General features: G+C 47.3%; 1 protein-coding gene and 1 pseudogene across 1 annotated transcript; one reads left to right on the top strand and one right to left on the bottom strand.

Moving 5' to 3' along the window:
* The first annotated feature begins 26,317 nt into the window (after nucleotides 1-26,317).
* LOC139052515 (uncharacterized) lies at nucleotides 26,318-27,505 on the top strand (annotated as a pseudogene).
* A 17,550-nt stretch (nucleotides 27,506-45,055) lies between these two features.
* On the bottom strand, nucleotides 45,056-46,056 carry LOC139052535 (uncharacterized). Its single transcript, XM_070529648.1, has one exon. It carries the CDS (start codon nucleotides 46,028-46,030, stop codon nucleotides 45,173-45,175), a length of 858 nt encoding a protein of 285 aa, XP_070385749.1. The 5' UTR covers nucleotides 46,031-46,056; the 3' UTR covers nucleotides 45,056-45,172.
* Nucleotides 46,057-72,089: the final 26,033 nt, after the last annotated feature.

Genomic DNA, 72,089 nt, shown 5'->3' on the forward strand with positions numbered 1-72,089 from the left:
GAACTGACTGAACTGACTGAACTGAACTGACTGAACTGAACTGAACTGACTGGACTGAACTGAGTGAACTGACTGAACTGAACTGACTGAACTGAACTGACTGGACTGAACTGACTGAACTGAACTGACTGAACTGAACTGACTGAACTGACTGATCTGAACTGACTGAACTGAACTGAACTGACTGAACTGAACTGACTGAACTGAACTGACTGAACTGAACTGACTGAACTGAACTGAATGAACTGACTGAACTGAACTGAGTGAACTTAACTGAACTGACTGAACTGAACTGACTGAACTGAACTGACTGGACTGAACTGACTGAACTGTACTGACTGAACTGAACTGAACTGACTGAACTGAACTGAACTGACTGAACTGAACTGACTCAACTGAACTGACTGAACTGAACTGACCGAACTGAACTGACTGAACTGAACTGATCTGACCGAACTGAACTGAACTGACTGAACTGAACTGACTGAACTGAACTGAACTGACTGAACTGAACTGACTGAACTGAACTGAACTGACTAAACTGACTGAATTGAACTGACTGAACTGACTGAATAGAACTGGCTGAACTGAACTGACTGGACTGAACTGAACTGACTGAACTGAACTGACTGAACTGACTGAACTGAACTGACTGAACTAAACTGACTGAACTGAACTGACTGAACTGACTGAACTGAACTGGCTGAACTGAACTGACTGGACTGAACTGACTGAACTGAACTGACTGAACTGAACTGAGTGAACTGAACTGACTGAACTGAACTGACAGAACTGAGCTGAACTGACTGAACTGAACTGAACTGCCTGATCTGAACTGACTCAACTGAACTGACTCAACTGAACTGAACTGACTAAACTGAACTGACTGAACTGAACTGACTGAACTGAACTGAACTGAACTGACGAACTGAACTGACTGAATTGAACTGACTGAACTGAACTGACTGGACTGAAGTGAACTAACTGAACTGAACTGACTGAACTGAACTGACTGAACTGACTGAACTGAACTGACTGGACTGAACTGAACTGACTGAACTGAACTGACTGAACTGAACTGACTGAACTGAACTGACTGAACTGAACTGACTGAACTAAACTGAACTGAACTGACTGAATTGAACTGACTGAACTGAACTGAACTGAACTGACTGAACTGAACTGACTGATCTGAACTGACTGAACTGAACTGAACTGACTGAACTGAACTGACTGAACTGACTGAACTGTCTGAACTGAACTGACTGAACTGAACTGACTGAACTGAACTGAATGAACTGAACTGACTGAATTGAACTGACTGAACTGAACTGAACTGACCGAACTGAACTGAACTGAACTGACTGAACTGAACTGACTGGACTGAACTAAACTAACTGAACTGAACTGACTGAACTGACTGAACTGAACTGACTGAACTGACTGAACTGAACTGAACTGACTGAACTGAACTGAACTGACTGAACTGAACTGACTGAACTGAACTGACTGAACTGAACTGAACTGACTGAACTGAACTGACTGAACTGAACTGAACTGACTGAACTGAACTGACTGAACGGAACTGAGTGAACTTAGCTGAACTGACTGAACTGAACTGACTGAACTGACTGGACTGAACTGAGTGAACTGAACTGAACTGAACTGACTGAACTGAACTGAACTGAACTGATTGAACTGAACTGACTGGACTGAACTGAACGGACTGAACTGAACTGACTGGACTGAACTGAACTGACTGAACTGAACTGACTGAACTGAACTGACTGAACTGAACTGAACTGACTGAACTGAACTGACTGAACTGAACTGAACTGACTGAACTGAACTGACTGAACTGAACTGAGTGAACTTAGCTGAACTGACTGAACTGAACTGACTGAACTGACTGGACTGAACTGAGTGAACTGAACTGAACTGACTGAACTGAACTGACTGAACTGAACTGACTGAACTGAACTGACTCAACTGAACTGAACTGACTGAACTGAACTGACTGAACTGAACTGACTGAACTGAACTGACTGAACTGAACTGAACTGAACTGACTGAACTGAACTGACTGGACTGAACTGACTGGACTGAACTGAACTGACTGAACTGAACTGACTGAACTGACTGAACTGAACTGACTGAACTGAACTGACTGAACTGAACTGACTGGACTGAACTGACTGAACTGAACTGAACTGAACTGACTGAACTGAACTGACTGGACTGAACTGAACTGACTGAACTGAACTGACTGAACTGACTGAACTGACTGAACTGAACTGACTGAACTGAACTGACTGAACTAAACTGACTGAACTGAACTGACTGAACTGAACTGAACTGACTGAATTGAACTGACTGAACTGAACTGAACTGAACTGACTGAACTGAACTGACTGAACTGAACTGACTGAACTGAACTGAACTGACTAAACTGACTGAACTGAACTGACTGAACTGACTGAACTGAACTGGCTGAACTGATCTGACTGGACTGAACTGACTGAACTGAACTGACTGAACTGAACTGACTGAACTGAACTGACAGAACTGAGCTGAACTGACTGAACTGAACTGAACTGCCTGATCTGAACTGACTCGACTGAACTGACTCAACTGAACTGAACTGACTAAACTGAACTGACTGAACTGAACTGAACTGACTGAACTGAACTGAACTGACTGAACTGAACTGACTGAATTGAACTGACTGAACTGAACTGAACTGACCGAACTGAACTGACTGAACTGAACTGACTCAACTGAACTGAACTGACTGAACTGAACTGATTGAACTGAACTGACTGAACTGACTGAACTGAACTGACTGGACTGAACTGAGTGAACTGAACTGAACTGACTGAACTGAACTGAACTGACTGAACTGAACTGACTGAACTGAACTGACTGAACTGAACTGATTGAACTGAACTGACTGAACTGAACTGATAGAACTGAACTGACTGGACTGAACTGAACTGACTGAACTGACTGAACTGACTGAACTGAACTGACTGAACTGAACTGACTGAACTGAACTGACTGAACTGAACTGAACTGAACTGACTGAATTGAACTGACTGAACTGAACTGAACTGACTGAACTGAACTGACTGAACTGAATTGAACTGACTGAACTGACTGAACTGAACTGACTGAACTGAACTGAACTGACTGAACTGAACTGAGTGAACTGAACTGAACTGACTGATCTGAACTGACTGAACTGAACTGAACTGACTGAACTGAACTGACTGAACTGAACTGAATGAACTGAACTGAACTGAACTGACTGAACTGAACTGAGTGAACTTAACTGAACTGACTGAACTGAACTGACTGAACTGAACTGAATGAACTGAACTGAACTGAACTGACTGAACTGAACTGAGTGAACTTAACTGAACTGACTGAACTGAACTGAACTGACTGAACTGAACTGACTGAACTGAATTGAACTGACTGAACTGACTGAACTGAACTGACTGAACTGAACTGACTGATCTGAACTGACTGAACTGAACTGAACTGACTGAACTGAACTGACTGAACTGACTGAACTGAACTGACTGAACTGACTGAACTGAACTGACTGAACTGAACTGACTGAACTGAACTGAATGAACTGAACTGAACTGAACTGACTGAACTGAACTGAGTGAACTTAACTGAACTGACTGAACTGAACTGACTGAACTGAACTGACTGGACTGAACTGACTGAACTGAACTGAACTGACTGAACTGAACTGAACTGACTGAACTGAACTGACTGAACTGAACTGACTCAACTGAACTGACTGAACTGAACTGAGTGAACTGACTGAACTGAACTTACTGAACTGAACTGACTGAACTGAACTGAACTGACTGAACTGAACTGACTGGACTGAACTGAACTGACTGAACTGAACTGACTGAACTGACTGAACTGAACTGACTGAACTGAACTGACTGAACTGAACTGACTGAACTGAACTGACTGAACTGACTGAACTGAACTGAACTGACTGAACTGAACTGACTGGACTGAACTGAACTGACTGAACTGAACTGACTGAACCGACTGAACTGAACCGACTGAACTGAACTGACTGCACTGAACTGACTGAACTGAACTGACTGAACTGAACTGAACTGACTGAATTGAACTGACTGAACTGAACTGGACTGAACTGAACTGACTGAACTGAACTGAACTGAACTGACTGAATTGAACTGACTGAACTGAACTGAACTGACTGAACTGAACTGACTGAACTGAACTGACTGAACTGAACTGAACTGACTAAACTGACTGAACTGAACTGACTGAACTGACTGAACTGAACTGGCTGAACTGAACTGACTGGACTGAACTGACTGAACTGAACTGACTGAACCGAACTGACTGAACTGAACTGACTGAACTGAACTGACAGAACTGAGCTGAACTGACTGAACTGAACTGAACTGCCTGATCCGAACTGACTCAACTGAACTGACTCAACTGAACTGAACTGACTAAACTGAACTGACTGAACTGAACTGAACTGACTGAACTGAACTGAACTGACTGAACTGAACTGACTGAATTGAACTGACTGAAGTGAACTGAACTGACCGAACTGAACTGAACTGACTGAACTGAACTGACTGGACTGAACTGAACTAACTGAACTGAACTGACTGAACTGACTGAACTGAACTGAACTGACTGAACTGAACTGACTGGACTGAACTGAACTGACTGAACTGAACTGACTGAACTGAACTGACTGAACTGAACTGACTGAACTGAACTGACTGAACTGAACTGAACTGACTGAATTGAACTGACTGAACTGAACTGAACTGACTGAACTGAACTGACTGAACTGAACTGACTGAACTGAACTGAACTGACTAAACTGACTGAACTGAACTGACTGAACTGGCTGAACTGAACTGACTGGACTGAACTGACTGAACTGAACTGACTGAACTGAACTGACTGAAGTGAACTGACTGAACTGAACTGAACTGACTGATCTGAACTGACTGAACTGAACTGAACTGACTGAACTGAACTGACTGAACTGACTGAACTGAACTGACTGAACTGAACTGACTGAACTGAACTGAATGAACTGAACTGAACTGACTGAACTGAACTGAGTGAACTGACTGAACTGAACTGACTGAACTGAACTGAAGTGAACTGACTGAACTGAACTGACTGAACTGAACTGAACTAACTGAACTGAGTGAACTGAACTGACTGAACTGAACTGACTGGACTGAACTGAGTGAACTGAACTGAACTGACTGAACTGAACTGAACTGACTGAACTGAACTGACTGAACTGAACTGACTCAACTGAACTGAACTGACTGAACTGAACTGATTGAACTGAACTGACTGAACTGAACTGACTGAACTGAACTTACTGAACTGAACTGACTGAACTGAACTGAACTGACTGAACTGAACTGACTGGACTGAACTGAACTGACTGAACTGAACTGACTGAACTGACTGAACTGAACTGACTGAACTGAACTGAACTGACTGGACTGAACTGACTGAACTGAACTGAACTGACTGAATTGAACTGACTGAACTGAACTGACTGAACTGAATTGAACTGACTGAACTGAACTGACTGAACTGAACTGAACTGACTGAACTGAACTGAGTGAACTGACTGAACTGAACTGACTGAACTGAACTGACTGGACTGAACTGACTGAACTGAACTGACTGAACTGAACTGACTGAACTGAACTGACTGAACTGAACTGACTGAACTGACTGATCTGAACTGACTGAACTGAACTGAACTGACTGAACTGAACTGACTGAACTGAACTGACTGAACTGAACTGACTGAACTGAACTGAATGAACTGACTGAACGGAACTGAGTGAACTTAACTGAACTGACTGAACTGAACTGACTGAACTGAACTGACTGGACTGAACTGACTGAACTGTACTGACTGAACTGAACTGAACTGACTGAACTGAACTGAACTGACTGAACTGAACTGACTCAACTGAACTGACTGAACTGAACTGACCGAACTGAACTGACTGAACTGAACTGATCTGACCGAACTGAACTGAACTGACTGAACTGAACTGACTGAACTGAACTGAACTGACTGAACTGAACTGACTGAACTGAACTGAACTGACTAAACTGACTGAATTGAACTGACTGAACTGACTGAATAGAACTGACTGAACTGAACTGACTGGACTGAACTGAACTGACTGAACTGAACTGACTGAACTGACTGAACTGAACTGACTGAACTAAACTGACTGAACTGAACTGAACTGACTGATCTGAACTGACTGAACTGAACTGAACTGACTGAACTGAACTGACTGAACTGACTGAACTGTCTGAACTGAACTGACTGAACTGAACTGACTGAACTGAACTGACTGAACTGAACTGAATGAACTGAACTGAACTGACTGAACTGAACTGAGTGAACTGACTGAACTAAACTGACTGAACTGAACTGAACTGACTGATCTGAACTGACTGAACTGAACTGAACTGACTGAACTGAACTGACTGAACTGACTGAACTGAACTGACTGAACTGAACTGAACTGACTGAACTGAACTGACTGAACTGAACTGAACTGACTGAACTGAACTGACTGAACTGAACTGAGTGAACTTAGCTGAACTGACTGAACTGAACTGACTGAACTGACTGGACTGAACTGAGTGAACTGAACTGAACTGACTGAACTGAACTGAACTGACTGAACTGAACTGACTCAACTGAACTGAACTGACTGAACTGAACTGATTGAACTGAACTGACTGAACTGAACTGACTGAACTGAACTTACTGAACTGAACTGACTGAACTGAACTGAACTGACTGAACTGAACTGACTGGACTGAACTGAACTGACTGAACTGAACTGACTGAACTGACTGAACTGAACTGACTGAACTGAACTGACTGAACTGAACTGACTGAATTGAACTGACTGAACTGAACTGAACTGACCGAACTGAACTGAACTGACTGAACTGAACTGACTGGACTGAACTGAACTAACTGAACTGAACTGACTGAACTGAACTGACTGAACTGACTGAACTGAACTGAACTGACTTAACTGAACTGACTGGACTGAACTGAACTGACTGAACTGAACTGAACTGACTGATCTGAACTGACTGAACTGAACTGAACTGACTGAACTGAACTGACTGAACTGAACTGAATGAACTGAACTGAACTGACTGAACTGAACTGAGTGAACTTAACTGAACTGACTGAACTGAACTGAACTGACTGAACTGAACTGACTGAACTGAATTGAACTGACTGAACTGACTGAACTGAACTGACTGAACTGACTGAACTGAACTGACTGAACTGAACTGACTGATCTGAACTGACTGAACTGAACTGAACTGACTGAACTGAACTGACTGAACTGACTGAACTAAACTGACTGAACTGACTGAACTGAACTGACTGAACTGAACTGACTGAACTGAACTGAATGAACTGAACTGAACTGAACTGGCTGAACTGAACTGAGTGAACTTAACTGAACTGACTGAACTGAACTGACTGAACTGAACTGACTGGACTGAACTGACTGAACTGAACTCAACTGACTGAACTGAACTGACTGATCTGAACTGACTCAACTGAACTGACTGAACTGAACTGAGTGAACTGACTGAACTGAACTTACTGAACTGAACTGACTGAACTGAACTGAACTGACTGAACTGAACTGACTGGACTGAACTGAACTGACTGAACTGAACTGACTGAACTGACTGAACTGAACTGACTGAACTGACTGAACTGAACTGACTGAACTGAACTGACTGCACTGACTGAACTGAACTGAACTGACTGAACTGACTGGACTGAACTGAACTGACTGAACTGAACTGACTGAACCGACTGAACTGAACCGACTGAACTGAACTGACTGAACTGAACTGACTGAACTGAACTGACTGAACTGAACTGAACTGACTGAATTGAACTGACTGAACTGAACTGGACTGAACTGAACTGAACTGACTGAATTGAACTGACTGAACTGAACTGAACTGACTGAACTGAAGTGACTGAACTGAACTGACTGAACTGAACTGAACTGACTAAACTGACTGAACTGAACTGACTGAACTGACTGAACTGAACTGGCTGAACTGAACTGACTGGACTGAACTGACTGAACTGAACTGACTGAACCGAACTGACTGAACTGAACTGACTGAACTGAACTGACAGAACTGAGCTGAACTGACTGAACTGAACTGAACTGCCTGATCCGAACTGACTCAACTGAACTGACTCAACTGAACTGAACTGACTAAACTGAACTGACTGAACTGAACTGAACTGACTGAACTGAACTGACTGAACTGAACTGACTGAATTGAACTGACTGAAGTGAACTGAACTGACCGAACTGAACTGAACTGACTGAACTGAACTGACTGGACTGAACTGAACTAACTGAACTGAACTGACTGAACTGACTGAACTGAACTGAACTGACTGAACTGAACTGACTGGACTGAACTGAACTGACTGAACTGAACTGACTGAACTGAACTGACTGAACTGAACTGACTGAACTGAACTGAACTGAACTGACTGAATTGAACTGACTGAACTGAACTGAACTGACTGAACTGAACTGACTGAACTGAACTGAACTGACTAAACTGACTGAACTGAACTGACTGAACTGGCTGAACTGAACTGACTGGACTGAACTGACTGAACTGAACTGACTGAACTGAACTGACTGAACTGAACTGACTGAACTGAACTGAACTGACTGATCTGAACTGACTGAACTGAACTGAACTGACTGAACTGAACTGACTGAACTGACTGAACTGAACTGACTGAACTGAACTGACTGAACTGAACTGAATGAACTGAACTGACTGAACTGAACTGAGTGAACTGACTGAACTGAACTGACTGAACTGAACTGAAGTGAACTGACTGAACTGAACTGACTGAACTGAACTGAACTAACTGAACTGAGTGAACTGAACTGACTGAACTGAACTGACTGGACTGAACTGAGTGAACTGAACTGAACTGACTGAACTGAACTGAACTGACTGAACTGAACTGACTGAACTGAACTGACTCAACTGAACTAAACTGACTGAACTGAACTGATTGAACTGAACTGACTGAACTGAACTGACTGAACTGAACTTACTGAACTGAACTGACTGAACTGAACTGAACTGACTGAACTGAACTGACTGGACTGAACTGAACTGACTGAACTGAACTGACTGAACTGACTGAACTGAACTGACTGAACTGAACTGAACTGACTGGACTGAACTGACTGAACTGAACTGAAGTGACTGAATTGAACTGACTGAACTGAACTGACTGAACTGAATTGAACTGACTGAACTGAACTGACTGAACTGAACTGAACTGACTGAACTGAACTGAGTGAACTGACTGAACTGAACTGACTGAACTGAACTGACTGGACTGAACTGACTGAACTGAACTGACTGAACTGAACTGACTGAACTGACTGATCTGAACTGACTGAACTGAACTGAACTGACTGAACTGAACTGACTGAACTGACTGGACTGAACTGAGTGAACTGAACTGAACTGACTGAACTGAACTGAACTGACTGAACTGAACTGACTCAACTGAACTGAACTGACTGAACTGAACTGATTGAACTGAACTGACTGAACTGAACTGACTGAACTGAACTTACTGAACTGAACTGACTGAACTGAACTGAACTGACTGAACTGAACTGACTGGACTGAACTGAACTGACTGAACTGAACTGACTGAACTGACTGAACTGAACTGACTGAACTGAACTGACTGAACTGAACTGACTGAATTGAACTGACTGAACTGAACTGAACTGACCGAACTGAACTGAACTGACTGAACTGAACTGACTGGACTGAACTGAACTAACTGAACTGAACTGACTGAACTGAACTGACTGAACTGACTGAACTGAACTGAACTGACTTAACTGAACTGACTGGACTGAACTGAACTGACTGAACTGAACTGAACTGACTGATCTGAACTGACTGAACTGAACTGAACTGACTGAACTGAACTGACTGAACTGAACTGAATGAACTGAACTGAACTGACTGAACTGAACTGAGTGAACTTAACTGAACTGACTGAACTGAACTGAACTGACTGAACTGAACTGACTGAACTGAATTGAACTGACTGAACTGACTGAACTGAACTGACTGAACTGACTGAACTGAACTGACTGAACTGAACTGACTGATCTGAACTGACTGAACTGAACTGAACTGACTGAACTGAACTGACTGAACTGACTGAACTAAACTGACTGAACTGACTGAACTGAACTGACTGAACTGAACTGACTGAACTGAACTGAATGAACTGAACTGAACTGAACTGGCTGAACTGAACTGAGTGAACTTAACTGAACTGACTGAACTGAACTGACTGAACTGAACTGACTGGACTGAACTGACTGAACTGAACTCAACTGACTGAACTGAACTGACTGATCTGAACTGACTCAACTGAACTGACTGAACTGAACTGAGTGAACTGACTGAACTGAACTTACTGAACTGAACTGACTGAACTGAACTGAACTGACTGAACTGAACTGACTGGACTGAACTGAACTGACTGAACTGAACTGACTGAACTGACTGAACTGAACTGACTGAACTGACTGAACTGAACTGACTGAACTGAACTGACTGAACTGACTGAACTGAACTGAACTGACTGAACTGACTGGACTGAACTGAACTGACTGAACTGAACTGACTGAACCGACTGAACTGAACCGACTGAACTGAACTGACTGAACTGAACTGACTGAACTGAACTGACTGAACTGAACTGAACTGACTGAATTGAACTGACTGAACTGAACTGGACTGAACTGAACTGAACTGACTGAATTGAACTGACTGAACTGAACTGAACTGACTGAACTGAACTGACTGAACTGAACTGACTGAACTGAACTGAACTGACTAAACTGACTGAACTGAACTGACTGAACTGACTGAACTGAACTGGCTGAACTGAACTGACTGGACTGAACTGACTGAACTGAACTGACTGAACCGAACTGACTGAACTGAACTGACTGAACTGAACTGACAGAACTGAGCTGAACTGACTGAACTGAACTGAACTGCCTGATCCGAACTGACTCAACTGAACTGACTCAACTGAACTGAACTGACTAAACTGAACTGACTGAACTGAACTGAACTGACTGAACTGAACTGACTGAACTGAACTGACTGAATTGAACTGACTGAAGTGAACTGAACTGACCGAACTGAACTGAACTGACTGAACTGAACTGACTGGACTGAACTGAACTAACTGAACTGAACTGACTGAACTGACTGAACTGAACTGAACTGACTGAACTGAACTGACTGGACTGAACTGAACTGACTGAACTGAACTGACTGAACTGAACTGACTGAACTGAACTGACTGAACTGAACTGAACTGAACTGACTGAATTGAACTGACTGAACTGAACTGAACTGACTGAACTGAACTGACTGAACTGAACTGAACTGACTAAACTGACTGAACTGAACTGACTGAACTGGCTGAACTGAACTGACTGGACTGAACTGACTGAACTGAACTGACTGAACTGAACTGACTGAACTGAACTGACTGAACTGAACTGAACTGACTGATCTGAACTGACTGAACTGAACTGAACTGACTGAACTGAACTGACTGAACTGACTGAACTGAACTGACTGAACTGAACTGACTGAACTGAACTGAATGAACTGAACTGACTGAACTGAACTGAGTGAACTGACTGAACTGAACTGACTGAACTGAACTGAAGTGAACTGACTGAACTGAACTGACTGAACTGAACTGAACTAACTGAACTGAGTGAACTGAACTGACTGAACTGAACTGACTGGACTGAACTGAGTGAACTGAACTGAACTGACTGAACTGAACTGAACTGACTGAACTGAACTGACTGAACTGACTCAACTGAACTAAACTGACTGAACTGAACTGATTGAACTGAACTGACTGAACTGAACTGACTGAACTGAACTTACTGAACTGAACTGACTGAACTGAACTGAACTGACTGAACTGAACTGACTGGACTGAACTGAACTGACTGAACTGAACTGACTGAACTGACTGAACTGAACTGACTGAACTGAACTGAACTGACTGGACTGAACTGACTGAACTGAACTGAAGTGACTGAATTGAACTGACTGAACTGAACTGACTGAACTGAATTGAACTGACTGAACTGAACTGACTGAACTGAACTGAACTGACTGAACTGAACTGAGTGAACTGACTGAACTGAACTGACTGAACTGAACTGACTGGACTGAACTGACTGAACTGAACTGACTGAACTGAACTGACTGAACTGACTGATCTGAACTGACTGAACTGAACTGAACTGACTGAACTGAACTGACTGAACTGAACTGACTGAACTGAACTGACTGAACTGAACTGAATGAACTGACTGAACTGAACTGAGTGAACTTAACTGAACTGACTGAACTGAACTGACTGAACTGAACTGACTGGACTGAACTGACTGAACTGTACTGACTGAACTGAACTGAACTGACTGAACTGAACTGAACTGACTGAACTGAACTGACTCAACTGAACTGACTGAACTGAACTGACCGAACTGAACTGACTGAACTGAACTGATCTGACCGAACTGAACTGAACTGACTGAACTGAACAGACTGAACTGAACTGAACTGACTGAACTGAACTGACTGAACTGAACTGAACTGACTAAACTGACTGAATTGAACTGACTGAACTGACTGAATAGAACTGGCTGAACTGAACTGACTGGACTGAACTGAACTGACTGAACTGAACTGACTGAACTGACTGAACTGAACTGACTGAACTAAACTGACTGAACTGAACTGAACTGACTGATCTGAACTGACTGAACTGAACTGACTGAACTGACTGAACTGTCTGAACTGAACTGACTGAACTGAACTGACTGAACTGAACTGACTGAACTGAACTGAATGAACTGAACTGAACTGACTGATCTGAACTGACTGAACTGAACTGAACTGACTGAACTGAACTGACTGAACTGACTGAACTGAACTGACTGAACTGAACTGAACTGACTGAACTGAACTGACTGAACTGAACTGAACTGACTGAACTGAACTGACTGAACTGACTGGACTGAACTGAGTGAACTGAACTGAACTGACCGAACTGAACTGACTGAACTGAACTGACTGAACTGAACTGACTCAACTGAACTGAACTGACTGAACTGAACTGATTGAACTGAACTGACTGAACTGAACTGACTGAACTGAACTTACTGAACTGAACTGACTGAACTGAACTGAACTGACTGAACTGAACTGACTGGACTGAACTGAACTGACTGAACTGAACTGACTGAACTGACTGAACTGAACTGACTGAACTGAACTGACTGAACTGAACTGACTGAATTGAACTGACTGAACTGAACTGAACTGACCGAACTGAACTGAACTGACTGAACTGAACTGACTGGACTGAACTGAACTAACTGAATAGAACTGGCTGAACTGAACTGACTGGACTGAACTGAACTGACTGAACTGAACTGACTGAACTGACTGAACTGAACTGACTGAACTAAACTGACTGAACTGAACTGAACTGACTGATCTGAACTGACTGAACTGAACTGACTGAACTGACTGAACTGTCTGAACTGAACTGACTGAACTGAACTGACTGAACTGAACTGACTGAACTAAACTGACTGAACTGAACTGAACTGACTGATCTGAACTGACTGAACTGAACTGAACTGACTGAACTGACTGAACTGAACTGACTGAACTGAACTGACTGAACTGAACTGACTGAACTGAACTGAACTGACTGAACTGAACTGACTGAACTGAACTGAGTGAACTTAGCTGAACTGACTGAACTGAACTGACTGAACTGACTGGACTGAACTGAGTGAACTGAACTGAACTGACCGAACTGAACTGACTGAACTGAACTGACTGAACTGAACTGACTCAACTGAACTGAACTGACTGAACTGAACTGATTGAACTGAACTGACTGAACTGAACTGACTGAACTGAACTTACTGAACTGAACTGACTGAACTGAACTGAACTGACTGAACTGAACTGACTGGACTGAACTGAACTGACTGAACTGAACTGACTGAACTGACTGAACTGAACTGACTGAACTGAACTGACTGAACTGAACTGACTGAATTGAACTGACTGAACTGAACTGAACTGACCGAACTGAACTGAACTGACTGAACTGAACTGACTGGACTGAACTGAACTAACTGAACTGAACTGAACTGACTGAACTGAACTGACTGAACTGACTGAACTGAACTGAACTGACTTAACTGAACTGACTGGACTGAACTGAACTGACTGAACTGAACTGACTGAACTGACTGAACTGAACTGACTGAACTGAACTGACTGAACTGAACTGACTGAACTGAACTGACTGAACTGAACTGAACTGAACTGACTGAATTGAACTGACTGAACTGAACTGAACTGACTGAACTGAACTGACTGAACTGAACTGAACTGACTAAACTGACTGAACTGAACTGACTGAACTGAACTGGCTGAACTGAACTGACTGGACTGAACTGACTGAACTGAACTGAACTGACTGAACTGAACTGACTGAACTGAACTGACTGAACTGAACTGAACTGACGGATCTGAACTGACTGAACTGAACTGAACTGACTGAACTGAACTGACTGAACTGACTGAACTGTCTGAACTGAACTGACTGAACTGAACTGACTGAACTGAACTGACTGAACTGAACTGAATGAACTGAACTGACTGAACTGAACTGAGTGAACTGACTGAACTGAACTGACTGAACTGAACTGACTGAACTGAACTGACTGAACTGAACTGACTGAACTGAACTGAACTGACTGATCTGAACTGACTGAACTGAACTGAACTGACTGAACTGACTGAACTGAACTGACTAAACTGAACTGAACTGACTGAACTGACTGAACTGAACTGAACTGACTGAACTGAACTGACTGAACTGAACTGAGTGAACTTAGCTGAACTGACTGAACTGAACTGACTGAACTGAACTGACTGGACTGAACTGAGTGAACTGAACTGAACTGACTGAACTGAACTGACTGAACTGAACTGACTCAACTGAACTGACTGAACTGAACTGATTGAACTGAACTGACTGAACTAAACTGACTGAACTGAACTTACTGAACTGAACTGACTGAACTGAACTGAACTGACTGAACTGAACTGACTGGACTGAACTGAACTGACTGAACTGACTGAACTGACTGAACTGACTGAACTGAACTGACTGAACTGAACTGACTGAACTGAACTGACTGAACTGAACTGACTGAACTGAACTGAACTGACTGATCTGAACTGACTGAACTGAACTGAACTGACTGAACTGAATTGAACTGACTGAACTGAACTGACTGAACTGAACTGACTGAACTGAACTGACTGAAGTGAACTGACTGAACTGAACTGACTGAACTGAACTGAATGAACTGACTGAACTGAACTGAGTGAACTTAACTGAACTGACTGAACTGAACTGACTGGACTGAACTGAACTGACTGAACTGAACTGACTGAACTGAACTGACTCAACTGAACTGACTGAACTGAACTGACTGAACTGAACTGAACTGACTGAACTGAACTGACTGAACTGAACTGACTGAACTGAACTGAACTGACTAAACTGACTGAACTGAACTGACTGAACTGACTGAACTGAACTGGCTGAACTGAACTGACTGGACTGAACTGACTGAACTGAACTGACTGAACTGAACTGACTGAACTGAACTGACTGAACTGAACTGAACTGACTGATCTGAACTGACTGAACTGAACTGAACTGACTGAACTGAACTGACTGAACTGACTGAACTGTCTGAACTGAACTGACTGAACTGAACTGAACTGACTGATCTGAACTGACTGAACTGAACTGAACTGACTGAACTGAACTGACTGAACTGACTGAACTGTCTGAACTGAACTGACTGAACTGAACTGACGGAACTGAACTGACTGAACTGAACTGAATGAACTGAACTGAACTGACTGAACTGAACTGACTGAACTGAACTGACTGAACTGAACTGAACTGACTGATCTGAACTGACTGAACTGAACTGAACTGACTGAACTGAACTGACTGAACTGACTGAACTGTCTGAACTGAACTGACTGAACTGAACTGAACTGACTGATCTGAACTGACTGAACTGAACTGACTGAACTGAACTGACTGAACTGAACTGACTGAACTGAACTGAATGAACTGAACTGAACTGACTGAACCGAACTGAGTGAACTGACTGAACTGAACTGACTGAACTGACTGAACTGAACTGACTGAACTGAACTGACTGAACTGAACTGACTGAACTGAACTGACTGGACTGAACTGAACTAACTGAACTGAACTGACTGAACTGACTGAACTGAACTGACTGAACTGACTGAACTGAACTGACTGAACTGAACTGACTGGACTGAACTGAACTGACTGAACTGAACTGACTGAACTGACTGAACTGACTGAACTGAACTGACTGAACTGAACTGACTGAACTGAACTGACTGAACTGAACTGAACTGACTGATCTGAACTGACTGAACTGAACTGAACTGACTGAACTGAATTGAACTGACTGAACTGAACTGACTGAACTGAACTGACTGAACTGAACTGACTGAACTGAACTGACTGAACTGAACTGACTGAACTGAACTGAATGAACTGACTGAACTGAACTGAGTGAACTTAACTGAACTGACTGAACTGAACTGACTGGACTGAACTGAACTGACTGAACTGAACTGAACTGACTGAACTGAACTGACTGAACTGAACTGACTCAACTGAACTGACTGAACTGAACTGACCGAACTGAACTGACTGAACTGAACTGAACTGACCGAACTGAACTGAACTGACTGAACTGAACTGACTGAACTGAACTGACCGAACTGAACTGACTGAACTGAACTGAACTGACCGAACTGAACTGAACTGACTGAACTGAACTGACTGAACTGAACTGACTGAACTGAACTGACTGAACTGAACTGACTGAACTGAACTGAACTGACTAAACTGACTGAACTGAACTGACTGAACTGACTGAACTGAACTGGCTGAACTGAACTGACTGGACTGAACTGACTGAACTGAACTGACTGAACTGAACTGACTGAACTGAACTGACTGATCTGAACTGACTGAACTGAACTGAACTGACTGAACTGAACTGACTGAACTGACTGAACTGTCTGAACTGAACTGACTGAACTGAACTGAACTGACTGATCTGAACTGACTGAACTGAACTGAACTGACTGAACTGAACTGACTGAACTGACTGAACTGTCTGAACTGAACTGACTGAACTGAACTGACGGAACTGAACTGACTGAACTGAACTGAATGAACTGAACTGAACTGACTGAACTGAACTGACTGAACTGAACTGACTGAACTGAACTGAACTGACTGATCTGAACTGACTGAACTGAACTGAACTGACTGAACTGAACTGACTGAACTGACTGAACTGTCTGAACTGAACTGACTGAACTGAACTGAACTGACTGATCTGAACTGACTGAACTGAACTGAACTGACTGAACTGAACTGACTGAACTGAACTGACTGAACTGAACTGAATGAACTGAACTGAACTGACTGAACCGAACTGAGTGAACTGACTGAACTGAACTGACTGAACTGACTGAACTGAACTGACTGAACTGAACTGACTGAACTGAACTGACTGAACTGAACTGACTGAACTGAACTGACTGAACTGAACTGACTGGACTGAACTGAACTAACTGAACTGAACTGACTGAACTGACTGAACTGAACTGACTGAACTGACTGAACTGAACTGACTGAACTGAACTGACTGGACTGAACTGAACTGACTGAACTGAACTGACTGAACTGACTGAACTGAACTGACTGAACTGAACTGACTGAACTGAACTGACTGAACTGAACTGACTGAACTGACTGAACTGAACTGAACTGACTGAATTGAACTGACTGAACTGAACTGAACTGACTGAACTGAACTGACTGAACTGAACTGACTGAACTGAACTGAACTGACTAAACTGACTGAACTGAACTGACTGAACTGACTGAACTGAACTGGCTGAACTGAACTGACTGGACTGAACTGACTGAACTGAACTGACTGAACTGAACTGACTGAACTGAACTGACTGAACTGAACTGACTGAACTGAACTGAACTGACTGAATTGAACTGACTGAACTGAACTGAACTGAACTGACTGAACTGAACTGACTGAACTGAACTGAACTGACTAAACTGACTGAACTGAACTGACTGAACTGACTGAACTGAACTGGCTGAACTGAACTGACTGGACTGAACTGACTGAACTGAACTGACTGAACTGAACTGACTGAACTGAACTGACGTAACTGAACTGAACTGACTGATCTGAACTGACTGAACTGAACTGAACTGACTGAACTGAACTGACTGAACTGACTGAACTGTCTGAACTGAACTGACTGAACTGAACTGACTGAACTGAACTGACTGAACTGAACTGACTGAACTGAACTGAGTGAACTGACTGAACTGAACTGACTGAACTGAACTGAACTGACTGAACTGAACTGACTGAACTGAACTGAACTGACTGATCTGAACTGACTGAACTGAACTGTACTGACTGAACTGAACTGACTGAACTGACTGAACTGAACTGACTGAACTGAACTTACTGAACTGAACTGACTGAACTGAACTGAACTGACTGAACTGAACTGACTGGACTGAACTGAACTGACTGAACTGAACTGACTGAACTGACTGAACTGAACTGACTGAACTGAACTGACTGAACTGAACTGACTGAATTGAACTGACTGAACTGAACTGAACTGACCGAACTGAACTGAACTGACTGAACTGAACTGACTGGACTGAACTGAACTAACTGAATAGAACTGGCTGAACTGAACTGACTGGACTGAACTGAACTGACTGAACTGAACTGACTGAACTGACTGAACTGAACTGACTGAACTAAACTGACTGAACTGAACTGAACTGACTGATCTGAACTGACTGAACTGAACTGACTGAACTGACTGAACTGTCTGAACTGAACTGACTGAACTGACTGAACTGAACTGACTGAACTAAACTGACTGAACTGAACTGAACTGACTGATCTGAACTGACTGAACTGAACTGACTGAACTGACTGAACTGACTGAACTGAACTGAACTGACTGAACTGAACTGACTGAACTGAACTGAACTGACTGAACTGAACTGACTGAACTGAACTGAGTGAACTTAGCTGAACTGACTGAACTGAACTGACTGAACTGACTGGACTGAACTGAGTGAACTGAACTGAACTGACCGAACTGAACTGACTGAACTGAACTGACTGAACTGAACTGACTCAACTGAACTGAACTGACTGAACTGAACTGATTGAACTGAACTGACTGAACTGAACTGACTGAACTGAACTTACTGAACTGAACTGACTGAACTGAACTGACTGGACTGAACTGAACTGACTGAACTGAACTGACTGAACTGACTGAACTGAACTGACTGAACTGAACTGACTGAACTGAACTGACTGAATTGAACTGACTGAACTGAACTGAACTGACCGAACTGAACTGAACTGACTGAACTGAACTGACTGGACTGAACTGAACTAACTAAACTGAACTGAACTGACTGAACTGAACTGACTGAACTGACTGAACTGAACTGAACTGACTTAACTGAACTGACTGGACTGAACGGAACTGACTGAACTGAACTGACTGAACTGACTGAACTGAACTGACTGAACTGAACTGACTGAACTGAACTGACTGAACTGAACTGACTGAACTGAACTGAACTGAACTGACTGAATTGAACTGACTGAACTGAACTGAACTGACTGAACTGAACTGACTGAACTGAACTGAACTGACTAAACTGACTGAACTGAACTGACTGAACTGAACTGGCTGAACTGAACTGACTGGACTGAACTGACTGAACTGAACTGAACTGACTGAACTGAACTGACTGAACTGAACTGACTGAACTGAACTGAACTGACGGATCTGAACTGACTGAACTGAACTGAACTGACTGAACTGAACTGACTGAACTGACTGAACTGTCTGAACTGAACTGACTGAACTGAACTGACTGAACTGAACTGACTGAACTGAACTGAATGAACTGAACTGACTGAACTGAACTGAGTGAACTGACTGAACTGAACTGACTGAACTGAACTGAACTGACTGAACTGAACTGACTGAACTGAACTGACTGAACTGAACTGAACTGACTGATCTGAACTGACTGAACTGAACTGAACTGACTGAACTGACTGAACTGAACTGACTAAACTGAACTGAACTGACTGAACTGACTGAACTGAACTGAACTGACTGAACTGAACTGACTGAACTGAACTGAGTGAACTTAGCTGAACTGACTGAACAGAACTGACTGAACTGAACTGACTGGACTGAACTGAGTGAACTGAACTGAACTGACTGAACTGAACTGACTGAACTGAACTGACTCAACTGAACTGACTGAACTGAACTGATTGAACTGAACTGACTGAACTGAACTGACTGAACTGAACTTACTGAACTGAACTGACTGAACTGAACTGAACTGACTGAACTGAACTGACTGGACTGAACTGAACTGACTGAACTGACTGAACTGACTGAACTGAACTGACTGAACTGAACTGACTGAACTGAACTGACTGAACTGAACTGAACTGACTGATCTGAACTGACTGAACTGAACTGAACTGACTGAACTGAATTGAACTGACCGAACTGAACTGACTGAACTGAACTGACTGAACTGAACTGACTGAACTGAACTGACTGAACTGAACTGACTGAACTGAACTGAATGAACTGACTGAACTGAACTGAGTGAACTTAACTGAACTGACTGAACTGAACTGACTGGACTGAACTGAACTGACTGAACTGAACTGAACTGACTGAACTGAACTGACTGAACTGAACTGACTCAACTGAACTGACTGAACTGAACTGACCGAACTGAACTGACTGAACTGAACTGAACTGACCGAACTGAACTGAACTGACTGAACTGAACTGACTGAACTGAACTGAACTGACTGAACTGAACTGACTGAACTGAACTGACTGAACTGAACTGAACTGACTAAACTGACTGAACTGAACTGACTGAACTGACTGAACTGAACTGGCTGAACTGAACTGACTGGACTGAACTGACTGAACTGAACTGACTGAACTGAACTGACTGAACTGAACTGACTGAACTGAACTGACTGATCTGAACTGACTGAACTGAACTGACTGAACTGAACTGACTGAACTGACTGAACTGTCTGAACTGAACTGACTGAACTGAACTGAACTGACTGATCTGAACTGACTGAACTGAACTGAACTGACTGAACTGAACTGACTGAACTGACTGAACTGTCTGAACTGAACTGACTGAACTGAACTGACGGAACTGAACTGACTGAACTGACTGAACTGTCTGAACTGAACTGACTGAACTGAACTGAACTGACTGATCTGAACTGACTGAACTGAACTGACTGAACTGAACTGACTGAACTGAACTGACTGAACTGAACTGAATGAACTGAACTGAACTGACTGAACCGAACTGAGTGAACTGACTGAACTGAACTGACTGAACTGACTGAACTGAACTGACTGAACTGAACTGACTGAACTGAACTGACTGAACTGAACTGACTGGACTGAACTGAACTAACTGAACTGAACTGACTGAACTGACTGAACTGAACTGACTGAACTGACTGAACTGAACTGACTGAACTGAACTGACTGGACTGAACTGAACTGACTGAACTGAACTGACTGAACTGACTGAACTGAACTGACTGAACTGAACTGACTGAACTGAACTGACTGAACTGAACTGACTGAACTGAACTGAACTGACTGATCTGAACTGACTGAACTGAACTGAACTGACTGAACTGAATTGAACTGACTGAACTGAACTGACTGAACTGAACTGACTGAACTGAACTGACTGAACTGAACTGACTGAACTGAACTGACTGAACTGAACTGAATGAACTGACTGAACTGAACTGAGTGAACTTAACTGAACTGACTGAACTGAACTGACTGGACTGAACTGAACTGACTGAACTGAACTGAACTGACTGAACTGAACTGACTGAACTGAACTGACTCAACTGAACTGACTGAACTGAACTGACCGAACTGAACTGACTGAACTGAACTGAACTGACCGAACTGAACTGAACTGACTGAACTGAACTGACTGAACTGAACTGACCGAACTGAACTGACTGAACTGAACTGAACTGACCGAACTGAACTGAACTGACTGAACTGAACTGACTGAACTGAACTGACTGAACTGAACTGACTGAACTGAACTGACTGAACTGAACTGAACTGACTAAACTGACTGAACTGAACTGACTGAACTGACTGAACTGAACTGGCTGAACTGAACTGACTGGACTGAACTGACTGAACTGAACTGACTGAACTGAACTGACTGAACTGAACTGACTGATCTGAACTGACTGAACTGAACTGAACTGACTGAACTGAACTGACTGAACTGACTGAACTGTATGAACTGAACTGACTGAACTGAACTGAACTGACTGATCTGAACTGACTGAACTGAACTGAACTGACTGAACTGACTGAACTGACTGAACTGTCTGAACTGAACTGACTGAACTGAACTGACGGAACTGAACTGACTGAACTGAACTGAATGAACTGAACTGAACTGACTGAACTGAACTGACTGAACTGAACTGACTGAACTGAACTGAACTGACTGATCTGAACTGACTGAACTGAACTGAACTGACTGAACTGAACTGACTGAACTGACTGAACTGTCTGAACTGAACTGACTGAACTGAACTGAACTGACTGATCTGAACTGACTGAACTGAACTGAACTGACTGAACTGAACTGACTGAACTGAACTGACTGAACTGAACTGAATGAACTGAACTGAACTGACTGAACCGAACTGAGTGAACTGACTGAACTGAACTGACTGAACTGACTGAACTGAACTGACTGAACTGAACTGACTGAACTGAACTGACTGAACTGAACTGACTGAACTGAACTGACTGAACTGAACTGACTGGACTGAACTGAACTAACTGAACTGAACTGACTGAACTGACTGAACTGAACTGACTGAACTGACTGAACTGAACTGACTGAACTGAACTGACTGGACTGAACTGAACTGACTGAACTGAACTGACTGAACTGACTGAACTGAACTGACTGAACTGAACTGACTGAACTGAACTGACTGAACTGAACTGACTGAACTGACTGAACTGAACTGAACTGACTGAATTGAACTGACTGAACTGAACTGAACTGACTGAACTGAACTGACTGAACTGAACTGACTGAACTGAACTGAACTGACTAAACTGACTGAACTGAACTGACTGAACTGACTGAACTGAACTGGCTGAACTGAACTGACTGGACTGAACTGACTGAACTGAACTGACTGAACTGAACTGACTGAACTGAACTGACTGAACTGAACTGACTGAACTGAACTGAACTGAACTGACTGAATTGAACTGACTGAACTGAACTGAACTGAACTGACTGAACTGAACTGACTGAACTGAACTGACTGAACTGAACTGAACTGACTAAACTGACTGAACTGAACTGACTGAACTGACTGAACTGAACTGGCTGAACTGAACTGACTGGACTGAACTGACTGAACTGAACTGACTGAACTGAACTGACTGAACTGAACTGACGTAACTGAACTGAACTGACTGATCTGAACTGACTGAACTGAACTGAACTGACTGAACTGAACTGACTGAACTGACTGAACTGTCTGAACTGAACTGACTGAACTGAACTGACTGAACTGAACTGACTGAACTGAACTGAGTGAACTGACTGAACTGAACTGACTGAACTGAACTGAACTGACTGAACTGAACTGACTGAACTGAACTGAACTGACTGATCTGAACTGACTGAACTGAACTGTACTGACTGAACTGAACTGACTGAACTGACTGAACTGAACTGACAGAACTGAACTGAACTGACTGAACTGAACTGAACTGACTGAACTGAACTGACTGAACTGAACTGAGTGAACTTAGCTGAACTGACTGAACTGAACTGACTGAACTGAACTGACTGGACTGAACTGACTGAACTGAACTGAACTGACTGAACTGAACTGAACTGACTGAACTGAACTGACTGAACTGAACTGACTCAACTGAACTGAACTGACTGAACTGAACTGATTGAACTGAACTGACTGAACTGAACTGACTGAACTGAACTTACTGAACTGAACTGACTGAACTGAACTGAACTGACTGAACTGAACTGACTGGACTGAACTGAACTGACTGAACTGAACTGACTGAACTGACTGAACTGAACTGACTGAACTGAACTGACTGAACTGAACTGACTGAACTGAACTGACTGAACTGAATTGAACTGACTGAATTAAACTGACTGAACTGAACTGAACTGACTGAACTGAATTGAACTGACTGAACTGAACTGACTGAACTGACTGAACTGACTGAACTGAACTGACTGAACTGAACTGAGTGAACTGACTGAACTGAACTGACTGAACTGAACTGACTGGACTGAACTGACTGAACTGAACTGACTGAACTGAACTGACTGAACTGAACTGACTGATCTGAACTGACTGAACTGAACTGAACTGACTGAACTGAACTGACTGAACTGACTGAACTGACTGAACTGAACTGACTGAACTGAACTGACTGAACTGAACTGACTGAACTGAACTGAATGAACTGACTGAACTGAACTGAGTGAACTTAACTGAACTGACTGAACTGAACTGACTAAACTGAACTGACTGGACTGAACTGACTGAACTGAACTGAACTGACTGAACTGAACTGAACTGACTGAACTGAACTGACTGAACTGAACTGACTGAACTGAACTGACTCAACTGAACTGACTGAACTGAACTGACCGAACTGAACTGACTGAACTGAACTGAACTGACCGAACTGAACTGAACTGACTGAACTGAACTGACTGAATTGAACTGAACTGACTGAACTGAACTGACTGAACTGAACTGACTGAACTGAACTGACTGAACTGAACTGAACTGACTGAACTGAACTGATTGAACTGAACTGAACTGACTGAACTGACTGAACTGAATTGAACTGACTGAACTGAACTGACTGAACTGAACTGAACTGACTGAACTGAACTGACTGAACTGAACTGACTGAACTGAACTGACTGAACTGACTGAACTGAACTGACTGAACTGAACTGACTGAACTGAACTGACTGAGCTGAACTGACTGAACTGAACTGACTGAACTGACTGAACTGAACTGACTGAACTGAACTGACTGAACTGAACTGAACGCATGGCGCGATTTCTGGCGCGATTGACGCGCGGATGGTGGGACGCGCGCGTCAGTTTGCCGCGTGCCCAGCATGATCCGTCACGAAATCGCGCCGCCGCGTGCTGCTGCTCGGAGTAGAAAAAATCGCATCGCGCGGCGCTTCCGCCAATAAGAGTTCAGGTAAGCCACATGGCACTTGGTCACCTGTCATTTTGGTTTTTGGTTTTGCCACCAGATAGCCCTGCTGTCTGCGCATCTGCGCTGTTCGTGTGGTCGTGTGGCTCCGGTGGTCTAGGCTTCAGCGACTTCGTTCGTAGCTAAGTACTCTTTTATCTTTATTAGCTAGTGCTTTGAAGTGTTTTCTTTTGCATGGAGTAGGGGCGCAAATTTTGATTTCTTGGTAAGAGTAGCAAACGTACCGGCTTTTTCTAGGTCTGTTACGTCTGGCGGCTCCCCCGTTAGGCCTAGGTGGTAGGAGGGACCTATTGATAGGCTTAGTTAATTCTCGGACTCGGAAGCTCCTCGGATTCTTACATGGGGTAGGGAGTGATAATTCTTTATTTTTATTTAGGATAGCGGTCGAGGTCGGCTTTGCTTGAGTGATTTGGCTAACTTCCTCGTCGGGCCTAGGGACGTAGGCCTAGCGATGAAATCGAAGAATGTGAAGGCTGCGGGTGACGGGGAGCAAGTGCAGAGCGACGAGTGCCTGCAATGGTGCTTCTTCGACGAAACTAAGTTCCAGGATTTAGCAGACACGGAGGGGTCTAGCTTCACGTGCAGGTCGTGCGAGGGCGTCAGGGAAGCCGTCCAAAAACTGGAAGGGAATTGGGCGGCTAAGTTCGATGAGCTTAAGGCAGACCTGAGGGAGAAACAGGAGAAGCGGGTAGCACTGCAGGCGAAAGTTGACAATTTCGTCAAGGTGGAGGCAGTCCAGGCCGCGCAGGTAGTAAGGACCGTGGCTGAGCTTGAGGAAGAAAAAGAAAGGAGCGCCGAACTGGAAAGGCAGCTCGACGCGCTGCAGACGCGGGCAGCGGAGAAGGTCGGGTCAGAACATCAAAGTGTTGGCAAAAACTCAGATAGTAGGGTAGACCCTACAGGTGAAGTGGGAGGCAGAGAGCCAGAGCAAGCCGTCGTCAGCTCGCCACCGGTGAAACGGCGTAGTTATAGTGAAGCTGCACAACGCGCCCCGAGTGAGGCGACGCTGCAGCCACAGGGGCGCCAGCGGGCGCAAATGGAGGGGCAGCGGACACAGGCTGCAGTCGAACGGTTTGCAGGCAGAAGGGTCCTGGTGATAGGGGACTCCAATGTGGGGAGGGCCGAACAGGGCATGATGGCGAGAGTGAAGGCGGACGGGCGAGTGCAGGTGGAGGCACAAGCGGGCAAGGGCATGGCGGAAGCAATGACCAAGGCGCGGGGAGTAGTTGGGGTCAGCACGGAGAGCGACAGCTTGGTCATTATGCATTCTGGTCTCAATGACGTGCTTAAGGGGAGAAGCCAGGACCTTTAGAGGCACATTGAGACTGGGCTGAGTAAGCTTAGAGAGGCCTCCGAGAGGGTGCTTGTGACCATATGCACTATCCCAGAGGTGCAGGGCCAGGCTTACCAGGTAGAAAGGAGGGTGATGGAGGCCAATCGGGTCATTAGGAGTCTGAGCGGACGACTCGGGTACAGCATGATGGAGGTCAACAGGGACGTGTACGGAACCGGCTTCCGGCCTTTTGTGCAGGATGGCATTCACTACAGTGGTGCCACTGGCAAAAGTATAGGGGGCAGGATGGGTCGCCAGGTAACAGCTTTTTTAGGGGGACCCAGAGCCATGAAAGAAGCAGTGTAGGCGTGGACGGGTCGAGGCAGGAGCCACAAACACGCAAACATCGGTACTGTAGGAGAGGTGACAGGAATAAGAACAGGCTGTTCAGTCTAATCACTCCGAATTTTTCTAGCCGCACCAGGTGGACAACAATTTTGTGAATCTTTGTTTAAAAAGATGATTTTGCGCTGTGCCGGTTTGTACTTATTTGCTCGCTATGTCTCACGAAGATACCTTGGTGCACTTTGCTTCATCTGCAAATGCGGTTATACTAAAACTGCCACACAGTGCAGCCCTCAACATGTACCATGAGGCATCTCTAACTGGAAAATTATCTACCGATATAGCCCTCGGTGATACCACGAGTGGCGCACAATACGCCCAGTCTTGCCTTGACCTTGAAGATTGCCTCAAAGTTGCTTGCGTGGGTGTGGTGCACAGGCATAAAATAATAATGGGAGTCCATAAACAGGCCTTCCAGAGGAAAGTGAGAACAATAACGTTTCGCTTCCCTTCACATGCTGGCGAACGTTCTCAACATGAAGAATGTCGCCATTGTGACGCTGCAAGAGAAAGCTGCAGACAATGATAAGCTCCAGGAAACTGTAGAGCAGCTTCAAGGCATGGTCAAAACTCTAAATAAAAGATATACGGAGCTGGAACTGCAAGTAAAGAAACACAATGAAAGCACCAGGCAACACAGTTTCTAATCTTAAGACTGGTAAATCTTTTGGCGAATGTTGGGAAATGTTTGGGGAAATGTCACGTGGTAGTGACAGAAACACGGTAGCCAAACTGTCTATGGCTAACTTACGCATTTTTTTGGCGAACCTGTGCGCAGAACAACAGGCTACACTCAAAGTTGAACGATAGCGGAGAACACAGTCGGCGATGTCGAAAATCTGATCTGCCAGTGAAGTGCGTCGGCTTTTATACATGAGTCATCAAATGTTCGATAATTATCGCTGGTGCCCGCGTGTGTTCTAGAAAGTACTACACAATTCGCGTCGCACATACAATCAGATTACACAAGCTTCGGTGGCAACATACAACGGGTAAAACAATCGATAACATTAAAATAATTTCTAATCATGCAGGCGCGGCTTGTGTTCACCGGTAACTTTAAGTTGTTAGCCGGTGAAATGCAGTCCTCGATAAAAAGTTAAAATACATGCACGTGACACTATGCATTCCACGTATCGGGAATAGATGTTTACAAATAGAACCGACGTTTTCTTTCTTTTTATATCGATAGCGTTATCGATAATGTAATTTGTGCACGTGCTCGTACGAGCACGTGCACAAAGTTCTGCCATTTCGTAGGCCCCTCAAGTGGGCTAACAGTGCTTTAGAATATAACGCGGCGAATGCGCAGAGTATTGGGAGCGACATCAAGTAAACAAAAAAAGAAAAATTAACCCTTCTCCTCTACTGTGGAGAGGGAGCTAACTAACATTGCGCCACATACGCAGTTGCAGCTAGAGTGGAATGCGTGAATGTGTGAATGAGTGAAGAGTACCACAGTGCACTGTTGGGTGCCCCTCTTACCATGGCTAAGCTAATATTTAAGGCCACTGTTCTACATTTCCTTTCTAATATTTTTCCGGCGACCTTCCTGAAAGTACTGTTGCAAAGTTGCTTAGCGTTCGACGCGCATGCATGTACAGGAAATTTCCAGAATGGTGTCGCAGATTTTATTGCGAAAGAGTCAGGGTGCGCGAATAGCGATTTTCGAGACCGAATTGAATACGAATCGAACCGTGCTAGTAGCCAATCGAATAGAATATCGAATACTTTCGCAATAGTTTTAGAATATTGATTAGCAGTTATCACAATTAATATAAAATGATGTTCCCATTCCTGTATTCCCTAAGTGAGCGCATTTCTGTGATGGGATAGTAGGCTTTGAAGCGCTGCTTATTAAAAGCACAAATTTAGCACTAGCAGCAAACCAGTACTTTCTTCGCATGCACATGACTCTTGAGACAGTGCAATACATCACTGTGCAGCTTCTAAAGCATGACTACCTAACTGGCACAGTGTCATTCACTATGTATGCGCTCATGTTTTATGTTCACACTATGCCCACGGGAGTGAAAATTAACAAATTTGCTCCATTTTTATGTTAATTTCCGCACAGTTCACGTTTAGATACAACGGAAAAGTATTAGATAAATATTGGCATTATTTATGAATAGTAAATTAATGCATTGTTTGGTTCTCCGATGTAGAACCACTATTTGATTTTGAGGCATGCTGTCTAGTTGAAGACTCCGGAATAATTTTCCCCCCCAAAGGATCTTTAAGGTGGCCTTGATGCACAGAACACGGGCGCTTTTGCATTTGGGCCGCGTCGAAATGCAACGAAATAATAAACTATTTCGTTAAAAGTTTAAACACACACACAACAGAAGTCCTAGTCCATTTCCAAGTTTTCACTCAATGATAATGTAGCACGTCTAAACCGTAACGTTGTAGTGATGTGAAGAACAAGGCAGTTTGAAAAGAGCGAGTGACGATTCTAACCAATTGTTAGGTGAGCTTGCCGAGAAAAATAAGTACCGCTAAAAGCACAACGATGTCTGCACGCAAAGGTCGGCCGTCCTCGTAATCTTATCTACAGATCAAGGCATCGGTTCAACAGTCTTCAATGATCGTACATTGCAGCCCAGTCACTAGCGCTCGCATGTGATCGACAATCTAACAACGCACTGCCGCTTTCCTATACCCTTTCGTGCTGTTTCTCCTACTGAGCGCGATAGTACGACTGTGTTGGCTTCACGCTCGCTATGTGATTAGATAAAGCTCTTTCGTTACCTAATTGGTGACATCCTGGAAATTTCAAGTATATGCAGGCACGTCTTAAGCCAAGCGATAGCTATGTAACTGCGGTTATACGCTAAAGAAAGCTCACCCATAAAAAAAAGACGAAAAAGAGAAAGGGCAGTCGGGGCCCTAAATATTAGCTGAAACACGCTACATGCGGTAGATGAGCCTCCGAAGACTGCACAGCGGCACCGACATACCAACACTTCGAATACTAAACACTTTGCGATTAGTGGTAGTATCTAACCCAATATATCGTGCTTCAATGTAGCCGTGCGTTCTAGGGGCCGCTTCCACCTCGGGTACTGTGTCAGAGCTCGAATTTCATGTGATTGTACGCGTGTCAGATTCGTCACAAAATGACGGTATTTTCGTTTTGGGTCTTAACAGTAAACAGCCAAATATAGGCCGCGAAGCACTCATCCAAAAATGTGAGTAATTTTCGCTTCAACGCATATGTCCACGCAGCCCCGTCTGTTACAGAGTTCTGAAAACTGAACTAATGCTTTTCCCCAGACAGCCTTTTTATTCCTGTTGATGCAAGGAAACCGAGCCAGATGCCATCAACGCTCAGAAATACAAGTCAGTCTTACGGTAAAATTTGCGTTCTGATCGACAAATAAATACAGAGAATCATACCTTATCCATAAGCTCGATACATTGCAACCAATAGACATAAACGTTTCAAAGGGAGCTTTACAATCTATTCGCTATGACAAATTACAAGCTATGGGCAACAACGCTTAGTTTGGTTTCGTAGCGCTTTTTTGTATTTTTTTCATCTTTTTTCTGCTGCGTTACGTTTTCTTTTCCTTTTATTCATTTATTTATATCATTTCACTATTTTCTTTTCTTTTTCTTTCTATTTATTTTTCGCCGGCACCAGTTTCTGGCGCTCCTTCTATTACCTCTTTCAGAGACAGGATACCCCACGACCACCAGAGAAACCGGCAATAGAGGGCTTCTGTTCAAGCCGTTGACACGCCGGCTGACACACGGGAGTTGACACGGGATTCACAGACAGCCGTGTCCCTGGCCTTGCGCATAGCAGTACTTTATTCTCAATTCGACACCCTCGTCGCTAACAAAGACTCGCTCGTTGCCGCACCCACCCGCCTTACGCCCTCTCCCCTTTAGAAGAATCTCATCTATATATACTGTGGCGAGGAAAACATATGTCGCCTTGAAGAAGGCACTTCCACGTCTCGAAACGTTCGCTCCTGCTTTCGCCTTGTTCTCGTTTTGCTCATCGCACTGTAGCAGGACAGAATGAACTTATGAACCACTCTCTCTCTGCACACGTAAGGCTTTCGGTGGTTGATCGCACAGGACTCGTTCCTTATTTTACAACATTCACCTTTTGCACAGGCTCGACAAACGCCCAGGTGCCGGGAACACCACATCAAGGACGACCCTTTGGCCTATCTTTCGCAGATTGTGGCTAATTGTGTGAACATATGGTATGACCACCTTGTCTGGACAGTCATTGTCACTGCGCGTGGCTCCGCTCCGTACAATCTGCGAAAGATAGGCCAAAGAGCAGTCGTTGCTGTGGGGTTTTCGGCACCTGTGCGATTATTAAGCCTGCAAAAAGGTGAATCACGCAGAAAATGGAACGACTCCCTGTGCAATCAACCACCGAAAGCCATGCGTCACTTGTACAGAGATAGTGGGTGATGAGATCCCTCTGTGCTGTAACAAAGTATGCATTGGGAAGACGGGCTAGTGCTTGAATACAAGGCTGAGTACAATTATCACTGCACGGCTAAAGATTCAGTTCACTAAGCCTTTCATTGCAGGGAGCCGGGACCGGAGCCAGTCCAGGGACAGCTCCTTCTCACCGCTGAGGCCACCACCTGCAGCCCAAGGGTAGTGGAAACAGCAGCCAACACCACCACAAGAACAACAACAACAACAAAAGAAGGGCGGAGTTAAGGTAAGCTGGGGGGCAGGCCCTCCCAAATCACTGTTTCCGCACTCGGATAATAACAATAACGACAACGAACCTAAACAACTAAGGGAAGAAAATAAGGCTCTAAGGCGAGACGAAGAAAACAGAAAAACTAGAGGAGAGAATCAAAGAACTAATCAGGGAACTGCGAGAGCAAAGGGTGGGTAGCCTACCGCGACAGCAGACTCCACCTTTAGCTATGGAGCAACAGCCACAGCAGCCGGAAAAGGGAACCGTAGAAATGCAAATGCAATCCTTTATGCAAAAAATGCAGGAGCAAATGAATTTGATACAACAAAAAATCGCAATGCAAGATCAAAGTTTTCGCAACTACATAAAAAATCAAAATACGCAAAAGATAACAAATGAGGCTAGAGATAGACTCTATCACGAAAAAAGATTCGGCACCGAAAACCAAAGTATAACAACAACCAACGATAAACCAACATGGCTAGACACAACACATTAGATATATGGCAGTGGATCTGCAGAGGCTACCGCAAAAAGCAAGGCCCGCTGCAGCAATTCATAAATTCACAGTTAAATCCTCCTGACATAATCGCGCTGCAGGAGACAAACACCGTACCGACACTCAAGGGATACACGTGCCAAGAAAAAGATCGCACAGCCACCTTAATTAGTAAAAATCTAGTCGCCATAGCACACGATGAAATTCCGGACACGCGGATAGAACACATCGTGACAGAGATAATTCCGAAGAAAAAGGAAAAACAAAAAAGCACTTTTATCATAAACTTATACAGTCCACCACGACAAAATGATGGGGATTTTCAGAAACTTTTCATAGGAGCCAGCAAGCTAGCGAAATCCAACACTCTGCTAATAATGGGCGACTTTAATGCCAGGGGACAGAGCTGGGGATATAAAAAAGACACTAAGAAGGGTACGTAAGTTAGCGACGCAGCAGAAATCACAACCTGCACCCTCTTAACGGACGCAAACCAACCAACGCGCCTAGGCAACAGCGTTAGTCTCGACACATGCCCAGACCTGACATACGTCAGGGGAGCTAGGCAAGCCACGTGGGAGAACCTGCTGGAGAACCTGGGTAGCGACCATTTCATTATAAGAACGCAAGTGTCAGCAGAGAACGTCAAGCGCAAGATAGGAACAGCCAAAATAACGGACTGGAACGCTTTTCGCAAAGAATGCAAGCACATGGAGGGTGGGATAACTTCCATAGAGGAATGGTGCAAACAACTTAAGGAAATACAACAACATTACACCCAGGAGGTCGAAAGGTCAGAGTAAACACCGGAGGTGGACTCGCGACTCCTCAGGTTATGGGAGGCAAGGCGTGGACTAACCAAACGGTGGAAAAAACAACGGCTAAATAAGAAGCTAAAGAAGATAGCAGAGGTTACCAAGGAGGCAGAGGAATACGCAGCCCAACTCACACGACAAAGTTGGCAAAAGTTTAGCGACTCGCTGAATAGAACCCTCAGCACCGCAAAGACCTGGCGTATCCTCAAGGCTCTAATGGACCCAACCAAGACCAAGTCAGAAAGTAACAAGGCCATCCAAAGACTAGTACACCAATTTGAAGGGACAGAAGAAGAGCTACTAAAAAAAGTCCGTGTAAAGTGCTACGGGCAAGATAAACCCGAAGCGTACACGGAGAGATACCGAGGCGAAGAAAACCCCGACCTAGACAGACCCATCACCAGGGAGGAAGTTTTCGCAGCAGTTAAGGCATCGACCCGGAACACAGCAGCAGGCGCCGACAAGATTAGAAACGCCCTAATCCGAAACCTAAGTGATGAGGCGGTCACACAGCTGACGAACTTCCTCAATACACATTGGGAAGCGGGGACACTGCCAGAGGAATGGAAACATGCAGAAGTAGTTATGATCCCCAAGCCAGGGAAAAAGCTACTAGTAGAAAACCTACGGCCGATATCACTCACTTCGTGCCTTGGCAAGTTGTATGAGCGAATCGTGACAAGGAGGCTACAACAATACATGGAAGATGAAGATCTGTATCCCCACAGTATGTTCGGCTTTCGCACCAAATTATCAACCCAAGACGTCCTACTACAAATTAAAGAGGGGGTTCTAAGCAACATCCCCTATAACGGAGAAAACATAATAATGGCACTCGATGTCAAAGGGGCGTTCGACAACGTCAGCCACGCGTCCATCCTCAAGGGACTGGATGATCTCAACAGCGGGAGAAGAATCCACGGCTACGTGACAGCGTTCCTATCAAACAGAACAGCCACGGTGGGGTTAGGAGACCTGCGGACAGACAAGTTCCACACGCCTAACAAAGGAACCCCGCAGGGATCCGTGATCTCACCGATCCTTTTCAACATTGCCATGATAGGGATAGCCCGGAAGCTGGAAGAAATCGACGGCATACATCACGCCATTTATGCCGACGATATCACCGTCTGGACTAACCAAGGCTCGCTCAGCCAAAAAGAAGAACGACTAGAAGCCGCAGCAACATGCGTGGAAGAATGTGTTAGGGAAAGAGGCCTCGCCTGCTCCACGGAGAAATCAGAGCTCCTGAGAGTCAGAAGAGGAAAACGCTCGGAAGAACAAATCGACGTCACCCTACAAGGACAAAAGATACCAGAAAAAGAAGCCGTCAGGATTCTGGGAATGTGGGTGCAGAGCAATCAACGCTGCACACACACCATAAACCTACTCAAGCAAACGACGGCACAGGTGGCACGTATGATCACCCGCGTCTCGTAAAAAAGAAGCGGCATGAAGGAGGAAGATACAGTCAAGCTGGTTAAGAGCCTCATAATCAGCCGGATTACGTACGCCCTCCCATATTACAACACAAACAAAGGCGAACGGGATCAGGTCGACGCCATCATAAGGAAAGCATTCAAAACAGCGCTTCACCTGCCGGCCAACACCTCGACAGAGAAGCTCCTGGCCCTCGGACTCCACAACACGTTCGAGGAGCTCAGAGAAGCACAATTAGGGTCGCAGCTACTCAGACTCCAGCAGACTACCACGGGCAGAAAGCTCCTAAAAAAACTGGGGCAAAAAGAAATTGAAAGGCAAGAACAAAGAACGGCAAACCTACCCGATATGTATCGCAGCACCATCAAGGTAGGGTCCCTACCAAGAAACATGGACCCAAATTTACACACAGCCAGGCGGAACGCTAGGGCAGAATATGTGGAAAAATACCTAGCAACAAAAGCGAACACGGTATACACGGACGCCGCGGTGTATCCTCGAGAACGACGGGAAACACAACAAAGAGTTGTCGCGGCAGTAATAGACTCGGACTATAGGGAAATCGCTTGCGCGTCGGCACGGGATTGTACGGTAACCGAGGGAGAGGAAATGGCTGTTGCTCTAGCAGCTGTGGAGGGCTACCGCACAAATAGATCCCTTATAATTCTAACCGACTCCAAGGAAGCATGCCGAAACTACATTAATGGCAGAATCGGTCAAAAAGCGCTCCAAATCTTCCTCCGCGCTGGCCAACAGAATAAACGCATCAGACACACCATCTTTTGGGTACCTGGGCACACTGAGATTGAGGGCAACCAAAGGGTTGATAGGATCGCTCGCGAGCATGCAAACCGAGCGGACCTAAATAGAGATCCTGAGGATTTCATGACAGTGATCCCTACGTACTCTGACATACTAAATTACCATAGAGGGACGAGAATCAGATATCCCCCGCCCCACAATACACTCACTCAACAACAGGCAGTTTACTGGCGAAAGCTGCAGACAGGAACTTTCCCAAATTTACATATACTATGCAAAATGTTCCCAAGTCAATACAGGGACACATGCCCGTGGTGTGGTGCAATACCCACACTTTATCACATCACATGGGAGTGCAATACAAATAAGGAATTCCACAAAATAGAAAATCCGAGTGCGGAGCAGTGGGAGAGCGTGCTCTCCAGCGGCGACCCTAGCCTCCAACGGAAGCTGATGGATCATGCCCGACGAGCAGCCACGCTCAGTGGTGCCCTGGAATAGGGGCGCCAACCATGCAGGCCGGAGATCTTCATCAACCAATAGAAGATCAAGACATCCGGCACGACCGCTGAATTACTCTTTCTAGAGTAATAAAGTTTACTTCCTCCTCCTGTGCGCAGGGAACACACATACGCACAAAAAAACAAGTGTTATTCTTGAAGCGATAGAAATTGACCAATAGAAAGTCAGGTGCATCACTTGCCCCTTGGTATCATTCTCTGAAAAAGCGTGCCGCTTTTTCGGACTTCGATTATTTATAGAGTGGAAATACAAAAAGAAAAAAAAGAAGACATCTTTGTTTTCTTCTGTTTGGTGTGTGTATGCGCGTTTTACCCTGGGTCGCGTTGACGCGTCACTGCCATCATAGCACGTGCGCCTCAAAAGAGACACTACAAAAGGTCTTTGAGAAATATAGCAATATTTGCAGTTCGGCGCCTGTATATGTCTGTTCTATGGGTGCATGTACGTGTCAGATTTAAATGCGCTGATTCAACATCGTGGCTCACCAGCAAACCCATCAGTATATTTTAAGCAAGCGTATTTACCTTTACTGGCTTTAGTGTCTTTATATGGATGCATTGGAGTCAGTGAAAAAGAAAATGCTGATATTCTTTTTTGTGACATGACGGCACAAGTGTACCGCCACAACGCTTCATCATATCGGACCTCGCTGTGTGGTTTTTCAAGTTGTTTCAGAGTGTGTTGAGTTGCCTTGTATCGTTGTATGGTCCGAGGTAGGACATATGAAAGGTCAATGCACCTTTGGCCTCAAATCCTTATAAAATCATTAAACCCACAAGGTTTCGAAATTGAAAATATAAAGCATGACTTCGGAAATGTCAATGCACTTTTCACATTAAAAATTTATGAGAACTTTACACCCATAAAGATTCGGAATTCAAGTCTATGTGCTCCGTCGATTCCGCGTCCTCCGCGAGATTACGCGACGAGCCCGCTCGCCATCTAAACGGCCTTGAAACTTTGTGCTCGGGTGGGGTTTCTTGTGTTATGTAACTCCAGGTGGATGGGTGTTGCCACGAAATCCAGCCCGAGTTTGCAATGTATGCGCCAAAATGTATTTTCGAGCGGGAAATACATTCTAGAGAAAATCCAGACTGATTGCCGGCCCCGGGAATTGTTTTTGTCGGCGGTGCATGACACCACGACAAAATTTCGAATTTCGAGTGGGGGCGGGATGAACACGGGTAAGCCCCCCCCCCTGCCCTGGCTATGCTCCTGATGGCTGCTTTGGGTACTGTACAGGTCAGTATAGAATTCTTCCGCTGCTTTTACTATATTATGAAAATTGCCGGTGTTATTACCCTGCTTTTCTTTCAGTGCATACATCTTGGCTTGTCCTATGCGAAGTTTTCTTCTCCCTAATTTAGTGCGGCGCCCATTTTTTACCGCTTCCTCAGTGTTTCCGACGTCACGATTTCGTATATCGCTTACTTCCTGCTTGTTTGCTGGCTTTGACAGTTCAGCGAATTCTATGTGATCTCTTTAGTCCAACGCTCTCGTACTTCCCATTATTACTTATTTTTTTATTGGTTGCCTCGGTTTCTTAGCTCCTACTTCAATTGCTCCTTCTGAAGCCAGTCTAGCTACGGTTTCGTTCATTAACTCTATGTCCTTTTCATCCCTCTATTCTAAGGCTGAATATTTCTTTGCAAGCAACAGCCTAAATTGGTCTGCTTTTGCCGTTACAGCGCCTAGGTTGGCCTGTTTCTTCTTGACAAATCTTGCTCTTCCTCTCTTGAAATTCAGACCAGGCCTAAACATCACTAATCTATGATTACTGCGTTTTACGATGCCTAACATTTCTACATCCTTGACTGTGCTGGGACCGGCAGGGGGAATGAAATTTATTTAATTTCTTGTTCCTCCATTAGGGGTTTTCCAGGTCCACTTCCTGTCAATGCGCTTCCTGAAGAAGGTATCATTATTCGGTGACTATTCTTTTCCGCCAATTCTACCATCTCTCCACTACTATTCCTAGAATCGATGCTGTTGCCGATTGCTTGTTCCCCAGCCTGCTTTTCCCCTCCTTTTGCATTGAAGTCGCCCATGACACCAGTATACCCAGTTGAAAATGACAACAGAGGTTGTGTTCAGTACTACAGAAATTTCTTTTGTACAACAGGATTTTTCTGTAGTAACTACAGATTCCTGATGGAGCGACAGACTTTTCTGATGTACAACAGACATTTGTTGTTGCTACTACAGAAGTACTGTCTGTCGTATGTCTGTTGTTACTACAGAAAGCTGAAGCTCTACAACAGATTTTTGTAGTACTACAGAAATTTCTGTTGTACAACAGGATTTTTCTGTAGTAACTACAGATTCCTAATGGAGCGACAGACTTTTCTGATGTACAACAGACATTTGTTGTTGCTACTACAGAAGTATAGTCTGTCGTATGTCTGTTGTTACAACAGAAAACTGAAGCTCTACAACAGATTTTTGTAGTACTACAGAAAAAATTGTCATCACTACAGGCACCCTGTTGTCCCAACAGTAATGTTCCTGAAGTAACCAGAAAAACTTCTGTAGTGCTACAGAGAGCTGTTGAAATACTACAGAAACCTATTGTGGCAACAGGCCCCCATTGTCACAACAGAAGTGTTCCTGAAGTAATGCGACCAACTTCTGTTGTACTACAGAAAAATGTTGTTGTACGACAGAAGCCTATCATTGCAACAGGCCCCCAGTTGTCATAACTGAAGTGTTCCTGAAGTAATGGACAAACTTCTGTTGTACTACAGAGAACTGTTCCACAACGGAAACCTATCGGCGGAACATGTACCCAATGATGACAACAGAAGTGCACTGAAATTGTGTGATGCGACAAGCTTCTGTAGTGCCCGGTTGAAAAAGACAAAAGGAATTCCTGTCGCAACTACAGAAATTCTGTTGTACGACAGAAGTCGTTGACATTTCTTAATTGGGAGACATTTCTGACATTAGGACAGAAATTCTGATTTCGCAACAGAAGCATTCTGTCGCGACAACAAGAGTTCTGAAGTCGGGCTTCTCGCCCTTCTCTGAAGCCGGCAATGCTGATGGCGCCGACACCGGTAATAAAGTCGACGTGGCGAATAGTTACAATTTTGCCGTGACGACGCGGCACCACCAACGCCCTACCGGCCACCTCAAAATCGGCCACTGATCAAAATCATACCATCTGCGGGAATGGCTGCGTATCCGTTTTTTTTTGTAAGATGTGGCACACAGGCCTGTGGACTTACATGTGCTGTTACACTGACACATTAGTTAATTTCCCAGGAATATTTCACAAGCTTATGCGAAGCGGAAAAGAAGATTTGGGTTGTTCCACAAAGTTGCGTGAAAAGCTGTCTCGCTCGGGTCTCATTAATCTGGTACAGTGCTGCCGTGAGAAGCCAGTATGCTGTCAGAAAGAACTCTCATCCACGAATGTTCATTAGCTGTTTTGCATTCAACACACGAATTATATGCGCGCTCAAAAGTGTAAAGAACGAGAGACAACTGTCGAAACTAGCAGTAATAACCCTAAAAGTCAACGTTGTCTATTTCTGAATGTCTTATTTAATAAGGATATCGTACATCAAAATCGATGTTCTAGCACTGCAAGATGTACGTCGATGGTACGAACACTCTTGCTCTTCTAGAGATGCGGCACTTGACGCGGTGGAGTGATAGCGGATCTTGGCTCTCAAAATGCAAATGTAAACATCAGCGCATCGGCTCGTCGTACTGTTCATATGGCCAAAACGTACCCTCGAAAAGCATGTCAGGGGTGGTGCAGTGGTAAGATGCCGGGCTCGGAATCGTGAGGTCCCATGTTCGAATCCTAGGCGACGACGTTTTTTTTTTAACTTTTATGTTTTTCTTTTTTGTACTAACAAATTTACATAACCTTAAGGACGTCTCTGTCAATTTTTAATTAAATATTGATCAAGAACTACACAACTTTCTACTACAGGACGTCACACTACAGACAACAGAACTACAGGCAACAGAACTACAGAAACAACGTCCCAAAATACGACAGACTCTTAAAATTTCCTGTTGTGTTTTTCAACTGGGTACGGAGTTTGTAATTTCACATTGCTACTACATCTTCATAGAACTGTTCTATCTATTATTCATCATCATAGGAAGTTGGAGCGTAGGCACTTACGACCTTTACTATATCATCATCATCAGCCTGGTTACGCCCACTGCAGGGCAAAGGCCTCTCCCATACTTCTCCAACTACCCCGGTCATGTCCTAATTGTGGTCGTGTCGTCCCTGCAAACTTCTATTTCTCCAAGGGGAGTATGGTAGCGCGATTCAAAGACGGGACAAGAGAGCATACAAAGGGACATTCTCTATTCTCTATTCTCTTGTCCCGTCTTTGAATCGCGCTACCATACTCCCCTTGAAGATGCATTACCAACAAGCCCACATTGCAACCCTCGTGAATTCTATTTCTCATCCGCCCACCTAACTTTCTGCCGTCCCCTGCTACGCTTTCCTTCCCTTGTAATCCAGTCCGTAACCCTTAATGACCATCGGTTATCTTCCTTCCTCATTACATGTCCTGCCCATGCCCATTTCTTTTTCTTGATTTCAACTAAGATGTCATTACCTCGAGTTTCTTCCCTCACCCAATCTGCTCTTTTCTTATCCCTTAACGTTATACCTATCATTCTTCTTTCCATAGCTCGGTGCGTCGTCCTCAATTTGAGTAGAACCCTTTTCGTAAACCTCCAGGTTTCTGCCCCGTAGGTGAGTACTGGTAAGACGCAGCTATTATACACTTTTCTCTTGAGGGATAATGGCAACCTGCTGTTTATGATCTGAGAATTCCTGCCAAACGCACCCCAGCCCATTCTTATTCTTCTGATTATTTCCGTCTCATGATCCGGATCCGCTGTAACTACCTGCCCAAAGTAGATGTATTCGCTTACCACTTGCAGTGCCTCGCTACCTATTGTAAATTGCTGTTCTCTTCCGAGACTGTTAAACATTACTTTAGTTTTCTTCAGATTAATTTTTAGACCCACTCTTTTGCTTTGCCTCTCCAGGGCAGTGAGCATGCATTGCAATTGGTCCCCTGAGTTACTAAGCAAAGCAATATCATGAGCGAATCGCAAGTTACTAAGCTATTCTCCATTAACTTTTATCCCCAATTCTTCCCAATCCAGGTCTCGGAATACCTCCTGTAAACACGCTGTGAATAGCATCGGAGAGATCCTATCTCCATGCCTGACGCCTTTCTTTATTGGGATTTTGTTGCTTTCTTTATGGAGGACTACGGTGGCTGTGGAGCCGCTATAGATATCTTTCAGTATTTTTACATAAGGCTCGTCTACACCCTGGTTCCATAATGCCTCCATGACTGCTGAGGCTTCGACAGAATCAAACGCTTTCTCGTAATCAATAAAAGCTATTGTAGAGCCGTGGTAAACGAGACGGACACACGTCTTTTCGGTAACAAGGTCTAGTTTATTCTGTCAAAAGAGAGAATTGAGCGGGCGCGCGCAGCGCGCCGGAAGTGGCGAGGGCTTTAGAGAGCGAGAGGAGAAAAGAGGGAAAAGGAGCATAGAGAAGTGCGGTGCGCGGACCTAGTGCGAAAGGAAAGCAGTAAACACAGTAATAAGAAAAGGGACCTCGCGCACGACGTTCGGCACAGTGAGTCGGATCATGTGTCCGTGTGCCTGGTGTCCAACACTCGCGAAGGTCCGCTTACGGGAGGCCCGCGGGACGCCCCGCGGAGTTGTTTATGGCTGCGGGGGTGGTGCGCAGCTCCATCGCCGCGCCGCTACAGATTGCTCCCCCCTTAGAGAGGAAGCTGAAGCGACGAACGATGCTCACAATGCACAAGTGGCAGCCCAGTGAACGCGACGAAGAGGTGACGAACCGCGCACTTGCAAGGAGGAGTACGCATGTTCCGGGGAGGCGAGATAATTAAGCGCGGGTGCCTCGCTGAATGCTGGCTTGAGTCGCTCAAGCGCGATTTTATCTCGTGTCCCATTTACGTCGACGACGAAGTTAGAAGGAAAACGTTCTAAAACCGGGAATGGCCCGAGGTAGTGGGGCTGCAGCGAGCCGCGCACAGGGCCGTAACGCACAAAAACATGTGTGGCTGTCTGCAAGTCCGAAGTGATGTACGCTGCACGGAGTTTGTTAAAACGCGTAGGCTGCGGGCGGAGGTTTCGGAACACATCGCGAAGCTGGTCGACGTACTCGCTTGCTGTTAGAGAGGAGGTGAGGGTGTTTTCTTCGAAGAAGTCGGCTGGCAGGCGAAGCGAGGTGCCGTAAACAAGCTCCGCAGTAGCGCAGGAGAGGTCCTCTTTGAAGGCAGATCGAATTCCGAGAAGCGTGAGCGGAAGTCTGTCAACCCACTTGTTTGGGCAGCCGTGCGCTGTGAGTGCTGCCTTGAGATGGCGATGAAATCTCTCGACGAGGCCATTTGTTTGAGGGTGGTAGGAGGCAGTTCGCAAGCGTGCTGTTCCGAGAAGGTGAAGTAGCTCCGTGAAAAGGGACGATTCGAATTGCCGGCCTCGATCAGTGACAACTTTCGTTGGACAGCCAAATCGGGATACCCAAACGGAAACAAAAGCTGCGGCGACAGTAGCTGCAGACATGTCGGGGATAGGTGTCGCTTCGGGCCAGCGTGTAAAGCGGTCGACACATGTCAGAAGATAGCGATAGCCTTGGCATGGGGGTAGCGGGCCGACAATGTCGACGTGCACAACGGAGAAACGTTCGTCGGGTTGCAAGAAAGGCTTTGTGGGGGGCACAGGGTACCGCTGAACTTTCGCGCGCTGACAAGGTGCGCACGAGCGGACCCAGTCTCTGATATCTGCGTTCATGCCCGGCCAGACGAAGCGTGATGAGACAAGCTTTTGGGATGCGCGAATGCCTGGGTGTGCAAGAGTGTGATATGAGTCAAATATTTGCTTGCGGAATGAGGTGGTTAGGTAAGGCCGAGGTGTGCCCGTGGAGGTGTCGCAAACAATTGGCACATCTTCAAAGGTAACTGATTCAAGCTGAAGAGATGTTGAGGAGTCACGTGGGTGACGGAGCTCAGAGTCATTAGCTTGTTGTGTAGCCAATTCTTGGAGGTTGAAAGGAAATGATGTTGAGATAGAGCTCTTGGAGCGACTGCGTGTGATAGCATCCACGTGACTGAGGGCGTCAGCTGGTGAGTTGTCAACGCCGCTGACGTGGCGTATGTCAGTTGAAAACTCTGAGATGAAAGCGAGCTGGCGCACCTCACGTGGAGTGTATAATGATTCAGAGCGGCCGATTGAGTAGGTGAGAGGCTTGTGGTCAGTGAAGATTGTGAACGAGCGGCCTTCAAGTAGGTGTCGGAAATGCCTCACGGCGAGAAACATGGCGAGCAACTCACGGCCGAAAACACTGTAGCGTGTTTGTGCGGGGGTCATGCGTTTTGAGAAAAAGGCAAGGGGCTGCCACCCACCGTTTACTTTTTGTTGCAGTACCGCTCCGACCGCAGAGCTGGAGGCATCCGTCATGAGCGACAATGGATAGTTGGGGTTGGGATGAGCTAGAAGTGTGGCATCGGCCAAAGCGTGCTTGACAGAATTGAAAGCTTCATCTGTTGTGCTGTCCCAGGGCAGTGCGGTTGACGATTGTTTGCCGCAGAGCAAACGCTCGAGGGGTTCCAGCAGCATAGCACAGTTTCTAATGAATCGGCGGTAAAAGTTTACCAGGCCTAGAAACTGGCGCAGCTTAGTGATTGAAGCTGGCTTGGGGAACTCCATGATGGCTTGCACTTTGTGGGGAAGAGGACGGATGCCGTTATTATCCAAGCGATGGCCGAGAAAATCAAGTGATGGTACTCCGAACTCGCTCTTGGCAGTGTTGACGACGATACCATTTGCTGATAGGCGCTCAAAGAGCTGATGGAGATGTTGGAGGTGCTCTTCGTGGGATGAGCTTGCCACAAGCAAGTCGTCAACGTAGGCGAAAACGAACGGCAGACCGCGTGTGACTGTGTCGATGAACCGCTGTGATGTCTGTGCGGCATTTCGGAGACCGAAAGGCATTCTCAAAAATTCAAAGAGGCCAAATGGGGTAGTAATTGCTGTTTTTGGAATGTCTTCTTGTGCGACAGGAATTTGGTGAAAGGCTCGCACCAGGTCAATTTTGGAAAACACTGTAGTGCCATCCAGTGCCGACGTGAAATCTTGGATGTTAGGCAGTGGGTACCGATCCGGAATGGTTTTTGCGTTCAGGCATCGGTAGTCCCCACACGGCCTCCAGTCACCTGATTTCTTGGGGACCAAATGGAGCGGGGACGCCCAGCTGCTGGACGATGGTCGTACGATTCCAAGTTCTAACATGTGTTCGAACTCTGCTTTGGCAATTTTGAGTTTGTCCGGGGCGAGTCGTCGTGGGCGAGCAAATACAGGTGGACCAGTTGTTATGATGTGATGACGTACATCATGTTGTACGGGCTTTGTCCAGTCTGGTGGTCGCGTGAGGTTGGGGAACTTTTGAAGGAGGCAAGCAAAAGGATCACCAGCAATTGTGGTTGGGGCGACTATAGGCGAGTCACAGGAAACGACGCCATGAACAGACAGCAACGTAGCAGTGTCGAGCAGGCGTTGGCGTTTCACATCGACGAGCAGTCCATGGTGGTCCAGGAAATCAGCGCCAATAAGAGCACGGCGAACATCAGCGACGAGGAAAACCCAACGGAACACGCGGCGCAGGCCAAGATTCAGGGTAAGGGACCGCGACTTGTAAACAGGTATCCTGCTACCGTTGACAGCTTGAAGATAGGAGGTCGGCGGTGTAGTTCGGTCGGAACGTTGCGCGGGAATAATGCTGACCTCCGCCCCGGTGTCCATCAGGTATTGCTGGCCTGTGGTTCTGTCCATGACATGAAATAGGCGACTTTTGCTTTGGCCCTGACCGGTTGTCGCCATTAAAGGTCGGCCGGCTGGTTTCCCTGCCATGCACAAGGACGGAGGCAGTGGCGCGCCTCCTGCCCGAAGCGGCGGTGATAAAAGCATACCCGTGGTGGCGTTTGAGACCGGGAGCGTTCTTCTCTTGGACGCCGTGATCTACTCGAGCCGCGGTACCTTCCGTGACGGGGTGAAGTGCGATGACGCTCCGCAGCACAAACTAATTGATCAAGGCGATTGCAGAGCACGTCGATGGGAGAATCGGCGGAGGATGATGTTTGCGGGGCTGAACTCGCAGTGGTGCTTGATGATGTTACGTTGCACACCGCTGGCGTCACCACCTCCATGACTTTGTCCGCCAAGCTGGCCAGGCTGTTGAGGTCCATCACCGTGGCTGTAGCGAGTACCATCTGAACGTTTACTGGAAGGCGCTGCATGAACAGTTCCCGCAGGAGGCGGTCATCGCTTACTGTTGTGTTGTCGCTCATGAGCTGTCGCATACGGCGAAGGAGCTGGCTTGGCCGACGGTCTCCCAAGTCCTCTGCGGAGAGCAACTGTTGCATGCGGGCTCGCTGCGATGTTGTTGTGCGCTCGAGAAGGGCAGCCTTAAGATCGCTGTATGGAGTGGCGGGAGGCGGTCCAGAAAGCAGGTCGGCAACTTCTTCTGCAGCAGTAGGCGACAGTGCCGAAACAACTAGGTGGTACTTGCGTTGTTCCGTGCGAACGCCAGAGAGAATAAATTGCGATTCCGCTTGCAGAAACCAAACTGCAGGGTTGCGGTCCCAGTATGGTGGGAGTCGGATGGAAACCGCGGAGACGTCTTGTTGCTCGGTCGTGCCCGTAGGTTCAGTGCCTGGTTGCATCTCGTTGCTGTGCATGGCTCCACAATAACTTCGGCAGTGCCGCGAAGAAAACTACGGGTCACCACTTTGTAGAGCCGTGGTAAACGAGACGGACACACGTCTTTTCGGTAACAAGGTCTAGTTTATTCTGTCAAAAGAGAGAATTGAGCGGGCGCGCGCAGCGCGCCGGAAGTGGCGAGGGCTTTAGAGAGCGAGAGGAGAAAAGAGGGAAAAGGAGCATAGAGAAGTGCGGTGCGCGGACCTAGTGCGAAAGGAAAGCAGTAAACACAGTAATAAGAAAAGGGACCTCGCGCACGACGTTCGGCACAGTGAGTCGGATCATGTGTCCGTGTGCCTGGTGTCCAACACTCGCGAAGGTCCGCTTACGGGAGGCCCGCGGGACGCCCCGCGGAGTTGTTTATGGCTGCGGGGGTGGTGCGCAGCTCCATCGCCGCGCCGCTACACTATATATAAGGGTTGGTTATATTCCGCACATTTCTCTATCACCTGATTGATAGTGTGAATATGGTCTATTGTTGAGCAGCCATTACGGAATCCTGCCTGGTCCTTTGCTTGACAGAAGTCTAAGGTGTTCCTGATTCTATTTGCGATTACCTTAGTAAATAGTTTGTAGGCAACTGACAGTAAGCTGATCGGTCTGTAATTTTTCAAGTCTTTGGCGTCCCCTTTCATATGGATTAGGATTATGTTAGCGTTCTTCCAAGATTCCGGTACGCTCGAGCTCATGAGGAATTGCGTATACAGGGTGGCCAGTTTCTCTAGAACAATCTGTCCACCATCCTTCAACAAATCTGCTGTTACCTGATCCTCTCCAGCTGCCTTCCCCCTTTGCATATCTCCCAATGCTTTCTTTACTTCTTCCGGCGTTACCTGTGAGATTTCGAATTCCTCTCGACTATTTTCTCTTCCATTATCGTCTGGGGTGCCACTGGTACTGTATAAATCTCTATAGAACTGTTGAGCCACTTGAACTATCTCATCCATATTGGTAATGATATTGCCGGCTTTGTCTCTTAACGCATACATCTGATTCTTGCCAATTCCTAGTTTCTTCTTCACTGCTTTTAGGCTTCCTCTATTCCTGAGAGCATGTTCAGTTCTATCTATATTATACTTAGGGGTTAACCGAAAATTCTGCCAGTTCCATTCTAGCTGTAGGGTTAGAGGCTTTCATACATTGGCGTTTCTTGATCAGATCTTTCGTCTCCTGCTATAGTTCACTGGCATCCTGCCTAACAGAGTTACCACCGACTTCCATTGCACACTCCTTAATAATGCCCACAAGGTTGTCGTTCATTTCTTCAACACTGAGGTCCTCTTCCTGAGTTAAAGCCGAATACCTATTCTGTAGCTTGATCTGGAATTCCTCTATTTTCCCTCTTACCGCTAACTCATTGATCGGCTTCTTATGTACCAGTTTCTTCCGTTCCCTCCTCAAGTCTAGGCTAATTCTAGTTCTTACCATCCTGTGGTCACTGCAGTGCACCTTGCCGAGCACGTCCACATCTTGTATGATGCCAGGGTTAGCGCAGTGTATGAAGTCTATTTCATTTCTAGTCTCGCCGTTCGTGCTCCTCCACGTCCACCTTCGGCTATCCCGCTTGCGGAAGAAGGCATTCATTATCCGCATATTATACTGTTCCACAAACTCTACTAATAACTCTCCCCTGCTATTCCTAGTGCCTATGCCATATTCCCCCACTGCCTTGTCTCCAGCTTTCTTCTTGCCTACCTTGGCATTAAAGTCGTCCATTAGTATAGTGTATTTTGTTTTCACTCTAACCATCCCCGATTCCACGTCTTCATAGAAGCTTTCAACTTCCTGGTCATCCTACTATATATATATATATATATATATATATATATATATATATATATATATATATATAAGAACGAGAAGAAAGGGGGTTAACCGAGGGGCCCGATTTTTATTAGTCATATCATAAGAAGCCAACAAACACTGACACCAAGGACAACATAGGGGAAATTACTTGTGCTTAATAAATGAAATAAAGAAACGATAAAGTAATGAAAAATAAAGTGGATGAAAAAACAACTTGCCGCAGGTGGGAACCGAACCCACAACCTTCGCATTTCGCGTGCGATGCTCTACCAATTGAGCTACCGCAGCGTCGTTTTCCCAGCCACTTTCTTGGGTATTTATGTGTCCTAGTACAACCCTGGGTGTGTTAGCCAGCGCCACCACTCACAGACCTTGGCGGTGGACGGGGAACGTCTTTTCTGCCGCAGGCTTCACGACAACGTGATCTTTTTAGGGTGAAGGCAACTGGTCGATAAACCCACATATGCTACCTGAAGGCATCAATGTTGCCGGATTCGAGACCCTCGTTATGTAATGAACGAGAAGAAAGGAGGTTAACCGAGGGGCCCGATTTTTATTAGTCATATCATAAGAAGCCAACAAACACTGACACCAAGGACAACATAGGGGAAAAACTTGTGCTTAATAAATGAAATAAAGAAACGATAGAGTAATCTCTTTGTCCTTATCCCAGTGCCCGCTATTCGGGGCTCGCTTTCGGCGGGCGTCCGTGAAAGGGCTTGCTATTTGCGAGTAATTCGAAATGTACCGTTGATAGTATCCTACAAGTCCGAAAAATGAATGAATATCTGTTTTCGTGCGCGGTTGTGAAAATTCTCCAATTGTAGCTATTTCTCACTCGGCCGGCCGAGTCGTGCTCTGACCGACAACATGACCCAGATAAGTGACCTGTGAACAGCCAAATCTACACTTTTCGGGCTTCATCGTTAAGCCTGCTTCTCTCAACCGTGAGAACACCTGTTTGAGGTGCGATACGTGCTGTTCCCAGCTGTCCGAAAAAATAGCAAAATTGTCGAGATATGACAAGGCAAACTCCTGCAATTTTTTTAGGACAATATCCATTAACTTAGCGAAGCTAAACCGCGCGTTCTTTAGCTCGAAGCTGAGGACGAGAGGGCGAAAAGAGCCGACAGGTGAGATAGATGCGGCATAGCGGCTGGCACTTTCGGAAAGGGGAACTTGCCAGTATCCCCGCATGATATCTATAGTTCAAATGTATTTAGCAACGCTAACTCTTTCGATTCGTTCCTCAATGTTGGGAACGCCAGTTGATGGTTGTGAAGCCAGTTGTGATGGTTGGGGTCGGGCATGAAATAGATGGTAGCTGGCCCATGCCATCGTCCAACTCATCCACGCTGAAGACGTTGTTGAAGTGAAGGACTGCTTCTCAGCGAGAATGAGGAATATGGCAATTATTTACAGTATCTACATGAGAACGTTACAGTTTATCAGTCTAACATGACTGAAAGAGGAATGCACAATGAGGAGCCGCCAACGGCTCCTTAAATACACTCTGTCCTCCTTAGATTCCTAGGTGAAGGAAAACGGCCGTTAGACCAAACGCAGCGTCCAGAGTCATCGTAACCGACCCACCTTTGAAGGGGAGGGTTTACGCACTCACTTCCACATAGGTTGCACTGACCACACCAACGCAAGTGGGTTCTCGCAGACACGGTGCTTGACGTGAGCAGGCGACTCTTTATCCCAGAGTCGACGCCGCAGACAATGGCCGCCGCGTCTGTCCATTCTAAGCTGCATGACACGGAACCACCAAATATCTTCTTCCAGGAATTTCCTCGCTCCAATCAGATCATGACGGGGTCGGCGTACCCATTAACAATACTTGCTCCGCCGACTACGTCCTGACACCTCGGCGCCATACCCCCGTTGACGTGGCGTATTCTTGTCCTCACAAAGAAGGTAGTCGTCGCAAACCTGCCCGCGTTGAAGGGCTGTTAACTCGCGCCCTGTCGTCCTCACAAAGAGAGTCATCGCAGGAGGCCAGGCAGATTTCGTCCTTTCAAAGCGAATCATCGCAGCAGACAGGGTGGCGCCTTTCTTTCGTGGTTCCCCGAAGATCGCCAACCCCCGCCGGCCGTTCTTAACACCCGAAAAGCCACGAAATACGCACGCACGGGGACACCTTTGATTGCTCTCTGGGGTGCCTCACTACCGCAGGCCTCGAAGAATTGTTTTCAGACCCAGTCGCTAGTCACGTCAGGAATGTTATCCCTCCTTTGAGCAAGAGCAAACGCGGCTGCGATCAGTCAAACATAATCTGTACACTTCCTGCGGGGGAGCAATTGACACCCCTGTTACCGCCGCGCTAAACATTCAGCAGGGGCCCTGTAACGTCAAACTAGTCCAATATGTTTTATTCCAATCTCTTGACGTCAAACTTGCGTAACCGCCGACGCAAGCATCGGGCACTCAGCCGCAGAGTTGTCTGAACAGACCAATCGAACGCTCTCCTCGTTCATAGGAAGTCACTTTTGTTTGCTTGAAAAACGAATAACTTTGCCTACACTGAGCGGCTTTTCCTATCTAATTGGCTGACAAGAGGCAGGAGCACGCTCAAGTAGAGAGGGATGCGGCGGGGCCGAGCCACTGCACTGAAGATCGATAACCGGAAGAGAGAGATAGATATTCTTGTTTTGAAAGGAGGAAAAATTGGGGTGAAGTGCAGCACAGTAACTGTCTCTCGTCAGAGGACACCTCAATCGCACTGCACAGGGGGGAAGGGATAGAAAAGAGTGGTGGAAGAAAGAGGGAAGGAGCAGCAGCGGTCGAACCGCCGTAGGCGTGGGGAGGAAGGCTCAGAGGCGACCAGCTAGGGCGATGTCCTCGCCGAACACCAGAATCGCGTGGCAGATGCGCTTCTGGTTCGAGATTCAGCCCGAGGGGTGCAATAGATTGCCCACCGTAGCACAGGGAAGGTTGTGTGTACGGTAGACCGTTGCGAGGGCCGCGCGCGCGTTCGATAAAGTCGGTCATTCACAAAGCAAGTGTTCCAACGTTTCGGTCGCGCTGCAGTCCCGTCAGAAAGGGGAGAGGGCTCCTTGACGGGGATGCCTCCTTTCGGCGGGCCACACGGAACCGGCCCGCCGGGCGAAGAGGAAGGCGCGCTCGCGCCTAGTGAAGCCGGCCTCCGGGAGGTGGCACGGCGGGCGTCCGCGCGCTAAAACCCCTCAATCTCCCAAAGTAGCGCCATTCACTTCCCTCCTCCTCCGCTCGGCGCGGCCTCGATGGTGGCGCCGCCGGTGGTGGGCCTGCCGTAGCAGACGACGGCTAACACGCTACGGCAAGAAATCCGCGAAAAAACTTGTTCGAGCCCTGAGGAACAGTTTTTTCAATACAGATGTTGCTTCGTCAGTCGGTAGCTGCCCTTAAAAATGTCATGTTGGAATTGTGTAAGGAATAGAGAAAAGGACTATTATTTAAGGCGTATTTAAGGCGTAAAGTGCGCGCACGTTGAGAGTTCGTGTTGCTGAAACACGACGCAAGCACGCGGTGTGCTCAAACACGCGCGTAATTACCAAAGTTTCAGGTTTCGACAGCGTGAAAGTATGTGTACGTGGTTTCGTAGGTTTATTTGCGTAATCATCATCAGCCTGGTTATGCCCACTGCAGGGCAAAGGCTTCTCCCATACTTCTCCAACAACCCCGGTCATTTACGAATTGTGGCCATGTCGTCCCTGCAAACTTCCTAATCTCATCCGCCCAACGAACTTTCTGCAGCCCCCTGCTGCGCTTCCCTTCCCTTGGAATCCAGTCCGTAACCCTTAATCATCATCGGTTATCTTCCCTCCTCATTACATGTCCTGCCCATGCCCATTTCTTTTTCTTGATTCACGTACCTGCAGGATACTTTTGTTCGGCCAGCGCGTGAGAGCTTCCGGCTGTCTGCGGTCAGCGATGCCTGTCAACAGGGCCGCTTTCTTCATTGCGGGGTGCTTTGGTAATCGTGACGATAGATCAGGCAGTCAGTCAAGAACTTTATTGAGGTCCTGAGAGGGTTTAAGCCGTTGGAGATCGAACGCGGGGAGCTCCTTGGGCCGAAACCGTAGGCGATGCCCAAGTCGGGACGGGAACGTGGTGACGCTCCGCCAGTTCTTGGGCCCTCTGGACGGCCTTGAGTTGGAGTGTGAGGTCCGGGCTTTTGAGGGCTTCTTCCCATTCGGGCTCACTGGAGAGAGGGCCCTCTGGTAACACGGTACATTGCCAAAGCTTGTGCGAGAGTGAACAATAGAGTTCTGGGCAGTCTGGGCAATTTGCCGGGATTTCTGAATTGTAGTGGCTTAATAGGCCTCGTGACGGATACGAGTCCGTCTGCAGCATTCGAAACGCGGCCGCCTGCGCGCGCTCGAGTTTGGCGTGCGGGAGCGGGTATTTCATTCTGCCTTTTCGATAGTGTGAGGTGATTTCTTGGTAAGTGAGTAGCGGGTCATTAAACTGAATGTCCAGCCCCTCGGAGGCCGTGGGACCGTCGCGGCGGGCAAGTTCTCGCGCACGGTCGTGGGCCGTTTCATTGAGGTTGGGTTTTTGCGGGTGAATGTCTTTCCCCATGTGAGCGGGGAACCAGGAGAGGCATCGTTTGCACTCTTCTGAGCTCGCTAGTAGTATATGCGCTACCTCTTTCGATACGTTGCCGCTTTCATAAGCCCGAATTGCAGCACGCGAATCCGTGAGGACATGGGTAAATGTGGGGTCTGCCATGGCGATGGCTACGGCTATCTGTTCTGCTTTAGCGCTGGTGGTCGATTTAACCGATGCCGATGATCGTAACGTTCCATTGCCGTCCACAACTGCTATAGCGAAAGTTGATGTATTGCCGTACTGGGCCGCGTCCTCAAATGAGGTGGCTTCACGATCCGCGTAGGTGCGGTCGAGAATTGCGTGGGCCCGGCGCCTACCCCCGTTGTGTAGTGGGTGGACGTTTCTGGGAAACGGTGAGATTCTGTAGTCTCTAATTTCATTCGGTAGGGTAACAGCGTGCTCGAGATAGGGAGATGGGGAGACATTAGCTGTGCTTAGAATTAGTCTACCGGCTTTGGACGATGATAGGCGGAGTATTTGTGCCATAGTCTGAGCCTCGATCACTTCGTCGATGTTGTTGTGCATGCCTAGCTGATCAACCTTTGCTGTACTTGCTCTTTGCGGAATGCCCAAGACCTGTTTGATGCTCTTGCGCATGACTGTGTTTAGTTTCGTCTTTTCTGTTTTCGTCCAATTGTGGGCAGAGGCGACGTCATTAATATGGCTCATAAGGAACGCGTGGTATACGCGCAGAAGGTTATCTTCGCAGAGACCCTTCCTGCGCCCTGAGACTCTGTGGATGAGTCTGATCATGTTTTCGGTTTTCGCGGTTAAGTGTTTTATCGTGTTTCCGTGGCATCCGGTGGCTTCGATTAGGAGCCCAAGAATGCGTATGTGGTCGACTCGCGGAATCTGTTGTACGTCTCTTGTGTGTAGCGCGATCGGAAGTTCGTCTAGAGGAGTTAGGTATCGGACTCCTTGGCAAGACTTGCGATATAGTAAGAGTTCCGATTTCTTGGAGGATAGTTTCAGCCCTGTGTCTAGTAGGTACTCCTCCGTGGTCTCTAGGGCAGACTGTAATGCCTCCTCCATGTCTGCAAGGGAGCCTCCCGGGCTCCAGATGGTGATGTCATCTGCATATAGAGCGCAATTGACGTTCGGGATGTCTCGTAGTTTGTCGGCGAGTCCCTTCATCACCATCTTAAATAGTAATGGAGAGATGACTGAGCCTTGCGGTGTTCCGACAGAGCCCAGCGTGTAGCAGTCCGACGTAAGTTGCGAGACTCGCAGCCGGGCTTCTCTGTCTTTTAGGAAGGAGCGCACGAACTCCTGAAATCTCTGCCCGAGGCCGAGGCCTGCCACAGACTCCAATATGAAGCGGTGCGAGACGGTGTCGAATGCCTTCGTGAGATCGAGGGCGAGGATGCCTCGAACGTCTCTTGTTTTAACGTCAAAGACCTGTCTCTTTAGGAGCAACATGACATCTTGCGTGGAAAGGTGGGGTCGAAACCCTACCATGTTGTGTGGGAGGAGTTCGTGTTCCTCGATGTAGCGTGACACTCGGTTTTGAATGACGTGCTTGGCTACTTTACCCACACATGAAGTAAGAGAGATAGGGCGTGAATTGTCGAGGTTAAGTGGTTTGCCGGGTTTTGGGATAAGGACCACCGTGGCCGTGCGCCATTGCGTTGGTACCTCTCCTGTTTCCCACACGTGGTTGATGTCTTTAGTGAGTAATGTAATGGCCTGGTCGTCTAAGTTACGTAACATTCGTTTGGTTACCCCGTCGGGTCCTGAGGCCGACCTGCTATTTAGGTTGTGTAGCACCTCTCGGACTTCTGCTTCCGTGAAGGCAGCGTCTAGTTCGGGAGAGGTTTCGCATTTTATGCTCGGGTAATCATTGGGGTGAGCGTCGCCTAGCGGAAGGTAACGTTTGGCGATTTCTTCCAGGAAGGACTCTTCCGTTCCCCCTTTTTCTTTATTTGAGCGTAAAAGTCGGTCTAGCGCGTGGCTTTGATTATCCTTTGTTTGGCTGTCGTCTAACATGCGTTTCAGGAGGTTCCACTTACCTCCGGTCCGCATGCGGCCGTCGACCGCCGAACATAGTTCGTGCCATTGGAGTCTTGTGAGCTCCGTACAGTATTGTTCGATGTCTCGGTTGAGTATCGCGATGCGTTTGCGCAGGAGTCTGTTGAGACGTTGCTTTCTCCATCGCGCAAGTATCGAGGCCTTGGCCTCGAGTAAGTGTGCGAGGTGAGGGTCAACCCTTGGGACCTCCAATTCCGTTTGTATGATTTTCGTGGCTCTAGTTACGTCGCCCTTTATCGCAGAGAGGAGCTCTGCGAAGGAATCGTACGTGTTCGTGTCTTCCTTCCGTAACTGGCGGAAGCTATACCAGTCTGTGAGGGTGAAAGACCGGGGTGGGGCCATCGTGTTTGGTATTTCTGTGCGTATGACGAAGTGATCGCTGCCCAGGTTCTCTTGCGTATTCGTCCATGTGTAGTTTGCTACATTTCGGAGTAACGTGAGGTCCGGCGTAGTATCGCGTAGAGTCGACGTACCCAATCTGGTGGGGAACCTGTGGTCCGTCACCAGGGTGAGGGTGAGTTTTTTTTTTTTTACAAGTACTGTTCCAGGAGGGCACATGTAACGGCTAACAGAGGCCTCTGAAGAGCACATGAGATTACAATAAAGCAGGCGGCGCAGGGAGTGTTCGCATACAAAATTGGCTGTCCGCTATAGACCGTTTTTTCGTTGGCGCCGCCATATTGTGAGCACAGTGGTGCCGCCTATGAGCAGTGCCATACTGGCTTGGGTGAAAGCGCTCTTTTGCATGGCAGGTGTGCGCTCGACGGCAGGTTCTGGCGTTTGTTTTCGCCGTCGTGCGGCCTGTTTAGTATTACGTGCGTCTTCTACGTGGTAAACGGTTCTGTGAGACGTGCTGAAGTGGTTTAAGGCGTCATGGCCAGAATTTCTGCTGGCGTTGAGGTGGACGGAACACGCAGCGCGATGTGTGCGCGCATATTCGAGTCTACAATCAGCCTCGGAGATGAAGTGTGTATTTCTGAATATTCCAGTCACTAATGTGACCTTATTGCAGCATTATCCTCTATTTCTAAGCTGCGGTTTGGGAGCTGTGATGTTATACTTTGACAAGCGTTCAAACTGTTCGCAGCAGGTTACATTGCGTGACTACTTGGTTCGATGGATGAGGTTTCCGCCCCTGAATAAAAATAGTTTTGACAAGTGATAGCAGCATACCTTTCAGTCTAAATTACGCTTGTCCAGCAAAGGGACTGTTTGTTTACGAACTGCGCGAGCGTCCTAAGCAGTGGTAGGTGCTGGTTTACATATATATATTTGTTCTATATACCGCTTGGTCCAAGCATACCGCATGAGCGGTTATATATTTATAAACGTTGTGCGGCGTGACTATGCGAGGCCCTGTTGCGGTGTTAGCCCATTTTCTCTTGCGTTTTCTAGAAATAGGATGATAACCGAATTTCTTTTTCGGTTGTGTTCGTTCCGTTCTCTACGACGCACTCACACGTATTACGGAAATTTTGTCCTCAAATATAGGCATCGCATTCTTTTTATGAGATCCCTCATATATTATGGCAGTATGCAGGCCAAAAAGGCAATGCCGAAGCGCACAGCTTGCATATGTACCGTGCTGGATCACCAACCGCAGTGATCGCTGTGTTGAGCAGCGCCATCGGCCTCATGCAGGAAGGCTAGCGTAGACATATGGTAATTTCAAGCCTACTAGACTTGACATGCGCGAGAACGACGCCGGTGCATCACAAATATTTGATTGCGCCTTCCGCTTAGATGTTTCGTGGTTGCCTTAGGTTGGCCGTGCACGAGCATGCGCTCTTATGCTTTATGTTTTACTCCCAAGGCCAAGCGATCAGACATTGAGCAGATTTACCATTTCATGCTGCTAATAAAGAGACACCGGTTTTCTTTTCCGAGTTAAAACCGATATAAGCAAAATAGTTCACAACACATACACACACCGCGATTGATAATGTGCGTACACCGCGGCTGATAAAACGCGTCACATTTTCGCGCCCCCAAAAGATATTTCCGCTAATTGTAGTTACCGATGCACCGAAAGGCTTCCCTGACGACCTTATATGAACGGACACGGCGTAAATTTCACAGAGTGCGATTTAAAACATCAAGAAATCGTTCCGCAGCACGCGACAGCAATACTTTCAAGCTGCGCCGCGCCGGACCGCCCAAGCCAGAGAGGAGGAAAGGCCCTCCGCGCGCCCTATCCTCCTCGCCCGATGAAACGGTCTATAGCGGACAGCCTATCTTATACCCCTGTCACACGGCAAATCTAATGTCATTTACAACGAATGACATTCGCTGATAATGCCATTTGCTTAGTGCCACACGGTAAAACGTAAGGACATTTTCGAAACTGACATTTACAAACGAATGAGTTCGCTAAACTCATTCGCATTCGTTTGGAACTGAATATGTGTCCTCGACACCACGAGTTTACCAGTGTTTCGCAAACAGTACATGCTTCTTTTTTGTTTTAACGAAAAAGCACTATTATTCTATCCATTTTATTGCCTAATTATTTCTTTAACGACATTGAAGTCCACCATGTGCGTAAATACAGAAAACTACTGTCAGTCCAGTGACCAGACAGCCATCTTTAGCTTTCGCTGCAGCAGTCGTGTTGGTCCCCACCGGAGCACCGGCCACGGCCGCTTCAATTGACTTGGCGTAAAAGCGTGCGCGTGTTTTCCTGTGGCACGCGCCAAGAATGAGGATATTAGGAGCCCGCATGCACATCAGAACGGCGATAACATGCAACTGCCCTTCTCGTACCACTTTAGCAGATGTAGTGGACGCGCCTATCGTTCTCTTGGCCCTGTTGCTTGCCTTAGCTTTGGCTTGGCTTGGCTCGACTCGACTTCGTTGGCAATGTCGACAAGTTAGTGATCGAACGCCACGGTTTGAAATTACGATCACATATTGTAGTGGAATTTAGCATATTGGAAAATAATTATTGGACAAAAGTGGGCTTGAGACGTGCCTTTTTTTTAATATCGTCATTGTCATCATTTTCAAATGACATTAGTTTTCGCCATGTGACAGCGCGCTGTGATAATGACATTAATCGCAACAAATGTCATTTGTTGGAAATGACATTAGATTTGCCGCGTGACAGGGGTATTATACTCCCTTGGCATGCATGCACAGGCTTCGGCGAGCCCTATCCAGTCCCGGTTCTAGCTTTGGTGCCGTGGAGGCGCCGTCAATAGTACGAAATAATGACACGTTGTTACCACTAGTAAATAAAATATATTGAAGAAATACAATCACGCTGAGGCGCCAACTTCTAGAGCAGCGCTAGCGCGCCCGCGCGAGAATTATGAAATGCCAACAAGGAATTTACTGGCCCACGTACGACTCTACGATCAAAGTGCTCGTTAAACATCCCCTGGCGACCTAGATAAAGTTATCCGGAGCCATGCACTACGACCTCCATCAGAGGTTTAGTCGCTTCGGGACGTTAAAAACGTTAATCACCACAAACCAAAAAAAATACATGCGGGCGTATATTCGAGGCTAAAAGACTGCATCCATAAGTCATAGTGAGCCTTCAAAAGCATCGAGAATGTGCTAACTTCTGGTGGAGCTCAAAACACACCCAGTATAAAGTCGCTTCTCTGTCACGGGCCAGCTGCAGATGCGTGCACTTTCACCGCAAGACGAAACTACATGGAGCAAAGAGAGCAAATTAAAAAGAAAGTAAACTTCAACGCGCTAAAAACCACGCAGAGCATGAACACATACACTTTTTCGAAGCGGAAGGTGTCAACTAGGCTCAATAGAAGAGGTTATGTGGAGCCGTGGCACTTCATGAAGCCGTGCGTTCTTTGCCACTTCCTCGAAGTCAACCCGCCCGATGCTGTGAATCCACACTTATTGTGTTGCGCCCGCCGGTTGGCAAAGCAAAAATTGGGAGAGGCTTAGCTTCGTTAAGCCTAGTGGATTGCGAAAGCAAGACTGCCTGGCTGCGCCCTGGTTCCACTGAAGCCGTCCTTGGCGATTCATTTAGTAAAGCTTATTGTTTTGCATGGTTTTGCTACCGTGGTATACAAATGATTGACTATGGAAGCATCGCATGGTTCATTCCGTTTCGACTTTATTGCCCTCGCTGTGTCTGTTGCGGCAACCGAAGGTGCAGCAGCACGGCATCGCAATTAAGTTCTCGGCCCTATTACGCCAACGCACTCCGTCAGTCCGCCTGCCGTACTTTCGTCGCGCTGGCACAACAATCGAGGACGGAACGTGCTGGAAAGAAAAAAAATATACAAAAGCGCGGCGCCTGCTTCCACATGACACAGATTGGCCAATGGGGGAGCGGAGAAAGCTGGGGAAACAGGAGGCATGTGAGGCATGGAGGAGGAAGCACCAGGGTGAGCGGTGTGGCGGAAAGATGTAAGAATGGCGCTACTTTTGAAAAATTGAGGCGCTTTACCGCGCGCAACTCGGCCGTCCGGGTTGCGCAGGGCAAGCTCACGGTGGATTCTCACCGGCGCGGCATGCGCAGCTGCCTGGCATGCCGTCGGCACACAGCGTCCAGTCTGTTGTAAACAGTCCAATCAGACGCGGCACCCGTGCGGACGGCGCGGCGCTGGGCACGGCGGCGGGCGGCGCGAATGTTCAGCAGCTTAATGTCCGGGCAGGGAGTGCCGGCCGGAACAACCGCACTCGTCCACGCGCGCCTCGCACACTCCGCTACGTGCGCGAAAAAAATTTGTGTCGCACGACCACCCACGACACAGATCGCGGAAGAGCGTCCACCGAACAACAACGCACACGCGAACGACTCCGCGGCTGGGGCAGGTGGGTGTTAGGGTGATAGGGAAGTGATCGGATCCGGCAGTGTCCGGGGCGCGTTGCCAGAAATATGAGGTGCGCTCCGAGACGAGTGTCAGATCGATCGGCGAGGTGTGCACGCGGCGACGCACAAATGTGGGCCTCCCGCTGTTTATGATGGGTAGGCCCAGCGATGACGCGGCAGCGAGGAGCGCTCTACCACGCCGATCACTGGTAGCACCACCCCAGCTACGGTGGTGAACGTTAAAGTCTCCACAAACGGCACAGTCGGCCGAAAACGAGGCGATCAGGCGCCTGAGGAAAGCAAAGTCGCTCTGGCGGTGGCCGTTGCGTCCGCGATTTGGGCGCATGTAAACAGACGCCACAGAGGTGTCGGCACCCCGAACGCGCACAGTAGCGGCCACACACTCCACCGCGGGACTGCACAGCCGACTTGTGTCGATGAGGACGTGCGGAAGGGTGGCGCGGATGTACAGCTTGACGCCGGGGCGCCCCTGCGGGTGGGCGCTGTCTGGCAAGGCGCAGAAATACAGTGTGCGAAGGCACACTCACTGGCACTGCTGTAGCCGATGTAACCAAGCAGCGAGACCTCCTCTGCACGCACATACGTCTCCTGAAAGGCGAGGACGTCGTAGTCGCCTTTCAGGCGACTACGACGTCGAGCACTGCCCACAGAGGCAGTGCTCGACGAGCTCCGCGTGCCGGCAGCGCAGGGAATTGCAGTCCCACTGCAGAATGCGCGGCCGAGAAACACCTTGAGCTCTTAACTGCCATGGTTGATCAGTGCCCCGTGGGCGGCGAGAGCAGCGGCACACAACGTACGGGCAGGTGAGTCGTGCGGCAAGAGTTCCGTGGTGCACTTGAGTGCGGCAGCGAGCAGCGCGATCACGGCATCGCGCGGGTCAGCGAGAGCCACAGTGGCCGCCGGCGAGGGGGTCGACGTGTTGCCTGCGACAGGCGGCCTCGCCGGACGGTTGTTCGCGACATCGGCGAACGTGCGGCTGGCGTCGACGCGCGAGGAAGCTCGAGGGGCGGCGAGGGGTTGAGGGCCCCTCGGCGCCGGCTTCTCGGCGGCACGGACGATGTCGGCTGCCTGGTGGCGCGTCATCGGTTCAATCGACGATGCGACCGTCTCTGCGATGCGGCGCTCCCGCTGCCAGTCAGGGCAGCGAGGCTCGGTCGCAGTGTCTCAGCCGCCGCAGTTGAGGCACTTTGCGCTCCTCGCAGTGCACTCAGCCGTCGAGTGGTTGCCACCACACCTCAGGCAGTGCCGCATCCATGTGCAGGCCGCGTTGACGTGGCCGAAGGCTCCGCAAAAGTGACACTGGGTGGGGCGGGGGCGCCTGGGGTTGACGGGCCGACGCACCTTGAAGAGCGCGATCTCCTTTGGTGGTGTGCTGCCCGAGAAGCGCACAACAAAGTTCGGCCCCGTGCGATAGCAGCCGAGGACGGGCACCGCAGAATCAATGTTGGTGCACACGGGGTCAGGGTCGAGGGACGTATCGACGCCGAAAAGGACACCGGTGCACGAGTCCTTTGGGGCCGCTGCGGCGCGGACAGGGACGTCGCAGATGTCCGATACCGTGAGCAGGGGCGCAAGTGGCAAAATCCGGCAGCGCGTCAACCGCCACGACATTGAGCCGAAAGTTGACGCGGACGCGGTGCGCACCAGCCACCCTTGAGAGCTGGGCCGCAATGGCCTCTTTCGTGGATGAACGGAAGTTCCGCTGGCCCACGGGGCGAAACACGACAGTGTCGCAGGGCTCCCGGATGGGCGCGAGAGCGGCCTCCGCTCGCGAGGTACGGCGGCGGCCGCGTCGGCGGTTTCGTTTACTGGAGGGAGGCGTGGCAACCGTCGTTGCCCTCGCTGCAGCCGGCGTGCTCGGGGCGTTTTAACGCGATAGCGTTAAGGAGCTCGTGTCGCAGGAAACCCGGTGTCGTCGGCGTCTGTGTCGGCGTCCGCGGCGTTGACCGTGAGCGATAAATTATGGCAGACACTTCATAAATAAAAAGCAACTTCCAAGATGGGCTGGGTGGGAATCGAACCAGGGTCTCCGGAGTGTGAGAGGGAGACGCTACCACTCAGCCACGAGTTCGATGCTTCAAAGCGGTACAAACGCGCCTCTAGTGAATGCGGTGTTGCCTTCGAAACGAGCCGTGGAAATTTATACTGCGGTGTATATCGGTAATTATGAACATGTAACTTACAGAAGTCGCAATTACACGAGTAGCGAAGTGCGTTCCCGCTGCATTCCGTCTGCGCTTTCTGCACACGCAGAGCCATCTTGCGGCAAACACAGAAGATCCCCTCCTCACCATGTACGGCGCTGCCCCGACAGATGGCGCGCCACGCACGCATTGGAGCTGTGCGAGGCGGGTCGCGGCGCGGACTGTCTCTCCCCTGACAACGCTTCGCTTTGCTCCCTCTGCAGAATCAAGCGTCCTTCCTTTCTTTAGATCACTATCTGTCTATCTCTCTGCCCGTGCCGATCATGACGTTTGGCTGGCGTGCATCATTTCCCCCTCCGAGATTCCGAGTTCTTTGTTTCGTTCCGCTTGCTCAGGCGCACGTTTCGTTGCTGCGCCGAACGCCGCGTTGCTCGACCATATGGCTCGACGCTCACGGCGTCCGATGCGGGGCGCCTCGTAAGTGATAGCTGCCCTGTAGCCCATTGTCTTACACCCCTTGGCGAGTCGACGGGAACGCTCTCGCGTTCCACTCTTGAAGGCGAAGCTTAAGCGTCCTCCAATTTTTTCTCCTGCGATTATCGCGCGCGAAAAAGAAAACGCGCTGGCGGGACGCCGGCCAGGTACATGAGGCGTATGAGCGCCGAACGCCGCCGCAGTGTGGCCAGACAAGGCAAAAATGTTCTGGCTACCAATAAATGAACGAACAATGCTTATATGTTGTTTCCTTGTGTTATAATTAATATGGGCGTGGAACCGGCGAGATGGCGGTGTCCCTTACAAGCTTTCTACTGCTCACGCAGGTGTTTACGGCAAACTTTTCCCCGGCGGTCCTTCCTCACGGATTACCTTTCGACGACGTATGCCAGGAATTGTTCGACAGCGGTTCTTCGTCTTCGACAGATTTGTTCGAGGCCTTCAACCTACAACAGTGTCCAGCTGGTGACGAATTTGAACATTTTCCGTTTCCGAGCTGGCAACATTGCCAAGAGGGCGTTGACGCTGTCAAGTGTCAACTACAAAACCAGCGGAGCAGCACTGTGACGATGGGGCGTGGAACCGGCGAGATGGCGGTGACCCTTACAAGCTTTTACTGCTCACGCAGGTGTTTACGGCGAACTTTTCCCCGGCGGTCCTTCCTCACGGATTACCTTTCGACGACATATGCCAGGAATTATTCGACAGCGGTTCTTCGTCTTCGACAGATTTGTTCGAGGCCTTCAACCTACAACAGTGTCCAGCTGGTGACGAATTTGAACATTTTCCGTTTCCGAGCTGGCAACATTGCCAAGAGGGCGTTGACGCTGTCAAGTGTCAACTACAAAACCAGCGGAGCAGCACTGTGACGATGGGGCGTGGAACCGGCGAGATGGCGGTGACCCTTACAAGCTTTCTACTGCTCACGCAGGTGTTTACGGCGAACTTTTCCCCGGCGGTCCTTCCTCACGGATTACCTTTCGACGACGTATGCCAGGAATTATTCGACAGCGGTTCTTCGTCTTCGACAGATTTGTTCGAGGCCTTCAACCTACAACAGTGTCCAGCTGGTGACGAATTTGAACATTTTCCGTTTCCGAGCTGGCAACATTGCCAAGAGGGCGTTGACGCTGTCAAGTGTCAACTACAAAACCTGCGGAGCAGCACTGTGACGATGGGGCGTGGAACCGGCGAGATGGCGGTGACCCTTACAAGCTTTCTACTGCTCACGCAGGTTGGCTCTTTTTGCTCTTTGAAAGCGTCGCGCTTCATTTTGCCGGTTCCACCCCAAATGTTTTATCTTACTTTTTCCTGTCGGCGACGCGGTTCTGTGGTGTCGAATCGTGTGCATGTCAAGCGGCACTTTTCACTTTTTCGTAGCCCGGCATTTTACCTACTTATTTTGCTGCTTTGTGGCGGAGATATTGAGTGTAACCCAGGTCCGTCAACTGCTGAACAAATCCACGAACTGTTAAAGGGTCAAAGTGCAATACTTTCCAAGTTATCGCAGCTCACCGCAGACGTTACTGACGTTAAAGCTCGCCTTCTTTCGTTGGAAACTAAGCTAGCAAAGATCGACACAATTGAAAAAACCTTGGCTAACGTTGAAGATCAGCAGCGACAAGATCATGATGCTTTGGCAGGCATGATTAAAAAATTGGACGACTTGGAAAATCGTGGGAGGCGCAATAATTTGCTTTTTTTATGGCTTGGCAGATTCTAATGCCAATGAGACGGCAGCCCAGTCTGAGGAACTCATAATGAGTCTGTGCACTGCGAAGCTTGAATTGCCTTCGTTAGCTATTGAAGGTGCACATAGGCTGGGTAAATTCTGCGCAGGAAAAAATCGGCCCGTCATTGTTTGTTTCAATTCTTTTAAAGACCGCCAAGCCGTGCTTGCAAAAGCATTCAAGCTCAAGGGATCGAGCGTTGCTATATCTGAAGACTTTTCCCGTACTGTCCGTGATAAGCGAAAGAAATTATGGGCGTATGCCAAACAAAACAGCGAAGAAGGCTTGAAACCAGTTCTGAAGTTTGATACGCTTCACTTGGGGAGCAGGCGCTTTCAATGGGACGGTAAAGCCGGCGCTGCACGGGAGCAATGACAAATTACTGTTAATGCTGCGATGTGCCCCGTCAGCGTTCTGTTAGTCAACTGCCGCAGTGTCAATAATAAAATTGATGATTTTCATTTTTTTCTTCGTACTATCCAACCGACCATTGTTTTGGGAACAGAATCTTGGCTTGACCCAACTGTCGCAAGCACTGAAGTATTTCCGGACACGTACGAGTGTTTTCGTTGTGACCGCTGTGCGCGTGGTGGAGGGGTGTTTATTCTTGTCCACAATAGTATCCCAAGCGTGCAAATGGAATATCCGGATAATGAAACTGAATCGATTTTTTGTAAAGTAAGGCTACTCAATGGGAAAGCAATTGTTCTTGGGTCATTTTATAGACCTCCTGGTCCTTCTGTAGAACCACTAGTTCATTTATCCAATTTTCTTGAAACTATTAGGAATGAATGCCTTGTTCTAGGGGGAGACTTTAATCTTCCGGATGTTGATTGGTCAGCTGGGGAACCAAGGGATACTGCTCGAGGCAGCCTATACTCAACTTTCTTTGATATTTTAGATCAGAACACTTTTTATCAGTATGTGCACGAGCCATCACGCACTGACGGAACAGGTCACGTACTCGACCTTTTGCTCTGTAACGTGCCTGATGTTGTATACAATGTACGGGTGTTGCCAGGTTTGAGCGATCACAACGTTGTTCTAGCAGATTTATCAGTTCAGTATGTGAAGGTCGCAAAAACACCTAGTCGAAAGATTTATGCCTACAGCAGGGCCAACTACGAGGCGATTAGCACTGCTTTCGAGTCGTTCTTTCCAACTTTTGATGCACTCGCAGATAATCTAGATATCGAACAACTATGGAATACTTTCAAATTGAAATTGTTCGAACTACGTGAAGCTTTTGTCCCATCACGAGTTATATCAAGTAGGCGAGCTCGAGACAAACCCTGGTTTAACACAGTGTTACGTGCCCTTGTTCGACGACAGCGACGAAACTATCAAAGATATAAGGCGTCTAATTCGCCAGAGCATTTGGCCTTGCTGAAAGCAACAAAAACTGAATTTAGGCAAAAGTCCGACATCGCTAAGGACTTCTATTTCTTTAATCTAGGAGAAAGACTTGTCACGGATACCAAAGAATTTTGGAGGTATGTGAAGCGTAATGGCAAAGACAACAGATCAATACCTGCTTTGAAAAATGAGGAAACTATTATTCATGATAATCAGTCTAAAGTTGAAATTTTTAGCCGTTATTTTTCATCTGTCTTTTTTCCGTCAAGCTCACGCACTGTCTGTTTTGAATTACCTGCTGAAATAGACCCCATGCCAGAAGTTACCTTTTGTGTCGATGGTATCCGCAAATTATTAAAAGATGTGAACCAGGCTAAGGCATGCGGCCCTGATGACATTCCTGCCGCTATCATACGGAACTGTGCGGACGCATTATGCTTTTATTTCGTCCGGATGTTTCAGAAGTCCCTCAATGAAACTGATATGCCAGATGATTGGAAGTTAGCGCGAGTCGTGCCCATACATAAGAGTGGGGTGCGTAACTCCGTTCAGAACTACAGGCCCGTTTCCTTAACTAGTATAACCTGCAAAATTATGGAGCATGTAATATACAGTTGTGTTATGGCCCACTTAACTAAGCATAATCTCCTAAGTCCCTGCCAACATGGTTTCAGGCGTGGTTTATCGTGCAATACACAGTTGGTAGAGTTTATTCATGATTTAGCCTCGGCAGTTGATAAGCAACAAGTTGTGGACTGCGTTTTCTCGGATTTCAGTAAAGCGTTTGATGTAGTCGCACACAGTCTCCTACTCTCCAAATTAAAAGCTTATAACTTGGATGTTAAAATAATAGCGTGGATTGCCGAATATTTGTCATTGTGGAAACAGGCTGTGGTTCTGAACGGTATTTCTTCGCAATATGCATCAGTTACGTCGGGAGTTCCCCAAGGCTCAGTGTTGGGGCCACTATTGTTTTTGTTGTATATTAATGATATTTCAGCTGGTATACAGTCTTCATTCAGGATGTTTGCTGATGATTGTGTTGTTTATAGAGTCGTAGATGCCATTTCCGATTCACAAATCCTGCAAGTTGACCTAAACACTATCGCAGACTGGTGTGTGCGTTGGGATATGTCATTAAATATAAATAAGACTGTTCACGTCACCTTTACAAGAAAACGAGCTAATCATCCCTATAGGTATAGAATTCATGATTCAACTCTAAAAGTAAGCAAGGAATTTAAATATCTAGGTGTGTTTTTTACTTCTGATTTACGATGGAACAAGCATGTGAACTATATTGGAAATAAGGCAGCATCAGTTTTGGGATTCTTGCGGCGCAATTTTAGTCATTTACCGAGTAACTTGAAGACGCAGTTGTACTTTAGTCATGTACGTTCATTACTTGAATATGGATGTGTTTGTTGGGACCCACACACATCTGAGCTTATAAACAAATTAGAAAAAATCCAGAATAGGGCAGTTAGATTTGTTCTTGGTAATTATAGCCGGCAGCTTAGTATGACAGAAAGCAAACTTAAATGGCAAGAGCTGAAGGATCGTAGAAAGCATATTAGATTAAAATTTTTCCACGATATTTATTATTCTAAAACAGGCATAAACCGAGAAAAATATATCCAGGCACCACACTATATATCTAGGCGACTTGACCACTGTCTGAAGGTCAGGGAATTTTCTTGTAGGGGTGACGTCTTTCGTTATTCTTTTTTTGTTAGAACTGTTCGAGATTGGAACAGTTTGCCATCGACCATTGAATATATTACAGAAAATGATGCTTTTTACCACGCATTGAACTAATTTATTGATGTATTGATTCAAGTTTGTAACCTCCCTGCTGTAATGCCCTACGGGGCGATGCAGGTAACTAATAAATAAATAAATAATAAATAAATTATGCAATAAATACCCCACTAATATGTCTATACACATTACCAGGTATGTTTAGTATTGTATCGATATTTTTGTGGATGCTCAGCGGAGAGAGTTGGCCGGAAATGTTTCGTCTGGCGACCTTGTGCGACTGAAACGGGTGTGCGGATTGCGCAGAATTTCAGCGCACGCGCGCGAAGTGTTCAAGGGACGGCAAGGAACGGTGAGACGGCTGGCCGCCCCTGCCGAAAACAGACGGAAGTGACTCCGACAGGCACTTCCGGTAGTGTCAGACGCGTGCGCGCCGCGTCAAAATCTCGCCGGTCCTGATCTGCGGCGGCGGGCGTTTTTCGCGATGCCAGGCGTCAAATCGGCGCCGTGAGGCGAAAATCGCCTCAAAAACGCTCCATGTATTCCGGACTTTAAAGGGGCTTTAGCGTGCTCGGCTGCGCCTTGGGAGACGGGTCCGCCAGGGCCGGTTTTTCCCTCTCGCCCGTCTTCGTTGGTGGTGACGTTGTGCGAGGCGGCAGGTGAGGGGCTGGCAGTGGGCCGAGAGGAGGAAGACGAGGGTAAGCGTCCTCTACCAGGGGAAGGAGGGGGCCGAGTACACAGCTTGGCCGGCTTAAAGCCCCTACATCCACGCGCCACCACCGACCAAGTTATGGGGCCCCTGAAACGATTCGGACAAATTTTGTAGACGCGTAGGGTGCAGCTTAAGTGGAACATTCGCACCACAATTTAAGTGAAGCGTTAGGTATTAATGGAGCTACAAGCGATTAGAAGTTACCCTCCTCCCCAGCCATGCTTTTCCTCCTCAACTCATTCGCCGAGCGAGCGGGGCTAAGCTCCGCCTTCACTGGTCCTGCGTCACGATGCGACGTCACATCGTCCACTTCCGGTTGTTTTGGAGCCCGCCTCCACCCGCGCGAAACCTCTCCGCTAGCCGCTTGGCTGTCGACCCCAAGCGCGAGCTATCGAAGCAGCGTGCGTTGCGAGCATTCTGTCGTAGCTCCGAACGTGTCTGCTATTCCGTTAACCACAGGCAAGCTGGTCATTTCGACAAATGACTGGAGGCATAAACTCAAGCTGATGAAGGAACTTTGGCGTAGACGTACGTGAGCGGCCTGATCGGTCTGCACGGTCCAGATACTTGTTGGCGCAGCGCTTAACCAGCCAAACAAAGCTCTAATATTGCTCTACCCAAGTGTAAAACATTTTAAACATGTATAAAAACAACGTGTTGATGATTACACTCCTGCGAGAAATACGCACCAGCAGCAAAGAAGAATGCGCTTCGTTGCTGCTACTGTGTATGGTTGAGCTCTATGCCACCAGGTGGCTGCACCGTGCAGACCATTCAAATTTGCCCTTCTGCTCATCTCGGCTCATCCCGTTACGGCACAGTCAAGCGGCCAGAACCTGTCCCCTTGCGCTTACGTTTGCCCTAATACGGGACTCGCGAAACGCTATTGCGTTAGTAATCTTCCGGTGTAAAGTGACGGCCACAAACGCGCAAATCCTGGCGCCGATCGGATAGCGGCAGTCCGATGCGCAGCAGCCAGTTCGCTAGTACGCTGCCTTGCTGAGGGACACGATGTCGCAGCTTGACATATTGCCAGTCGCTACGTTTGCAGTACACAAGGCAACAAACTCGAATCATAGTGCTCGCGAAAAGACTGAGACCAACTCTGACCGCGGAGCTCTCGTCAAAATGGAGTACGTTGTAACACAAGCAGACGACACTTGCTGTGTGCCGGAAGTGCTTAAGTGTACTGAAAAATTGTTCGTATGCATTCTCTTTATGTTATTTTCTATTTATAAAAACAAATTAACTAACATTCCAACTATTACAAAGATCATTTGTTTACCATAAAGTTGGAAAAATTATCGATCATGCGCCCTGGTCAGCCAATCGGATAGCTCGCCCCACTGACGTCATATGGGTGATTTCGGTCATAGGGGTAGGGGCGGCTTAAAATTCCGCCGAGCAGTGCGTTGCGATCGGCAGCGATGTGCATTTTTAAAACCTTATAATAAATTACACGCTTTACGCAGAGCACTTAGATGTGTCAATTAATGATCAGAAGGACCTACTCTAACGACTCAGTACGTTTGTAGAAAATCGTCAAAAGCGTTTCGGGGTCCCTTTAAGTACCGCCAACCTACCCTCCTCCTCCACGCTCCTCTCCCACTCACCCCCTCAGCTTCCGGCGTCAAGCGGAACTTACGTAGCTTCAGCTTCCTGTTCCGAGTGGAAGTGACGCTATGTTTTTAGCATTGTTCACTTTCGCGTCTACGGAGAGGCTTTAATTGCACCAGCTGCGGTTGAAACGGTTAATGCGATTCCATCCAAGAACCACCGCCTATTGTAATAGGCGATCTGGTCGTGTTCGCTGCTTCGCGTCAACCTCCGACGGGTTGTGCCACGAGAGACAACGTACAGTGGAATGTAGTGCCTGGGTGCTTGGAGACCGCTCCCGTTTTTCGTGCATTTGGACACAGCGACCGCAAACTACTACTTCAGCGGAATACAACAGCTTGTCCCCTTTGAATTCTTCTTGATTTGAAGCATACATCCCCTCCAGCCAACACGTATGGAGGGACTTTAGTGAAGGCGTTCGCGACGCCAAGTTGTACGGCAAACGCATAGAGTTTATGCTGTTGATTTTGAGGTTGAACCTGTCTCGTACGGCAGATCGAAGGTAACGAACGTCCCAAGTGCTTGCACTGCGCGAAGAACTGCAATGACGTGAAGCTATGAAATATAACAAGTTCAAATTTGCGTGGAGGGCGTTCAGCGACATGGTGAAAACAAGTGTGCTTTTCTTGTGCGATATGAGTGGAGGTGTGCAGTAAATTGGTGCGTGCGCGCGTGTTGTAACGCGTGCAAAGGTGTATGGCGAATTGTGTTAGCGTTGTGACGTGAGCAGATGTGTACGGCGAATTATGTTCGTGTGTTGCGCCCCAGCCCATGGCTCTCCGCACTGTCAGAGAAAGGGGACGACAGGCAAAGCGTGCGGGCACAGCGTACGCAAACAAGCACGTAGATGCACACAAATGACGCTTGGTGCCATGGCTAGAGCGAGCTACCCAAATTAGCACCGGTTGCTAAGCGCGGGCGTCTCACCATCGTCTGCAATCACAGTGGAAATTCTCGCAGCGCAACTCCGGGAAGCGTAAACGCCGAACCGGAAATCTTCAAACCGGACGTGCCGGAACCGGAAATGCCGGAAGCGGAAATGCCGGAACCGGATTTGGTATGAGGGGAAAAGGCGGTTGTCGCTCTAGCCACCATATTACAGTGTACTACTATAACCATATCGCTACTTAAGAAAGCGGCGGTGGCGCGTGGATGGAGGGGTTTTAAGCCGGCTGTTCTCCGGGGGAGAGGGGTCCTGCTCTGCTAGTCTCCCCCTCTCCAAGTCGTCTTGGGCCACGCTTGCCGCCGAGGATAGGGTGGCGTAGCAAACGACTGCTCCGGATAGGAGGGAAGAGAGTCCCGGCTGCCCGGTGAGTATGAGGGAGACGACGAGGAGAAGGAGGAGGACGATGACGCCACATCGCTTTCTGGCAGGCTTTCTCCAAACTCCGCGGCTGCTCGAGAAGTGGGGAGCAGCAGAGGGGGATCTTCAGGAGGGCCCAAGAGAGAGTAAAACATCTTTATTATTATTATTTGAATGGCGAGAGCAGTGTGGGAGGAACCCTCAGTCCAGGGTCCCTAAGATGATTCTGGCGATGTTTCGAGCCCATTGTATCACAGCTCGGTGGACCTCGGGAGGTCCGTCGCGGAGGGCATCGTCCCACAGCTCTTTGTTGCGTAGGGTGTAAAGGAGAGTTGGCAAGGGAGGAAAGAGGTTTGCAGTGCACTCAATCGTGACGTGGAAGATTGTGGGCGACCTGCGACAGCCAGGGCAACGATCTGCATAACAGTGTGGGTAGAATTTATTGAGAGAGACAAGATTTGGAAAAGTTGGGGTTTGTAACTGGCGTAATGCCACTGCTTTCTCCCGCGAGAAGGACGGCGGTGGTGCGGCGTGGGTGCGACGAATGCGTGTTTAATGCCGGAGTATGTCTTTCGGAGCAAGGGATCCTCCACTCTGAACTAAAGCCCCTTTAAGTTTAAGGGGCTTTACTCAGAACTAGCCGCCTCACCACGCCGAGTCGCCCGAAAGGAAATTTCTCGGGCAACCGCATGTGCGCGTTCGTTACCCGGCAGCGAGGTATGACCAGGGGTCCAGAGTAAGTGGATGCGGGGAGATGTGGTTAGTGTATTTCGCGGGATCTGTTTGAGAATTTGGTGCGCCGCTCTCGGGATGCCATGTCCTGATAGGAACACCCGGCATGCCTATTGCGAGTCCGTCAATATATACACTTCCTCAGGAACACGGATGGCGTATCGGATTGCAAGAGCAACACCGAAAATTTCTCCGTAAGTGGCATTTATTCCGCGCATTGCAGCAGAGTCTCTCAGGGATTCGGTGCCATCCAAAACTACCGAGGTAATAGCCCTCTTGAGTGCGTGATGTGTCCGTGTATAAAGTATGTGTTTCCGGGATGTTTGCAAGCATGCGGCCCATGTTTCGTACACGGGCTTTGCGCCACCCTACGTCATGCTCGGGGTGCATATTTCGTGGCAATGGATGAATATTTAGTGCTTGGCGTATCGCTGACGACAAGATTGTTGGACGGGTTTCAGACTCAAGGGGTGGGACAGAGTATCCGAGCCGTGTGAGAAGGTGGCGGCCAGTAGGAGTGAGTAGGAGGCACTGACGATGGCTGACCCAATGTGCCTCTAGCAGCTCGCCTAGTGTGTTATGTGTCCCTAAGTTAAGGAGACGGCGTGTGGAAGTATAATTTGGGAGGCCATGGGCCAGCTTCGTCGCTTTGCGAATCATTGCGTCTATGCGAAGTCGTTGCGCTTGGGTCAACCGCTGAAATGGGAGATGGTATGTAAGGCGGCTGATCACGCATGCCTCCACTAAGCGCAGCAGGTCCTCTTCTCGAGGGCCCGAGCGCCTGTTGGAGACCCTCCGGATCATGGCCAGAATTTGCTGAATCTGTCTGGATAGAGGGGAAACAGCGTAGTTTGACCTGCCATCCGCTTGGACGTGTAGGCCGAGGGTAAGAGCTCGATTAACCTGTGGTATCGGTGTGCCATCCACGTGCACACTGATAGGGGGAG

Source organism: Dermacentor albipictus, unplaced genomic scaffold (assembly GCF_038994185.2).
Source record: "Dermacentor albipictus isolate Rhodes 1998 colony unplaced genomic scaffold, USDA_Dalb.pri_finalv2 scaffold_26, whole genome shotgun sequence".
Taxonomy (NCBI): domain Eukaryota; kingdom Metazoa; phylum Arthropoda; class Arachnida; order Ixodida; family Ixodidae; genus Dermacentor; species Dermacentor albipictus.

Bases quoted from the DNA above. Each gene is read 5' to 3' on its own strand.
- LOC139052535 (XM_070529648.1), bottom strand. From the start codon at position 46,030: ATGCACAGCAACGAGATGCAACCAGGCACTGAACCTACGGGCACGACC.